This window comes from Crotalus tigris, unplaced genomic scaffold (genome assembly GCF_016545835.1).
Source record: "Crotalus tigris isolate CLP2741 ecotype Arizona unplaced genomic scaffold, ASM1654583v1 scf7180000018368.3068619, whole genome shotgun sequence".
Taxonomy (NCBI): domain Eukaryota; kingdom Metazoa; phylum Chordata; class Lepidosauria; order Squamata; family Viperidae; genus Crotalus; species Crotalus tigris.
Genome location: NW_024096968.1, coordinates 2,805,141 through 2,866,088, shown reverse-complemented (window position 1 = coordinate 2,866,088; position 60,948 = coordinate 2,805,141). Strand labels below are relative to the sequence as shown.

Genomic DNA, 60,948 nt, shown 5'->3' with positions numbered 1-60,948 from the left:
GGTGCTTCTTTGGGGCTGTCAGGGCTCAGTGGAAGCACCAGGATCAGCGCCAGGCTCCAGCTGGAGCTCAGTGCTGATCCTGGCGCTTCTGCTGAGCCCAGAAGAAGCGCCGATCAGCAGGAATGTTGCAGCATCTCCAGGATCTTGTGATTTACATTCAGATGCTTGGCACCTGATTCATATTTATGATGGTCACAGTGTCCCAGGGTCATGTGAAGTGACCAAAACCTGCTGCAACCACCCAGCAGATGGGGGAATAATAACCAAACATCCCCCACCCCCGCTGCCAATCCTCAACAGAAATGTTCACAACAATGGAAATCTCGGACAGGAGGAAGAGCGCCACCAGGTGGGCAGGCAGGTGTCTTGCTCGGCTGTGGCTTGGGGGGCACTTTTTCAGTGCTATTGTAACTCTGAACAGTCATTAAGCGAACTATTGTAAGTCGAGGACTACCTGTACTTTATCACTTTTTTCCTTTTTTGGGGAGGTCAGGTTTTTGACACCTTGCTAGGCGACTGATGGTACTCGGATATTGCCATATCCTAAAAGTGGTACAATGGGTGAAAAGGTTGAAAAGCCCTGCTTTATAGGCTGTAAAGCAAACACAGAGGTTATGATGTTGTGGTAAGTTTGAATGGTTATTAAACAACTTGTTGTAAGTCGAGATGAATTGAATCACAGGGTGCAGGTGTTTAATATGTATGTTTCATGCCTCCTAATGTAAAACAACCATAAGCCACAATGTTTGCATGTGCTAGGCATTCACATTTGTTATGATATACAAAAGACCCCACACCACTCATTTGTCACTTCTTTGCATGCATCATTAAACCTGATAGGGAAAGAATAAGTATCTTTTACAAAAACTAAAACATAATATGAATCATATTGGGAGGCAACATGATTGCTGGAAGGCAATATGATTGCCTGGAAGGCAATGACTATCCAGATGACAATTACTTCAAGCAGTATTCTAGTAAATATTTGATAATAAAATAAAATAAATCTTGCCAAAGAGACATGATGAGACTGCCATTGTCTGGAATAGTCCTATGATTTGTGCAGTGAATCTGGCTGTCAACGGAACCAAAAGTGTAGTCTTTCTGACTTGTGCTGCAGCCCATCCTCAGGGAATTTCTCTCACACCAGAATGTGTACTTATATGTAGTACTTGTGTGGTGCGTGGATGTGTGTGGCTTTTTAATTGTTGATTGGGGTGTTAATGGCTGGTTATTAAGTCATTAGCTGTTGTTTCCTTGTGCTGTTAATCCTCCATTTCCTAAATACCCGATAAACTGGTGGTAAATCAGCACTCCTGTTGACTGGCAGGGGGCCCACTTCCCAGGCTTCAATAGTTTCCCTGGCTATTTTTGTACTTGCTCAGCTAACAATTGTAGTAGCTGTGAAATTAAATGTATATCCTTTTTCACTGCAACAATTGAAGCCTGGGAAATGGGCTCCTTATCACTCAATAGGAGTGCTGATTTACGACCAGAAAAGAATTTTACATCCTCCAATCCCACCATCCCTTTTAACCATTGTCCCTAAAGCCAACTTCCAGTAGCTGTTCCAGCCTTATAATCCTATTTCATCAGCAATGGGATGTCATATCATCAGGCAGATTCAGAAATGGATTTTAGCCCTGTTGGGAATGTGCCCTAAATCAAACCAATAGTTGCTCTACTTTAGTACAGCAGAGTTTAGGCCTTTACAGAGCTTCAAACAAGATCTGTATCAGGTTTAATTGGTGACTGAAATTCTACCTTTCTCCTTTTTTATTTTATCACATGAAGACCAAGCAGACAACTAAACTTATAGAAAGAACAAACCCCTTGATTAAAACTTAAACAAACAACTAAGTGATATTTTTGCATCTATAAAAAGAGCACTACAAATTGCTGACAGAATTATACACTTTGCTCAATTTCTTGACAAAAGAATAAAGATGGTTCCCTCAAAGACCAATTTACCAATAAAGGAAGTATCTTCAGATGTAGGTACACTTGTGTGTAGGTATGAGTGTATTTAAAAATAGCAATTACAAATTGGAATCAGTTGAGGAAGAGGGAAAAAACAAATTAGCATGTATATACACATTAATCAGCAAGCAATTCTGTTCCATTTTCTTTTAGCAGTGTGATGTAGAGGTGATTTTTAAATGTTTGAGATGCTCCTATGTTCAGTCCTGTGGAGAGCTACTATTAGAAAAATGAGATTCCCAGCTGTTAAAAAAAATAAAAAATATACATCATTATAGCTTCTCAAAGAAATGGTAAGACTAGAAGTATCCATGGTATGCATGTGAGTGAAATTTGCAAGATGGCAATTGCAACATGATGCCTATCAGCTTTGACATTCCACTTCTTCCCTCACCAAGATGCCCCTTGATAAAATGGGGGGGGGGTTAACACAAACTGTTGTTTGACAATCTGGCGACTGCTGAAAATAGGATTGGCAACATGAAATCTTCTAGTTATTGTTGAACTGAAACTCTCATCACCCACCCACCCCATTCAGAGGGATGATGGTAATCATACTTTCGTAACTGCTGAGGAATATTTCTACCCATGATTTACAGGAAAGTATTTGGGCTAATTATGGCAATGAGTAATTTCCATAAGTCTCTGGTATCATGACTTCTAAAATATTCTACTGCTTTATTGCATTGTCATAACTAGAAGTAGGACAACAATGTAGGGACAAGCCCTTTTTGCTAGTAGTGATTGCAGAGAAAGCAGAAAACTATTGCTAATGAGGCATCTAAACTACTAAAGTCTTTCTTCCTCTAGCTTATTGACTTTTGTCCCTCTTTAACAGTTAATTCCTTTATATCAGCTCAGGAGAATTTGCAACACCCCCCCCCCCCACGTGTAGTTAATATATAGTTCTCCTGAGCTAACCAGCATCCCCAATAAAGATGGATGAGGAGAATTGCTTAGCATCATCTATGTGATAAGGATGATAATGAGTTCTAAGATGGCGGCGCCTGGATCGGCTGTGGCTGCATTGGCTCTCGAAGGTGAAAAGTTATAGGAGGGATATTAAGGGATATAGGCCACATGATCAGGAAGGCTTTAATGTGTTTGAGCAATGTGGTGGAACTAAGGAAACATACAACATACGACTGACAATCTTTGCTGGCATGGCGAGTTTCTAGCTGTTTTGGAACTGTTGGTGAGATCATTAAAAGTCATTGGTGCTGTTTGAAATTGTTCTGCCAGCAGCAAGATCTGACTGCTGGCCCAGCGATGGATTCTATTGCAAATAAGGGATGTTTCCAAAGGAGGCAGAGGAGGAGAGGTCCCGGGTTTATGGAGTGAAGGAACTGGATGAGGCTGTCGGCAGGCCCAGAGGATGGGAGAGAGCATTTTGGAGGAGTTGATGGCGGCCGCAGCATTCTCCAGGGGCGAAAAGGAGTGAGGCCTCTTTAAGGAAAAGGTGGAAGAGACAAGATCAGAAAAAGGAAAGGAGGCGAGGTTGTCGTGCAGGAATACAAGCTAATTTGAGGGCTAATCCACATGGAGCTCCATTGCCATCTGTCCTGTTTGCCATTGTTCGCTCCCTAGAGACTAAAATGGAAGATCTGTAACTTAAGCTGGCCACAAACAAGGAGTGTATATCGGAGGTGGTGACCCTTTGAGAGCTGTATGCAATGAAATTTCATTTTGATGTATGCCGATTGGTGAACTTTCAAAGTGACAATAAAGTTGTTACTATTACTATTACTATTACTATTACTACTACTACTACTACTACTATTATTATTATCGATCATCGCACAGTCAGCCAGATGTTCAGACTGGATTTGGCATTTTGTCTATCTATCCAGTCCTTACCCAGGACCTGGGATAGGCAGATGTGGATGTTTGATGGTATTACAGGTATCGTTGCAGGATGGAAGCAGTTCCTAATAAGGCCGCCTTTTGCAATTGACTAATAGCGAATTTGTCAATGCCAATGGTGTTCAAGTGGTGCTCCAGTTGTTTTGGGATTGCACCCAAGGAGCCTATGACTATTGGTACTACCCTTGCTTGCTTTTGCCACAGTCTTTCTATTTCTATTTGTAGGTCTTTGTATTTTGTTATCTTCTCCAGTTCTTTCTCTTCTATTCTGCTGTCTCCAGGCACTGCCACGTCCACTATCCAGACTTTTTTGTCTTTCTTATCGACAATTGTTAAGTCTGGGGTGTTATGTTGCAGGTGCTTGTCTGTTTGAATTCTGAAGTCCCAGAGCAGTTTAATTTTATCATTTTCTATGACTTTCTCTATTTTATGATCCCACCAGTTTTTGCTTACAGGCAAATGATATTTTTTGCAGATCTTCCAATGCACCATTGTTGCTACTTTGTCATGCCGCTGCTTGTAATCAGTCTGTGCAATCTTCTTGCAACAGCTTACCAAGTGGTCCACTGTTTCTTCAGCTTCTTTGCATAGGCGGCACTTACTGTCTGTTGCTGTCTTCTCAATTTTGACTTTGTATGCATTTGTCCTTAAGGCTTGGTCTTGTGCAGCCAGAATTAGTCCCTCGGTCTCTTTCTTCAATTTTCCTGCTCTTAGCCATTGCCAGGTTTTATTATTATCTGCTTTCCCAGCTATTTTTTTAATGTATTGGCCATGTAGTGCTTTGTCTTCCCATGCCTCTATTCTGTTCTTCATTTGGTCTTTCTTGTAGGCCAGTTTGGTCTCTCCAGTAGTTAGTAAGCCTTCCTGATATACTAATTTCAGTGCATCTTCATCATTGTTCTTCAGATATTCTTCCAAAGCCATTTTTTCTTCTTCAACCATCTGATGTACTTGTAGCATTCCACGCCCACCTATTTGCCTTGGTAGATAAAGTCTATCAATGTCACTGCGTGGATGAAGGGCATGATTCATTGTCATTATTTTTCTGGTCTGCCTATCCATTGCTTTTAGTTCTGCTTGAGTCCAGTCCACTATTCCAGCTGTGTACCTAATGACTGGGATTGCCCAGGTGTTGATTGCCTTTATGGTATTTCCTCCATTGAGTTTGGATTTTAAGATCTTCTTCACTCTCTTGATGTATTCACCTCTAATCTTTTTCTTGACTTCAGTGTGCTTGATGTTGTCAGCTTGAAGGATACCCAAGTATTTGTAGTACTCTTCCTCATCCAGACTCTTAATGTTATTTTCGTGGGGCATCTTGATTCCTTCAGTTTTCATTATTTTTCCTTGTTTGATAGTAAGTGTGGCACATTTGTCCAAGCCAAACTCCATTACAATATCTTGGCTATATATACGGACAGTGTTGAGCAGCGATTCTATTTCAGATGATGTTTTTCCATACAGCTTCAGATCATCCATATAAAGGAGGTGGGATAGTCTGGCAGATGTTTTTGATGTTTGATAGCCATGTCCTGAGTTATTCAGTATTGTTGACAGAGGAAACAGTGCAATAACAAATAGTAATGGTGATAATGAATCTCCTTGAAATATTCCTCTCTTGATATTAACCTCTCCCAGCTTCTCACCATTGATCTGCAACTGTGTCTTCCATTGTGCCATCGATCTTTGCACAAATTTTCTGATGTTTCTACTGACTCCTGTTATTTCTAGGCACTTTATTATCCAATCATGTGGCAGAGAGTCAAATGCCTTTTTGTAGTCAATCCATGCTACATTCAGGTTGGTCTTCCTTCTCTTGCAGTTTTCCAAGATCATTTTGTCTATTAGGAGTTGATCTTTTGTTCCTCTGCTATTGGGGCGGTTTCCTTTCTGCTCAGGTGGAAAGAGATTGTTTTCAACTAGATGCTGTTGCACTGCATCAGCTACTACACCAGTTAGTAATTTGAAAGTTGTTGGTAAGCAGGTAATTGGCCTGTAGTTACCTGGTGTTGCCCCTTTTGCTGGATTTTTCATTATTAGGTAGGTTTTCCCAGTTGTTAGCCACTTTTCAATTTCTCCTCCTTGTAGTATATTGTTGAACTGTTTGGCAATGAGTGGGTGTATAACAGTTAGATGTTTCAACCAAAACCCATGCAGTTCATCTTCACCTGGTGCTGACCAATTTTTGATTTTCTTTGCTCTTTTTTCTACCATTTTTGTTGTTATTACTAGTTCTTTCATTTCAACTTCTGTTTTATTTGCATCCACCTCTTTTAACCAAGCCGCATCCTTGTTGTATTTCTTTGGGTTATCCCATATCTGCTTCCAGAACTGCACTGTTTCTTCCTTGTCAGGTACTGACTGATTCCTTGCAGTTTCTCCATTGATGGATTGGTAGAAACGTTTCTGATTGGATTGAAATTGGAGGTTCTGCCTATAGTTTGCAATTCGAGCTTCATATTTACTGATTTTCCTGGCTATAGCTGTTATTTGTTGCTTTATTATTTCCAGTGCTTCCTTGATCTTCCTTGTTTCTAAGTGGTATTTCTTGATTAGGTATTCTTTGGTCTTCTTGTTCTTCAGCTTCTTTTCTTTCATCTGTTCTAGCTTGCTTGCATGTGATCTTAACTTGCTGATCTTATTTTCTAGTCTAACCTTCCATTTTTCTGGTGCACTGTTTGTTTGTTTTTCTTCTTTGTTGATTTTGCATCCCAGGTATTCTGTTATAACTGCAGCTGTGCTGTACATTAGTTGGTTTGTTTCTTGCAGTGAATTGGTGCTTATACTTGATATTGCAGTATTTGCATCTTTTAATGCTTGTGCTAGCTGTTTCTTTGGAACAAGCTTCAATGCAGGCAGCCTTATTCTGTTGTTTTTGTGCTGTTCTAGATGCTCAGTTATTCTTTGTTTCAATTCTTTTATTTCTTTAGTTAGAGGGTTTTGTTCTTCCTGAGGAAGAGGTGCCTGGTTTCCAAATGAGAACAGTTGTATATCTCTGCTGGATTCCTTCACTGCCAACTCCCCCTGGTTTGCCTCTACATTCTGAATTACTTCTGTAAGGCTTTGATTTCTTTGCCCTGGGTAAACCTTTGCAGTTCGTCCAATTCTGTTTCTGTAAATACTTTATTTCGTGTTATAAATCGGCGTTGATCTGCTAGTCTCTGTTCTGTTATTTCTGATTCTGGATGTTGTTCTTTCCAGAATTCGTGCATTCGTTTTAGATATCCTCGTCTTGTTGGACTTGATCTGTAGTAACAGATCATTATTTCTTTGTTTTCCATCACTGTGTATCTGCGACGGGTAAACACCTTTTCTTCCAGTAGTTCTGCAGCTGCTGGCCCTGGTTGCTCAGCCAACAGTCCTGAGTCCTGTAACCCATTTTTCACCAGATATCCAGGAACTCCAATATCTAGTGCGGACCTTGTTAACCCGGGCGACGTCCGAGCCGGTATGGCATTCTGAAATTTACGTCTCACCATATTTTTTATGGGAGAGACACTCTTTGTCTGACTCCTCTGATGAGACCTGTCCAGTATGGTTGAACCTCTGGCATAGCTCTCATCTTCCTCAGAGTACACAAGCCCCACAACCACGTCAAGGTAGTGCCTCACTGGGGGTATTATTATTATTATTATTATTATTATTATTATTATTATTATTATTATTATTATTATTATTATTATGCTTTTAATTAAAATTTCTCTGGAAGAATATATGAGGTATTTAAGTAGATGTAATAATAATAATTGATCCAAAGAAATGAAATTCCACTAGAACTTAGATATTCTTAGGTTATTGTGACTCAGGCAAAACATAGCCTTATTTAAAAGACTTCTTTAAAGTACTTTCCAAGTCTGTAGTCTACTTTGCAGATGCCATCTTGTGGTCAAAATGATCATTTCAAACTTTCTGGGCTCCAGACATACAGAAGTTACTTATGAATCACTGATGCAAATGGAAAACATTTCTTTGGCATTTATTACATTTTATATCTGGATGTTGTTTCCATAGTCTGGAAATAAATGAGATAACTGCAACAATCTTACTGACAAAATGGAGCAGATTGTTTCATTAAAGCTGTTTGATCCTACTGTTTGGCTTTAGTTATTGCAGCAAAAACGTGCACTATGGCACTAAAGCAATATCTCATGCCTAGTCAATGGTAAAGGCATCTCAATGCAGCTGTTTATTAGAACTGCTCCTTTAATTGTAGAGAAATGCAGGCATTTAGTATTCTGTTCAAAGAGGGAATAATAAACTCTGTTACTGCAACAAGTAAAGTGAAAATATAAATTAAAAATCCTATCTCTAGGTCACCAGGATATAAAAAAAAATCATCACAGCCTAGATCAGTTGCTAGTGGTAACCTTGGATTATTTTATCATGCTCCCTAATTCTAAAAGCTATTTCCATATTTATAATGGACTAGATGAATCAAGATAAGTTTTCACATTATATTTTACAGCTGGAATGCACAAATTTGGGGTTTTGACTATTGTACCAAGGTCCCCAATTCAAAAAGTGGGTAGTTCCAAGGCAATATAGTAGATATAATCAAGAAGAAAAATACATTGAAGTTAAACTTAATGTAAATCAATTGAAATACAGTTAATCTAATTATATCTCCATAGCAACAGCTAGCTAGCCTTGGCTAATCTCAGAAAGCTAGGCAGTATAGGTCTTTGTTTCTATTTGGATGAGATACCAACAAGAAACACTAGAGTTCAGGCTGGCAAGTTAAAAAGAGGTTGTGGAAGAACATAATAGCACACATCTTCCTTATTGCTGGCAAGAAAACTATATGATATCTTTTTTTCTATAGTCTCTCTTGTCTAATGATTAAAACTATAAGTTACAAGTTCATTGTTTTCTTTTTTATGCAAAAAGTCCATAAGGGATATAGTTTTGTTTACTTCTTTGGGATAATTACAATTTCTGTATATAGGTAGTCCTTGCCTTATGACCACAATTGAGCCCAAAATTTCTGTTGCCAACCAAGACAGTTGTTAAATGAATTTTGCCCCACTTTATGATCTTTCTTGGCACAGTTGTTGTGACTCACTGCAGTTGATAAATTAGTAACATGGTTATTAAGTGAATCTGGCTTCCCCATTGATTTTGCTTGTCAGAAGGGTGCCAAAGGTGAGCCCATGAACCTGGGATACTGCAACTGCCATAAATACATCCCAGTTGCAAGTTTCCGAAGTTTGATCACATGATAGTGGGGATGCTACGAGTTGTAAGTGTGAAAAACGGTCATCAGTCGCTTTTTCAGTGCTGGCTGAGGAATTCTGGGAGTTGAAGTCCACAAGTCTTAAAGTTGCCAAGGTTGAGGATCCCTGGGATAAGGTATGCCAGGTGGCTAGTAATGGGGCTTAAGGTAGAAACTGCACCTTCTTTGAGTGCCTAGGGCACGGGTGTCAAATTTGAACACATGATGTGACGGGATTGTGATGTAGTGTGATTTTTTTTGCCTTTGAGAAGCTGGGGGGCGTGGCCTACACCTGGCGCACCCAGCTCATGGGCCGCCAATTTGACACCCCTGGCCTAGAGAAAAAAAACAAAGACTCTCTTTTCCAAATGTGATGAGAGCATTGGAAAACAAATTGTTTCTAGTATGTAAAAGTATCACATTGGTGATGCAGAATTACACATTAGCCAGAATTGTATAGCTAACCGGCCTTTTTCATCTAGAAAAAAGAGAACAGGAATTATACCAGCATTTATCTTTGTAGATGATCTGTACAGCATATGAATAAAACACTATTGGGAGTAAGGAAATGAATAGTCTGCGTGATAACCGTCTCAGATCCCCAGCAAACATTTAATTATATTATTTTTGAAGCTGGATTATGGTATCAACTTTATGTAAATATTTCTAAATTATGCCTAGACTTAATCTAGATCTCTTCTTAATCAAATTAAATTGCTGATATAATTTGAATGTTTGTTAGGAAGACTTTAAATCTTGTTAATTTTATTAAATATAATTAAGTTTAATTTAAATGCAAATATAATTTAGATTAGATTTAACCCTTTGTTGGCTTATTCTGTTGGCTTATTATTTAGTACCAATTATAACTTTACTCTTTATTTTAGATTTACCAAAATCTAAAATACCCTAGTCTCTACTGAATCTCCCAAATTGATATGGAAATCACCATGAGGCAGAATAAGTCATATTATCTCTAGTTTGCAAAAGCTCTGTATACAGTCTTCCTGCTTTAGTGCAATTCCAGAAGTATTTCACTAGTTTTACACCAGTATGGCTTGCCTATAAATATAAAAAGGAAAAATGTCAGATCCTTCATTCTACAGAAAGGCAGCGATATTGTATTATGCATATTCTGAAATTATTGGCATTTCACCTTGAAAAGACTGCTGAGGGATGAATATCTAGTAAGATCAAGTAGGGTTCAATAAGTTTGACCCTCACAGATCAATTGGTATTTTCAGAAATTTAATACCACATCTGAACACGAAATCTTATTATAGAATATCTATTATTTCCTACCTAGATGTGGTATTACCTGCAAGGAGAGGAATATAATTTGCATAGGTAGCTGGAGGAAAGAGTGAAATTGTGTTGGTGCCATTTCCCATGGGATTAATTCTCCTACAAATCAGTTTTACAAAGAACAAAGCTATTTTTTTTAAAAGCTTAAATAAATAAATAAATCATTGGTATTCAGAAAACAAAGCAAATGATCCCATTTCTATTTGTCAGCATCATCTTTAAATCGGAAAAGTTTATCAGCAGCAGGTATTTTTGATAGGAAAGAGGTTGCTTTATTGTCAGAAAGAGCTCACACATATGTATGAAAGGATATAATATTAAAATATTTAATATTTAGATTACACAATAGACAATTTACAGTGGCAAATATTAGGAGAGTTATTGAAAGTCAACATTTAACTTAATATTTTTTTATTTTGTTTTATAGAATATATTTCCTGCTACAATCCCAAAAGCCTCTGGGTAACATATAACATAAACAAAACAGCCACAATAACAAGAGCATAATAATAATAATGAAATCCAAAGGATACCTATAAAGAAAAGCAAGAATAAAACTCCTCACAGGTGTCTACAGTAGAAAGTAAATAAATTGACATTAATTAATTTTTTCTCATTAGCAAGATAGGGGATGTAGGTTCAGCTTGGGAGAATGTTCCATAGCGTGGGAATTATGGCAGAGGACACCCACCACCACAATCACCCATCCTGTGAGCCTCAGGAGGGGAAGGAATTTTCAGCAGGCCTTCCCTTGATGAATAGAACAGTTTTGGAAAGTATACGTAACATTTTACCTATATTTACATTTGTTTTGACATTTCTTAAACACAAAGGAGCAAATGTCATTCTCAAGACAAGTGCCAGTGCAAAAAGGGAGCATCTTCATGTCTTTGCTAAGTGACAATTAGAGTGGTTATCTCTATGCTATTTGTATGCATACAAAAACTTCATACAAGTTTTTATATAAGCTGTGGGTACTTCCTGGCTTTTTTTTTTTTTTTTACACACAGGTAATTAATTCCAACAGCAAAACTGACAGAACAAACAATATATTTAGATGGAGGTGTAATGGTGATCCTTGAATGCTAAAACAGGGCCAATGCATTTAAATAACAAATTGGTTTTTGATTAGAGAGTGGGAAGAAATTGCTGAGTGTGGCAGCATTTCTCTAACAGAAATCAATGCTTACAGAAAAGATGGACTCGGCTTGAAAAACAAGTAGAGGAAGGAATGAGGTGTTTGACAATAAAGTATATCCATTCTGGTTCTATATCATTGTGTGTTAAATGATGTTTGCACATATGTGGAATGGTGCGATGTGATGGTCATGGCTCCTTCCAGTTCTCTGGTTTTATTTTTATAGCATATTTTAAAGTATGAAATAGTGTCCTATAGAACTTTAGGGTTACTGGATTTTTATGGGTAAGTATGCTCTTCAACTTTCGTATCCACATGTTTTATTTTTTTTTCTTTGTGAAAAGCAATGATTTTCAGTTAAATAACAACAAATGCATAGTATTTTACTGAACATTACTTTCTCTTGATAATGCAATTTTCTTCTGGTTTTTTAGGTTTCTATGGAATTATTTCAACTTTACTCTTATACATTCCAGGTTTCATATAATTAATGTCACACCAAATAAATTCAACTTTTAAAAGCATTTAGAACAATATCATTAAAATTTATGATTTTAAGTCTTTATCATGAATATGTATGGGAAAATTTCCCACTGGCCTAGTGATTATGTTTTCCTTTGCCAGAAGCATAGATAGGATTATACCATGCATTTATTTCAGGATAGAGAATTAGTTTAAATGTTGCTGAAGTCTATATCCTAGTACAGTAAGGATGTCTGTAGAGTGGTGAAAAAGATCAAGATAGGCAATAAAAGCTGTTTCTTTTAAAGCAGAGTTTCAATTGCACATTAGAAATAAGCAAAGTTATGGACACTGGCCATGTTGTTATGCATCTCAGATCTAGTTCATGGAAGGTTATCATATCATATATTCTTTTCTATTTTTAACATATACTTTACTTCTGCACAATTCTGAAAATAGTATCCAATGACACTGATAGCTAACATTTACCATTCTACATGTATATGAAATTTTCTTGAAATTAGATCCTTTGTAATAAACCCTATAATAATCATCTATCAATATTCACATTTTGAACACTGAAAGCAAATAAAAATTATGAAACAAACAAAAAAAAAAATAACCCAACTACTGCTAGTAGTATCTTTCCTGTTTAAATGTTTTAGGTAATAGAATATTATTCTAATGTGGTTTTAGAGAATCGTTAAATTTAATCATTCTTGCATCTTGGCGGAAGGAAACTGCATAAATGAAGAACATCCAACTAAACCCATATTTTAATAATCAGGCATTATTTGGGTAATAGAGATGATAGATTCAGAAAAAGACATGGTTTTTAAAATGGGACTGAACTACAACAGGAACATTTTAAAATGCTAGCTTGGATTGAGAAATGTTTTTTTACTTAAGGGTCAGATTCTTGAAAGACTGACTTAAGATATATTGCATTAAGAGACAATACTAGACAATACTTTTGGCAAAGTGGGTGGAATTATCATTCTGCCTTGTCAGACATTTTTTTAATAAAATCTGAACTCTTCCCAACCCTCCCCCCTTTGGATAATTCTACCTCTCTTTCATTTCAGCATATTACAAGAAATAACAGATCAGATTATTCTGCAATTAGGTCACACTCTTTATTTTTACACATCCCTTTCATGTGATCTATAGCATAATTCTTAAGTCATCAAGTTTCTTCTGAGGTTTTTAAAATATACTAAGTGCAGAAGTTAGGCCCATCTCACTCAAAAGAGATCCTTTATACCAGTGGTTCTTAACGTGGGCGATATCGTCCCCCAGGGGGCGATTTTGTTTTTCAGGGGGGCAATGGAATAAAAAGGGGCGACACAGGGGCGATGGAGCAAGAGGTTTTGGGGACACTTTTGAGACTTTTTCGTACAGTGAATCACTGCATATCTGTCATACAAAAACATCAGATCGCTCACTATTAGTGGGTTGAATTGTGTTTTCAAATGTTCCTCCAGCTAGCTTCAGTACAAAACGCTGTACATATGTGAATACGCATTGCTTATCTTCATGCGCGTTGCGCAGCAGCCCCTACCCTTTTTATATTTCTTTTTGCCTCTTAAATTTCACTTGTAATTCAATCATTAAATGTTACTGTTTTTCCTTTTGGGCATTTCACTTTCTTGCAATTGAATTTTGTTTTCAGTGGTCATTACATTTAAGTGTCTTGAATAAATAAGATAATAATGAAATATATGTATCATGAAGTTTGGGAATAAAGTAACGGGTGGCACCAAATTTTTTCAAACAGTTGAGATATGGGAAAAAGACTGGAAATAAATTATTTACATCGATATGTCCTGATGACAATTTTAAAGAAAACAAAAAAAGTGTTTGCATAAATTGAAGAATTATTTCCTATGTTGTGATTGAGAGGCTATGTTGGAGAAGGGGGGCGATGACAACTTCCTCATTGGCTCAAGGGGGCGATTCTTTCAAAAAGGTTAAGAACCACTGGTTTATACTATTCCATCGTTAGATTAAGCTTAAATGGATCTACCTTTGAATGTAGTAGATATTGGGAAAATGTTAAAAAAGAGAGAAAAGCAGATGTATTAAAATAGTAACAAGGAATTACATATTTTCAATTGACATTTTATCATTGGAGGAAGAATGGAGTTGTTTACTACATTACCCAATGCCAATGCTTTTTGCCCAGGCAATATCAGGTTCCCAAACTTAGGATTCTTCCTGCTGTTCCTCCCCATTCATCATGGCCTTTGCCAGAAAGCTCATCCTGAATTCAGCTGTGTGGATTCCTAATTAACAACTTGCCCGTAAGGTACTGACCCTGACTGAACTCATCTGTCTTCTTCTGAAATGACTAAGCTCTGTCCTGCATTAAAGATGCAAAAGGCCACAAATTACTTTCATGGTCTTTGCAGCTAAGAAAAGGTTTCGGGGTGGTGGTGTGGGGCAAGGGAATGGGGAGGAAGAAATCATTGCTTGGTGAATAACAATTTCAGGTTTTGGGAACTAAACTAATTTATTTCAAAAACTCTCTGCCTGAGAGAAGAAAAGTATTCTGTTATTTTTCTATTCCGTACTTGTATTGTGTTTTTGAAACAAAGGACTTTTTCATCAAAGGGTTTGGGGAAGGTTAATATTTTTATAATTATTGAATGTACAAATAAGCCATTCTAGGAGTGATAGACAAACTTAAGGTTTCAAAGTCTTAAACTCTACCAAATTTTACTTAGGCAGATGCAAAATAGGAAGTTGAAAGACATACATGCAGCAGAAGTTTTAAGAATCTAGTATCCAGTATTCTTGAGAGAATGTTTGTAATTAAATAAAGATGACTAAATGTAAAACAATAAAGAAGGAACCATATGGAAATACCATACATGCAAATTAGAGATAATAAATAGTCCACCTGACCCATATAGGACCATACTTAAACTCTGAATTTGACAGCCTATTAACAAAGTTAAAATGGTCTTGAGGTTTAGTATGAAAATCCATATCATGTTGTGTAAACCAAACCATCATGTTAAATCATAATATGATCAATTTGTTAAGTGAACATAGCAATTATGTTTTGCTAACCTTTAGAGTTTAAATTGTATATCCTGTCTGCAGGATTTTATATATTTACATTAATGTATTTTCATTTGTTGCATCTTTTCTTTAATATATCTTTAATGAAAATGGATTCCATGTTGTTAGAAGACCCAGCACTCTTTTGTATAAAATATTAAGGGCTGTTTCTAACTTTTGGAAATATAATATGCTTATTTTCTGAAAAGTGCTTCTATATTAACAAGGAATTATGATTATTGTGATTTCCTCTTTACAATGAATGGAAATAATGGGTAGACAGTGAAATATAAACTCAAGGAAATGTTTTCCCAGAGTTTGAAAGTCTGAATCTTTTGAAAACATTTCCTGTCAAACATCTTTCTTTTTGATGACAAGCTTACTTCAAAATACATTGTGGTATGAAATTATCCTTTTAGTGGCTTTCACAAAGCAATTACAAAGTTAATAATTTTCTTGCCATCAGCCATAGAGCTTTCTTGAGTTTTGAATAATATATCAAATGAACTTAGAACAATATTTATAAGGATTTAGGTAAATTTGTATTTCTGTACAAACTCTAAACCTACCTTATACATCCTGAAGATGTTACGTGCATTGAACTTGAAAGTCCTTCAACCACACATTTTTATACCACAAAATTCTAGAAAATTAAACATTTTTTATGTTTAACAGTTTTAAAAATTATTTATAATTACATATTGTGCAATTTGTTAAAACAACAGTATGCTGTATTGTCCTATTAGACCAGAGGTATCAAACTGCTGGCCCGTGGGCCGAATGCATCCTGGTGACGGCAATGGAAAAAAAGTCACGATACGTCACGACACATCACATGATGTTGTGAATTTGACACCCCTGCATTAGACAATGTGTTATCATGCCTTACGTTTGCTCATTTTTGCAGCTGTATTAATTCACCACTGAATGGAATGACAAGCATTGTTGAATGATAGCAACAAGAAAAAAATATAGTGAAGGACATATTAAAAATCATCTTCCTTTGTTTGTCCTCTATGAATTAGTAATGTGCTATTAATATTTTTAGATCATTGAACTGAGATACAAAAATATATTAATAGCTTTTAATGTATAATGAAATGTCTTTTGTTTTGTTTGTAACGATTTTTCCCCCTCTGGTATCCAAAATTATTGTGATATTCTAGTGGCAGTAACTGTTTTTTTAGTGGCTAGGAGATTGTATTTGCCTAATCAGGTTTCATACAGTCTTTTGAGACATCAGGTCTATCTATTTCCACTCTTTACAATAAATAACATCAACAATGCTTGGGATACTATTATTTTTTTAATGCCAATCTTCATTGTGTTTATTTTGTAAATGTAAAGTTTGCCTCAAAACTGGCATGAGCGCTCACTAAGTCAAATCTCACATGGATTAGACTCTTAATGCACAAACCTCCTTTTTATTAATTAATCCATTATGATATAGCATCACCAAAATACATCTTCATATGTAAACTCTTTGGAATGGAGTTATAATATGGGTGTTAACATTACATTAATGAAGCCTTTCTAAATGGTAGAGGATGAAAGACAATGCTTACACAAAGGAAACTCAATGAAAAAATGAAATGAAAAATGATAGCCTAATGACAATATGGGGCATGTACAAGCAAAAAAAGACTGAATCCAGCAGGAATGAGATGATGGGAAGCATGGCAAGCATTCCTTACATGGAAAACAGATTGCTCCCTTGACTGTGGAAAAACAGCAAAGGCTATTAGATGATGACTTTCCAGTAAAATAGTGACTTCATTTCAATGGCCTTTTCCTTTATGGAGTGGGGAAGCACAGATTTACAGTGGATATTAAACAAAAAAAAATTTATGCTATGAAAGCTGTCATGGTGAAATATTACATGGGCAAACCAAAACTAAGTTCTTCATCAGATTAGACCTAAATTAAAATTTCCTGAGCTGTACAAGGACTTCTAAGGCCCTTATTTAGGAGTTTAACAATTAATAGCTATTCTGTAGTGGACAATTTCAAACCTTAAATGTATTCCTGCCATTCATTCAGGAATTCACAAACTATTCTTTTTATACTGTTCTAAGAAATTTTGTGAATGAAGGGCTTCAGGCTTGAATATAATGTTTTCCCATTATTTTCCCATTACTTAAACTCTTACATTCTGGATAATTTTACAGCTATGGTTAATGTTTGTCGTAATAACTTGAATAGATAGAATATTCAGAAATACAGAGTATTATACTTTTCTCATATTTCAGAAAAAATGTCATTGAGAAAAGTACAATGGAATTGTGTTCCCTTTTCCTGAACAAGTAATCTAAATCAATATCAGTTTTGTCTGGAAATATTTTATTTTTGGAAAGCACATATACATTTTTAACACAACCAGATTTCCAATTTAGTTAAAATAATGAAAAAAATGTCTCTGAAGTCAAAACAAGGTAACAGGTTATCTTTTTGAAGAGTTTGTTTTATATTATACATTAAATGTCCTTAAAATACTATCATACATTTATAAAACCAATGTGGGAATTTTAAAATATTGCCTCTTTATGAGTAGGTTTAAGTCATATCCACTCCTTGCCTTTAAGACAAAATATCTTCTAATTTGAAGCATTTCAGAGGATATCTGTTCAAAGTTATATTGAAAATCTAGAGGAAATTTGATTCTACAATCAGTTAATTATAGTTGGACCTTGGACTGATATGTACAGTAAATCTGGACTGTTCGGAAGATTCTAACTCCTAGAAAAAGCCAAGACTTTTATTTAATCCCACCTTTAAAAAAAAACAAAGTGGCAAACTATTCACACTTAAAACAAGAATCTATTTTCCCTAAAGTATTTTCTTAAACGATACCACAGGAAAAAGCAGAGGAAGTGGCTATTCTGCTCACATACATAATGCATTTTGGAGCAAAAATACTTTCAAGGACATAATTTTTGCAAATAGATACGCTGATGAGATGAAATGGCCTTTTGATTAATTATTAAAATTTGGGCCATTTGTTTTTCTGGCTAAGTGCTCATCAACCCATTGTTAGACTTTAAAAATAAGAGTATCTTTCAAGGAAGTGCATCAGAAACCTCACAATTACATAAAAAGTAATTAATTATAAATCCAATGCTTAGTGGTTCAGTTCCTGGCAGTAGTATCATTGCTGGCATCATGACATGTAGAATCTTGATGCTTAAAAACAAGGAAAAGTCTTTGAACAAATATTTTTATGAAAATTTTATTGTGAATTCACAATTATCAGTTCCATTTTGATTACAGATAATTAAATGAAACTATTAACATTAAATTCAATATAAAATTAAACACTAAATATTAATCAGAAGATTTGCAGAAAGAAGTAAAGGCCTTAACTACTTATAGATTATCATTGCTCATAAACATTCGATAGTATATATAAAGAGAGTTCTGTTATATAAGTACTTGAAGCAATAATGACAGGGCTAAACAGGGATCTATGTCATTGTAAAGAATCATATTTCAAACAACTGGATACAAATGAAGGTGCTGATGTCTAAGTGGTTGCAGTTTTTTAAAGAGCTATGTTTCCAAACTTTCTAAATTCTTGGCTTCACTATCACAGTTGCATTCAAACCCAAGGCAAATATAGGATTCAGTTATTTTCAAGATACCAAAAAAAAAAAAAGGAAGTAGGGATTTAATAGGATCATCCTGTAATAGAGAGAATCAAAATTTGAATTTGGATTCAATGAAGTGCTTTAATGTGGAAGGCTGTGGAGTTTACTCAAACACAAAGCAAATAAAAAAGATATGAGACAGCCTGAACTTGGCAGAACCACAGGAAAAATGGAGAGGAGTCAGTTTTAAAAAGGAACATAATCTTTGGAGATCATGTCTTTTTGCTTTATAACTAAGCTAGGATCATAAACTGATACTAAGACAGGAGAAAAAACAATTTGTGCCTCAAAGGTTCAGAACAAAAACCAAAAATTGCAGTAGTATTGTGACACATTTAGAATGAAGTAGAACAAAAGTATTAATAGTCTGATTTACCAGAATGAAAAGAAATTTCCAGGAGGTTCTTGAATGCTTCATAATTTACATTTGATTCAGTCCTACAAAGTATAGGAAAGATAAATAAATATTGGTATTCCAAACATAATAACTCATGATGATTGTTCAGATGGTACTCTGATTTATAATCTATCTTGAAGGAAAGAATGTTGCAGGACTGAGGCATTTTTATAACAATCCTGTGGAATAATCAGTTCACATGGATTATCTACCAAAGTGAAGACTTTGCAGTCCAGAAAACATTTGACTATGTCGAGAATCCCCTGACCACAGCTTCCTTTAAGAAATGGTGGAAGAAAAATAATAATAATGACAACGATCTCTCTGCACTCCTTTGGGGATTATTATTTTTAATATTCAACAAGCTTTCCTTTCTGCTGCTTTTTCTATCTTCAGTCAAGGTATCAGGTTAATGCCTACAGGAAAATATAGAGGACACTACATCTGAACCAAGAATTAGTATTTCAAAGATCCACTATTTATTCTGAAAATTGGTTTATATTAAAGAAAAGAAAACAATATTTTTTATCTTATGGTAGTAATGATCCCTATGCAGACCACATGTACTTCTAATAGTTGGCTTGTAGTGGGATTTTTTTGAGAAAAGAGACCAGCGAACTAGTTAGCAGATTGGGGTAAAAGAAAATGTTTTGATAGGGTAAGATTTAAGGAAAAGGATATGAAAGCACTCTGTTTGTATGTGGGTGTATGAAAGAGAGAAACAGAGTGAAAAATACTGAGATGCATCTAGATGATTCTGCATTGCTTTTGTGTATCTTTTAATATGTCACATTTCATTTCATGATTTCTCTTACTAAAGGGAGGCGCATGGAATCTGATTTTGAGGGGCCATGTTTTCTATTTCTTTTCATATATGAATACTGCAATACAAATATAGCAAAAGGTTCTACTTCATTCTTTATGTCTGTCTAAGTCCTTTTTTTGTTTTCAGTTTTCTAAAAAGCATGTACAAAAATGAAATGAAGTGTTTGCACTGAAGAGATATTTCTTCAGTTGACAGCTTATAATCAGAAAGGAATAGAAGAGAATTTTCACTGTGATTTCAAACTACATCTTCATTCAAAATTTTGAACATGAATGTCTAATGACACCACATGTGTGCCTAATTAAATATGTAATTATGACTGACTGTGTATCTAACAATTATGTCTTTCTAATGAAATATAAATGTACGCCTTTTAAAATCAATCTTTATTCTGCTTTGACTTTTTCTTCCAGATCCTGTGCACATGAAGCAAAGATTATTTAAAAATAACTTGAATCTCTATAGTTTTATGCGTGTTTGCTAAATAGGAACTTCTACTGTATTCGGTGAGACCTGCTTCTAAACGAGCACATTTAGGACTGTGATCTTTTTTCATCATTGTTATTTTTGATTGCATTGTTTATTTAAGGGACTGATCTTTATGTTTGTCTTTTTTATATAAATATTTCTGAATATTTTATGTTATTAGTTTTATTAGAAATTTTTATATACTCACTCTTCATAAATTGTGCTCAGGTTAACCAAAAATAATATGAGCTAGACCCCCAAAAATCAAAGTTCCAAACTGAAAATGGAAAAAAAACGATGTGCAGTGAAAATTTGATAAGAAAACATAAAAATATAAACAATATAAAAGAACATATTTATGAACAATATAATAATTGTATAGTCCAAATATTTACCCAAACAGGAAAGTTTATATTCCAGATATCTAGTACAAGAGTAACATAAGAATAATGAAGTTATCAATTATGAACAATATTGGTAAAAAAGCGCAAACAGAACTGATATGGATTTAAGGATCTTCAAGACCTTGGTATGGTGGGGAAAACAGATTTTGAAGCACAGCATTCAACCATGCAGGTTTTAAATTTCCCACAAGGTGGCAGAGGCAGCTTGCAGGAGGGTTTTGGTTGTGAAATGTTCCACGAAGGATTCAGGATTCTGAAAATCTACACAGTTCTTTGAGAAAAAAGCTAATTTCTCTAGGGCGATATTACAAGAATCCCACTGATTCTTATCAGAAAACTTCAAATTTGCATAAACTTCTGGGGTACACTCTTAAAAAAAAGTTTATATTCTTTTGAAATACAAAAATCTTAAATACAAATTAGAGGATTGCTTTGGTTGATCTCTGTTGTTATTGCTATTATTATTTTACTACAATTCCTACTGCTGTTGTATTTCTTTCACTACTGGAAAACAAAGAGTTGCGTTTTAAGTTCCAAAAGGCCCCTATTTATCCCTGTAAACCAAATAATTGAATCAGAAAGTAAAAGCCCGATGGCTAATTTCATTCTTGGTTTTCATCATCTTAAAATGATCAAAAGTCCTTTCCCATTTTCCTAAAGTTTAAAATAAATCTGGACTTCACTTTTGAAACAGAAGCAAAGGAACAATAGGACGTTATTTGAAAAGTGGATTTAAAAGAATCTTTGTTCATAGTTGGTGTCTAGGAATGGTGACCAAGCAATAGCTAATGATGTTTTGAAGAGTTTCCTGAAGAATTTCCTGGATTTGACATTTTAAGAAAGATCTGTGTGCTGATCTGGAGGGTATTCAGGCTGCCAACTTGCTTTTTTAAAACTAGCATTCATGTCATTCTAATACTTTTCTTCTTTTTCATATTTTCATAGTTTCAACATTGTTATTTCAAACATAGAAATAATTGCTTGTTGTTAAAAGTATTGCATTATGTGTTATGATGGAGTTAAAAGAAGCATAAAATCTGGTGCAATTTTCCTTACATCTAAAAGGATCAATCTATTTTGAGTCTGGAGTGCCACATGGAATATTTTTTTTTTAAAAAAAAATCAAAACAGTGAATGAAGAATTTGAAATAAATATCATTTCAATAAGCCGGACTAAGCTTATGGACTAGCTGATTAATTTCTAACGTTGCTTTGCCTTCCAATATTGGAGCTCCATAGGGCATTCTCCCCCTCCCCACAGGTCCTTGTTTATTTGCCAAAGCCAGTTCAGCACCATTGTGCTTGGACAGTTCCACCAGGAAAGAAATTATTCTCCTACCTCCTGCCCCCTCTGGCTAGAAACTGTCAATTGCTATTTATAATTAGAAATTTCCTAATAATCTATAGCTTCAAGCAGTTTCCCCAAACTAATAATATTGATTATAGCAAGGACAAGGCAATAATCCTCTTTACAGTATTTAACTGAACCAGCAAATGGTTCCCAAGATTTTTTGATTCTGTAATCAAGAATATAGTATTTAGGAATTGTGGCAAGTCTTCAGTTGAAAAAGAAAAAAAAGGTCACTTAGTTGGGAGGATATGTTTTTGGAATTGTATTTGAAACTAACTTCCATCAAATTTTATCTTTCCCATCCCATCCTGCTTTCAATAAGAAGTTTAGGAGTGAGAAAGGTTTTTTTTTAAAAAATTGTTTACTTTATGTAGAAAATGTATATCGCTGCTCACTCACTCTCAGTGATTCTGGGTGGCTTACAAGCAGTAAAAACACGGTCTAAAAATAAATAAAAATTAAACATATAATTCAATGTAATGAAAGAAATATAAAGAAAAGTGAAATTGGAGGAAGACATTTAACTGAAACTTTAGTTTGAAAAAACTATGGAAGGGGTTGCTGGGGGATGGGGTGGGAGGAAGTGTAACTTAAAACAAGTGCTTATGAGAAGCTTATGACTCCTGTTCGCATCATCTTGGACATAGAGTCGTTATGTCCCTTGAGGAACTGGAGTGGTGACGTCTTTTCTGATACCGATTATTACGTGACTGCAACAACAAAAATGAAAAGTCATTGGCAAATAAAAATCCGAATGCCACATCAACAGCGAAAGAAAATAAGCTAGACACCCAGCAAGGCAACGAGAGAGAAAGAGAGAGAGAGAGACACACACACACACACAGAGAGAGAGAGAGAGAGAGAGAGAGAGAGAGAGAGAGAGAGAGAGAGAGAGAGAGGTTCCTGTTTGCGACCGAGAGCTGTCGATCAGAAAGCCAAGTATGCAAAAGATCTGACAGCTGAGAAGGCGGGTGGATGTCAGCGGCAAACAGCGGAAGATTCCTCAACTTGGAAGACACACAAAAATAAGAGCGGAGAAAATATCAACGAACGTCAGAAGCAGCCCCGTGAAGATAGAAGCTCCGAAACCTCGGAAGAACACAGCTAGCTCTCACCTGCTGCTGCTCTGATCAGTTGGGGCTCTTCCCACCTAAACAGCCCGCTCTTTTTCTATTTCCCTTGCTCTCTTCGGTGTCTCAACGCTCCCTGTCAGGCTCTACTTTCTGCAAACTTTTTTTCTTTTTGTAATTTGAGAGGATTTCCTCCCCCCCTCCTTTTAAGTTAGGCAGACAACAAACGGTCGCTCTGCTGTCTATCCCACACGCCCCCTCCCTTTCTGCGGTTTCCCTTTTGCCCATCAGAGGACGGGAGGCAGAGAAGTAGAGAGAGGCAGCGATGCTTCAAGAGGATTAACTATAGCCACCGAAAGTTCGGAAGAAAGCCTTTTGGATCCAGACTTAGTCTCGTCCTCACTCTCTCGAGTTGAATGGTAAGTCGCACTAGATCAGATGCGCTGGGCTACAATTTTCATCCTGCCAGCCGAAGAGTAAGAGAGTTGTAGTGCAACAGCTCTGGAGGACGCCAGGTTGGGGACAGCTAAGCGGGATGAATGGCTCGTAAATCAGGAAGGGAGGGGAAGGAATGGGGGAGGGAAAGGGGGAGGGAAACGGCGCAATCCCAAAGGCAGCTTTCTCTGTGCCTGATGGGCCAAGCTTACGGAACCTCTTTCTTAGCGGGCAAACCCTTGGAGAGGGTCCAGGGCCCCCAGAAGAGCCTAATTGTGACAGCCGCTCTCCTTCCTTCCTTCCTTCCTTCCTTCCTTCCTTCCTTCCTTCCTTCCTTCCTTCCTTCCTTCCTTCCTTCCTTCCTTCCTTCCTTCCTTCCTTCCTTCCTTCCTTCCTTCCTTCCCAGAGTGGCGATGTGCAGCAAAGCGTTTCTCGCCCTGCTGCTCTATGGGCTGATTATGCACTGCAGCGTCTACTGCTCACCTGCTGCTGCCGCCGCTGCTGCTGGACTTCAGTACCCCGCGCTGAGGTAAGTGCCCTACTCTTCCTTCCCCGCCCCCTAGTCAGAGTCGTTCGCCGCCCGGAGCGCCTTGCTCGTCTGCTCCTTTGCGGCTCGGCCGTCTCGCTCGGAGTTGTCCAGGTTAGAGCTCGCGAACTTAGTCCCCCATCCAAGACGACTTCGCCACATCTGGCAAAAGGGGAGGGCAATTTCTGCTAAGGCGGACTGGAAAAATTGAGATCGCAGAGGGCCATCGCCTGGTTCTTTCTTTTGTATGGACCCCAATGGTGGCCCACTTGGACTCTTAGTTTCAAGACAAGCCGCAATCCTCTAGTAGTGTGGGAGAACGGAATGTCCAACAAAACGTGTGAGGTTACAGTATTTTGACTGGGGTGTGTATATATGCGTGTGTGAGAGAGGGAACAAGAAAACGCGCGTGCGTGCTTGAGTGCATATGCATGTATGTGTGCGTGCGTGCGTTTTGCTTAATTTATTGCTCAGTGGAAGCTTCCATCTCTTAGATCTTGCCTCAAGTTGGCAAGATTTATTCTTCTTCTGGTCTTCCTCCAGAGCAATAATTTTGATTTGGGTAAGGTGGGGGGAGTTCTTTGGACTAGACTTTTCTATCACAATCTCTTGGGAATCCCTGACTGAAACACAAAGTCAGTGGTTTCCCCTTTTCAAATTAGTATCCTAAATAATCCTAGAATAGTACTCTATAGGTGCATGTTTAGGATCACAATGGATAAAACACCTTTGTAAGTGTTATTTACATATCTTTGAGCTTATCTCCATCATAAAGAAAAAATGTAGAAATTCTTATTAATGCTAAGCATTAGTGATGGCCATGCTTACTCAGAAGCAAGAGCCAGTTATCCCAATGAAATTTATTTCTAAATATGAGTATGTACATAATTTTCCAGAAGTTAGCCTAAAACGTTTAATAAATGTTACTCTTAGATCAATTGTTATCTAGCAGCCTTACAATGAAACTATGTAAATATCTATGTAGATTCCAGGATAAAATTGTACATGTATACACTAGAACTCTATTTATTTTTGATCTGGAATTTGGTTGCTGATACCCTATTATCTGGCAGGCATTAAAGAAGTTACTAGAGGAAGGTATTTGACTGCAGTTAAAACACCTATTACATTGCATCATCTATTACATTGCTGGTAGTACAAATCAAGGGTTGAAACCATATCTAATGTACAATGAAATTATTCCTTTTGTACATGATAGATTTTCAGAGAATTGCCAGACCATTTGATTTACCTGATAAATGCCAGTTTATTTCAGTAGATGCCTGTACATCGGCTAATTTGAAAGAAGATTGATCCCGGTTAGTAATTGAATGGGAGACCACCAGAACATCCCAGGGATGTAAGTTCGCATGGGAAGCTGGAAACCTGTCTTGGAAGAAAGCAGTAGAAAAACATTTCTCTAACTGGTAATAAAACTCCAGGAGCTGAGATAGACCCATTGGTGTCTTAATTTTGTAGTAGCCAACATTTTTAATTCTATGAAATTTAGATTAACTGAAGTGTAGTCCAGACTGAAGTCAAGCAGTACGTAGTGTAGGGCCAATTTTTTCTCCCAAATGGCTGCATTGGTTGGCTAATGCTTTCTGTCTGCTGACTTTCTTCTAAGATTTGAAAGGTTGGCTAATACAGATTCTCAGAATGGGGTTATCGGATCCCAATGATTTTCAGTTCGGGAGGCAGTTGGTTTCTTACCTCATTTCCTGTCATTGTAAGGAAATGTAGGAAGACTGTTAGACTCCTCCTTCCCTCTAGGCGTGTCAGTTATTTTTTTCATGTAATTTATTTCTGGAATTCCTAGAAAAAAACCCAAAAGATTGCATGTCTACATGCCTTAGCAGGACATGATTATCCTGTAATAATATCTTCTAGGACTGTTTTTAACTACCTCCTTCAAGTCACTTTCTTATGGCCCCAAATTTAAATATATTGTTTAGCAATAAATTCCAAATCAATCACTTCTTTAAAATAAATTCACAAAAGTCTATTGAATAAGAAAAAACTACTTATTACTTTGAAGATTTAATATCATTAATTTCAAACTCCGCTTGGTTTGCCAGACTGGTCCCAAAAATGCAAAGAAGGATTTAGTATGGGACTCTAGTTGTCGTTATGTGCCACAAGATTTGTTTCATAATCCACACAGGGGTGTCAATAAAGGATGGCCGTTGTGGTATCCCCCGTGCGCTTCTTAATCTCAAAGGTTTGGTGACTTTGAAGGATAGGAGAGAACCAAAGTAGTATGTGACTGAAAAAATAAAGCAGGGACTTGAGGAGAGCTAATAAGATGTATACAAATTTCTGGCACAAAATAAACAGAAATCGCTATTTGGCTGAGTAACACCTCCTTATTCAAGGGCAGTCTACATTAGTTGCCAGCTAAAGCCCAAATTAATCAAATTAAGGCTTGGCAAGGAGGGGTATGCAGACTAGTTGGAACATTTCGAAAAATCTGCCAAAGCTACTTGAGGGAAATCAGTTTTAGTCGAGGAAAGCCGGCCTGCGGGCTGCTTCTCGAGAAGAAAACGCTCCCGCGCTTTGCCTCCTCCCAGCACCGAGAGCTGCGAAGCCCTTTAGGGAAACTTTAAGAAGTTCAAGACATTGCTGGATTCTAGTCTAGACGAATTGGGAGGCGCGTAGGCGCGGGGAGAGAAAGGGTGGGGGAGGTTGGGTTTTTTCCCCCTTCCACCAATCCTGGGGACAAAAACAGGCTTTCCCTCCCACCGGAAAGGGGGACTGCGGCGCACTCTTGGCAATCGCAGAACGAGCGGCCGAAAAGCGCAAATTGCGCTGCTGCGCAGACTCCGAGATTGTCCTGAAATGAACCAGCTTTGTCCACACCCACCCCGTTCTCGGGACGATTATCCGCTCTTGTCCTTCCCTCTCCCCGAATCCCACCTGTATGGGATGGAATGGGGGGGGGGGGGCGTTGGAAAGCAGCAGCCTGAACCGGGTGAGAGGCATTCCTTCCCTTCTTGGCTCAGAGGGCGCCGGCAGCCTTCAAACGCCTGAATTAGCAGCCACGAAACACTTGAGGAGCATCTATTATTGATCGCTCCTGCCAGAGTTCCGCCGACGAAAATAACTGCCGGAGATGCACAATGACCTAAAAGCGGAGAAACGGCGGAGGGAACAGGAGGCGGGGTGGTGATGGTAGTGGAGGGGGAGGAAGGGAAGGCTACAAGGCGAAGTGAGGGGGAAGAAAAGGGTCCTCTGTGTGGGCGTGGGTGTGTATGCATTCAAGGGGGTGAATACAGTGGGAAGGGAAGGAAGCTCTACAATGGTAGCGAAGCCAGCTCTCTTAGATCCCCCAGGCAACGATTTCAGCGTTGGGGTTCTTCGTCTGTCAACTGCGCCTCGCCAAGAAACGCGCAGAAGCGCCCTGAGAGAGTTTCGTTGTCGTAGGAGGCTGGTGGGCGAAAGGGAACAACCTTGTTTCCCAGAAAATGCAAGTCCGCCGGCAGCAGCCAGTCTACCTTGCATTTCTTGGTTTCGTGGCAAGCTTTGGTGTTCCAGGCCAACCCGCTAGTGCCCCTGTCTCCGTTGCCCTTCCAGTTCCAGGACTGGCGCCCAAGGCCCCGTTTCTTCCTTTTGGGGTTTCCATTGTCCTGGGGAACTAAGAAATACACCCGCAGGTTAGGTGAAGGCAGTGCGGGTCAGTTGGCATCTGGGTCAGGAGAGGAGTCGGGCGATTTTGGACTTGAGAAAAAAAAAAAAAAAACCAATCCTTACCGCATTGATCTCTCAGATCCGCCTTTGTCCCTTTGCAAAACGGGTTTATTGGCAGACTAAAAGCGGAAGGGCGACCCAAAGCGCTAGCCCAGGGGAGGCGCTTGCTCAGACTTAGGCTGAGTTTTTATCTTTCTACCCCGGGCCTTCTTTCCAAAAAATTGGCAATCGTCCCAGAGTTAGCTGGACAACCGGTTCCAAATTCCCAGCTTGTATAGGGAAGTGTCGTTTCTCTCATTTTGAGGTTTGTCGGGATGGGCAGCTGGGCTTTTGCAGCAGCAGCAGCAGGTGTGTAACAGGGTTGGTGGTGCCTTTCTCTCTTTCCAGGAAATACCCCTCTTAATCAGGCAGAGGTGGCGGGTAGGCGCCCATCTGCTTACCGACTCCCATCCTTCCCCTTCCCAAATCGCTCCTCCGATGCATCCCCACAAATTAAGGCAAAGCTTGTGCCTCTGTTCTCCTTCAGTAGGCTGGAAGATGAAATGTACGATGAAGAGGGCAACACTCTTTCGGACTATGCCTTTGACAGCGAACCCCTCAGCATAGCCGACCCTTCCTCCATGCTGGACGACATGTATACTTTGTATTACCCGCCGGACAAAAGGTGATTTAATGTTGCATTTATATATACTGCTCAAAAAAAATAAAAAAAAAAATAAAGGGAACACAAACGTATAGGATCCCATACGTTTGTGTTCCCTTTATTTTTTGGAGCAGTATATTTTGAAGGATGCTGCTGCAAGCAGAGCGCCCGGGAACAGTCGTCCAGGGCTGGTGGTGGCGCTTACATCCCAGCTCACATCGGTGGGTGTGGCGGGCGGGTTTCCCTTGCGCTCCCGAGCTTTGTCTTGAAGGAGGAGGAAAGAGAGAGCCAAATCAACGGCGTCCCTCTGGAAGAGTCCAGAGGCAGCCCGGACGAACAAAGAATGGGAAAAGGTGGCCAGCACAGGAAGGCAGACGAAATTAGACTTACCGCTTCTTCCCCACCCTGGAAAAACGAGAATCGGGAGTCGGCAGCCATCAGCCTACTTCGCCCAGCCTTTGAAGTCGACGGGGTGGGGGAGGGGGGAGGCAGCTGGTTTTGACAGCCAGACGCCGTTGCCAAGATAGGCGCGGCCCGGTCTCCCTGGGGAATACCAAGGAGAAGTAGGGGCCAGGCTGATGCCGGCGCCCTCCCAGCGGTCTTGCCCTGCTCCTCGATGGCCCATCGGTGTGTGTGTGTGTGTGTGTTTATGTTGTCCATGGGAATGGGGTAATCAGAACCCCTTGTTGCTTTTTTTACTTTAATTTCTGCTCTTTCCACTTCACCTTTTTAGGCATGCAGATGGGATACTTAATAAAGCCTACAGAAAAGTGCTGGGCCAGTTATCTGCAAGGAAGTATCTGCATTCTCTGATGGCCAAGCGGGTGGGGTAAGATGTTATCTCTTATCTGCAGATTCTTGTTTGTTTGTGCTTGTGTTAGAAGGCAAAAGAAGCTGCTTTTAAAGAAACAAGGCTTACTGACAACTCCACCCTCAGGACTGCTAAATGTATTAAACAGCCACAATGTATTATTTAGATGCTCAGCAGGAGGTCTCTTTCTCTCTCTTCCTCCTCAAGATGATGTGTGCTTTAAGCAAAATGGACTTTCTTTCCACTGGGCATGTGCTTGAATCTCTTGCAGTCCCATGTCTTTGATGGAAGAAATGAAAAATGCCTTTTGCATCACAGTACTTAACCTATGCACTACACACATTCTTTCATTCATAGCAATGAATTTCTGATCTGACTTGCCAGCCTCCTTGCTGGCCTGTGGTCCAATAGCTTGATTCATCCTGGATGCTGCTGTGCAATGTGCAAGACTTGGACTGTAGGGTTGCAATCCTAAATGTATTTTTATGGAAATAAGCTTCCCTCATTTGGTCTCAGTGGAACATCTTTCTGGACAAGGAGCATTGATTTGAATGCAAAAGACAGGTCCTTTGTATAATATTGCTTCCTTGGCCAATAATCTCCTTGTTCTTTTTTTCCTCTACAAAGTCTGGATGCAAAATTCAGAAGAATATTTAACACCCCCCTTTTGTTGTTACCCTGGGGTACCAATCTGAATATCCTTAGTGTGCAATCTATTGAGGGGTCATTAAAATCAGTTGGACTAAGTTCTTTGATTTGCAATTCTGAATTGTTAGCACCCCTTCAGACTGACTGCATGAAAAGGTCATCTGATAAAACAACCTCAGTTACTGTACACTTCAGTCCTTTAGGGATGCTGCCCCTGCTGCCCCAACCTGCTCTGTGATGAATCAATGCTAAAGGTCTCTGTCTCAGAGGAAGAAAAGATCACATTTCCATTGATCCAGGTATAGAGTTATCAAGGACTTTGTGGCATGAAAATTAAATGGATAGCACAAGAGAAGGACTTGGGAACAGTACCTCCCAGTCTTAGTGGCTTGAAATCAAATCTCCTAGACTGATAGCAGCCCAGCATGCTCGTATGTGTCACTGTACCTATCAGCAGAAGGCAACATTTTAATGAAGGGGAGAATGGATTACACAATTTATTCATGAATAATGCAGAACCTGATGAGCTGGTGTCCCCGACTGTCGGCTTGCATTGTGATCAGTCTTCAACTTCCGCAGCGTGTTCAGAGAAATCCTTTGTCTCCTCCTCAAGGAAGAGCATAGCACTGATATTCCCCTTGGTTTCCACCCCACAGCCTACGTGTTGCTTTAGCTGCTCATCAACCAAGCACATAAAGAAGAACAAAAACATTCCAATTCCCACCCAGCCCAAATTTTTGGGGATATGTTTGAGTGAAGGCAAATAATGATTGGAAAAATCATTAGGTTATTAAAAAGAAATAAAAAAAAGGAATGGGTATGATCAAGGCAGGCAAACCTTCTGGGAGGAGGTTGGGACATTTGGTCTGGAAGAAAAAGAGGGAGCCATGATCCTCAGCATTGCCACCTAAAATGCAAAGTAAGCAGGCTTATCAAAGGTTAAAAGGATCTAGCTAATAAAAGAAACAGAATTCAAGAAACTGCTTATCCACACAGGTGTGAAAAGTCCCTTTCCAAAGCCCAACTATTGGGATCTTAGTCACTGCTATTTTCAGTGACCACCAGGTGTTTCCATTCGGTACATTTTAATTCCTTCTTCCTTGCTCTCCCCAGAGATTTTGCTTCTGCTTTTACTGGTGCTGTCTGTAGACCCCAATGTTGTACCAACTATGGTTTGCTTTTCTTTCTTTGCCTTGCAGTGGGGCCAGCAGCCTGGAGGACGACTCAGAACCCCTTTCCAAAAGGCACTCTGATGGCATATTCACAGATAGCTACAGCCGCTACAGAAAACAAATGGCTGTCAAGAAATACTTGGCAGCAGTCCTGGGTAAAAGGTATAAACAAAGAGTTAAAAACAAAGGACGGCGAGTAGCTTATTTGTAGCGATGAGCTCCCAACCACTCCTGTGTACACAAGAGTCCCCCCTGGGGAAAAAAAAATCTGAGAGGACCCACCCCTCCCCCAAAGTCATTTCCAAACTGACTGATCAATCACCACTCTCCTATGTTATCTAAACATGTATTTATGTATGAAGTAAAGCCATTAAATGACTATTTTGATAATAATATTGTTTTTCTTTTGTATAAAAAATTAAATTAAGAGTAAGCACTAGAGAAACGCACAGATCTACTTTGTAGACCAATCCTTTAAATAAATAGATATAAAATAACCAATAAATATTGGATAAGAATGCATTAGTTATAGAGCTTTCCCCAACCAGATTCCTTTCAAATGTGCTTGATTACAATTCCTACCATCCCCAGACAGCTACCTTACTGTTTGAAAGGTAGTGATTTGGGTAAAACTCTGCGTAGTTAGTGAACAGACCGGACTAATAGTCTTTTAGTGGTTAGCTTTGCACAAAAGAATGAGGACATTCCTCTAAGCTTACGTTTTTATATAAAATAGAAGAGTTGGAAAGTAAGAGGGAGACAATCATTGCTTTGAATATGATTCCTATTTTTGTAATGGAAAATAAAGGAGAGTATTTTTATTTACGACAGGGTTGAAAGAATAACTATTCTCCACTTGCTACTGTACATTCAGAAAAATACTCTGTTCCAAGGGGGTTCAGGATGCTCTTGAGCAGAGAGCATCTCTGCCCCCTTTGAGTCTTTCCCGAATAACCCCCTCCCCATCGGGCTAGAGAAGGCGTTGCCTTATTTCCTTGACATCTTCCTAAGAATCAGTCTGCCCCCCCCCCCGAAGAGTGAGCTTAGTCAGGGCTACACAATATGCAGCATGAACCTTTCTGCTGCCCTCTAGTCGGTTTTTTTTTTTTTTTTGACTCTCCTCTTCCCATTCAGCAGATCGTCCTGCTACTTAGAAACTATGGGCCGTTACGGTCTGCTTAAAGATCTAGGGCTCAGTACTGTGCAGTACTGTAGCTGCTCCGTTCAGTTAGTAAGAGAAAATGTACCCATATGCATTTTTCAGGGAAGGATACGGTGGGGGAAGCCCTTCCTCCAAATCATAAGAGTAAGTTGGTTTCTAAGTGCCCACCTAATCATACTTTTCTTTTCTAGAAATAACTATAGGAGTTAGAAAGCTTCCCTTAAGGAACAGAAGAAATACCTCTTCCCCAGTTCTTCTGAGTTTGGATCGACGCAATCCAGACTCAAAGTTAAATAAATTAGTTATCTCGCTTCGCGCAATGTAGCGGACGGTACCACTTCAACTAGGTCTGGGAGGGGCAGAAAGAAACGCTCTGCCACTAGAAAACCAGTTTATCAGGAGGTGGAATCCAACCAGGACTGTTCGCCTTGTTGGACTCGTTTTCTAGTAAGGCACGAAATAACCCTAGGGGACACCCCAAAATTCGCACCGTGGTATCTTCGAGCCCTCCCCAGAGATTTAGGGCCACCACGTGCTACAAAGGATCCCGTGCACCTCTCCAGTGCTGCCCAGGCGCCCTCGCATCTTGCTCTATTGGCCGGCCTTTTCTATTTGGAATCGCCCCTCCGGGCCTGGCCAGGGGGAGCCACGTTTTTCGCCTTCGGTGTTGCCCGTAGATTTTACGCATCCCTTCCCTTTTGGCCTCTCTCGCAATGTTGTGTTTTCCATCCGGGTCATTTCCGTTTGTTTTGGCTTGAAAACAACAACGAACAAATTATATTGTGAACGCCTCAGGCATTTTTGAGTTTTGTTATGACGCGAGCTCTGATTGTAAGACTGTTTCAGGCCCCCTTCCCTTGTTGTAGCGACTATATATCTATATCTACTACTAAATATTTAACGCACTATTACAGAAAAGGTTCTTTTAAAAATATATATTTTAATTCTTTTGGTTCCTTGTTGATTAATTGAGTTTGGAGGTTTAAAATGTATTTTTCTACATCATGGCTTTAACCGCTTAGTAAAATTTATTTCATACAATCAACTTTTGTCATACTAGAATGTGTAGTGTTCATCTGCGCTTCAGTTTCTGATATTTATCAATCATCTTTCTGTATGGATGGGGATTTGGAAATGTGATGGGGAGGTGGGCGAGGGTGGGATTGGAATGGAGTGGAATTATTTAGAAATTAACTGAGAAGGTACTTAATTTTCTCCCCTTCTCTCGTCTGGAGAATGAACAACTAAATATATCTCCTGATTCAGTTGGCAGGATTTGGATTTAATCCAATAAAAGTGTTGTGATCAAAAAGCTTTCCCTACCTCTATTGGAACTCTATTGGAACCAAGCTAAACCTTGTTCATTCACCTGTCTAGACTATGGTGGACCTGCACACAATGCCACTCTCAGATATGAATAAACTGAAGTTATCCAAATAATTAGGAAAATGAGCAGTAAACCAATCACTTGGTATCCACTAAAATCAAGGGCATGGCTTTTTAAATACCAGAATGTTCTTCAGCATAGATTGGGGCACCTTCAACACCAACGACCACATTCGTTAGTATTTAAGGTGTCTCAAGACCTTTGGTGGTTTTTCAAATGATAGATTTACCTGACCTTCTCTTCATACTTTCTCAGGAGAATTTCTTAGTCATTTCAATGAGAGAAAAAAATCCTATTTAGACATATTTCTTAATCCCCCCTTTAAGTTGGGTGTTCAGCTAGGTATATTGGTGTAAATCCACTTTTATGAGATTGCTTTGGATTGATTGAATTGTGGCTTAGGGTGGTCAGAGTGTATAGAAAATATATACTGGATAGAAACATTTGATGCCCTCATCCCTTTTTTTTTAAATGGCTGAAAAAATAGGTTTGAGAGTTTTATTTCCAAAACAGGAGTGGGAAATGGAAAGCTAGTGGCAAAATGTGCTCCATTCCCCACCCTGCACACTTGATAAATGCTGGCTGTATATTCAGCCACTTACAGCTGATTTCCTCAATATATGTATATTGCACAGCAAGTGACAATGATTTCAAACAGCTTAATACTTTAGGCTCCTCCAGTCCAAGAGAATACTTCCTTGTTTACAAAGTGTAACTGCTTCACCTGTTTTCCTAATTATAAGGCATAAAAGAGTACCACAACAAATTGTCTTAAGGCGCATGCAATTTTTAAAAATATTCTCCTTCCAAAGGTGATCTTGAACGACTAGTGGAACTTCAGTCTGAACTGACCGCTCCGCTTGATTTTACCCTAATAAACCCTCCCATAGGAATCGCCAGCTCTCTGGCTCAGTCGGCGGTGACCCTCTGTCGCACATAAGCTGACAATTTGGGAGCTAGGCATCTTGATCCTTCTCCGATCAACCCTCCTGGGGCACCGGTGGGAAGGGACTGGAGCCAGCGCCACGGGGCTTGGAAAAATAGGGCAGACTTTAAACCCGGCCTAGCCTTGGCTTTGAAACCCCCCGCCTTAGAGCAGGAAATCACCCTCTGTCCAACCGGGGCCCCAAGTACTGCAGCCAGGGCAGCTTTCCTCAGGGCTCCAATGAGGTCGTCTGCGGCCCGCGGGCCTTCGACCCGAGGACGGAGCGGGGTCTGAGCGCAACTTCCTTTGGAGTTTCGCCCCCCGTTCAGGCCATGTGCTGTAGGACGCAACTTTCCGTGCCTTCCCTTCGCCTTTTTAAATCGCCACGAGATCACAGATGGCTATTTAGTGGCCCTACAATGCTGCAAGACATCCGCTTGCCTTTCTTTTTTTTTTTTTTCCCCCTCCCACCCCATTTCCCCTTTCTCGTTTGGGTAGAATTTCTCGCGAGCCGCTTCTCTGACGAAAACAGCAGGCAGAACTTTTCCTGCCGCGCGCGGCCCTTTTTTTTTTTTTTTTTAAATGTATGTTTGTGTGTAAGTGCTGTGTGTGTGTGTGCGCGCGCGCGTCACGTGCTTGGTGCGGAGGCTGCGACCTCGCGGGCTGCTGTCTTGCGCTCTGCCTTTGACTTGCTTGTGGCGATCAGCTTAGCCCCGCCAGTCAGTGAGCTAGTTAGTTGCAGCCAGTCCGCCGGGGTCCGTTTTTCCATCCGGCCAGTGATCGCCTGTTTGTAAAAAAGCTATCGCCAAGAGCCTTAAATCCAGTGAATCCTCTTTGGAAATCCAGTGATCACTGAGGTTAGATGTTAGTCTTTTGGAAATATTTATATCTATATCTATCTATTTTTTCCTCTCCTTTTTCTGTGTAGCAACTTGAGTATCACAAAAGCACTGCGGTAAGAATAAAAAAAGTATGATTATAAACACTCATGGTCTCCGCTGGGACTTTGAGCACTGTTATTTTAAAGTGTGTAAAGTTTGTATTAATAAATTTTTGTAAACAATGCAATTTTGTCTACTGTTTGGGGGAGGCTGTCCAAAAAAGCCATTTAAGTAACTCTTGCTTTTAAATTTACATGTCAAGTCCTCCCTTGAAGTTGTGGAAAAAGCATGCGTTTCTTGTCCCTGCTTTTCTTGTTCCACTGCGTCATGTAGGTATCAGAAAAATCATTAAAAAAACCCTCCCCGAACTTGGTTTCTAATAAAAATGAGAATATGCCCAGAGATTTAATTGCAGATGTCTTGAAAAAAAAGACATAAATGTTCAGCTGTCTGCCTTTAAAGCAACCTTTCTTAGAATCTACAACCAATTTAAATTTATCTAAATATATATTAATATTTATTGATTAATCCATTATTTTATCATGCATGTTTAAAAATATTAATTTATATTTAAATAGTGGTAGAAATGGTGAATGCATTCACTTTACAGGCACCATTTGGCTTGGAATTGTGGAAATTGCGGTTAGATCTATCTACCAAGTCTGAGAAAGCTATTTTGGGCATTAGTTTGTGCGATAGAATGAATTGCATAGGATATGCAGCCTTATCCTAAGCAAGTTCACTAAAACAGAATAACTTTCATGTGGATTTTCTTCTGAATAAACCAGATTAGTGATGCCTTCAAGATAGGAATGTGGGTTGAATGCAGAAGCTAAGGCAGTAGAGGTGTTTATCCCATTTTTGAATGAAATCATGTACATCACTGTCTAAACAGCAGAGAACAGAAGAGTGGGAATGGCCACCTCAAATGGTTAAATTCAGAATTTAAAGTGATCTTACTGCTGCACTGAGGAACAATATCCTATACTCTACAGGAATTAAACCTGACCTTTTTATGGATTACATGCTAATGAGCTCATACTTATTCTGGAGCAAAACAAATGAAAACCAGTGGGTTGCTGTAAAACTTGCTGTTTTCTTTCTGGAGACATTTCAGAGATATCCCTGAGGTGTTTAGCCAGACTTCACCTGTATGCACTTCTTTAGTCTCACAATCCTGCTTCATAATAATCACAATTAAGATTGCTGTAATGAAAATTCATAGCTTTAAACAAATCAGCTTTGCTCAATAAAAATCACTGAACGTTTTTATAATAAAAAGGATACACTTTATTCTGTTGCCTCTAATATACCGTGATAACATGTTTTAAATACTTTTAAATTAGACCTGATTATTTTTATCTGAAATCACAAAACAATGACTGTACTGTCACTAGATCTCCCCAAATTTTCAGTGTGACTCTTCAGCGCCATTGGCATGTAAAGAATTAAAGGGATTCCTTAGGAAAATGTGCCTGCCTGTTGATTTGACAGTATATGGATTCATAGCAGAGTATTCTAAAGGGAAATTTCAGTTAAATGTTTCAGGTATAATTGGAAATATTCCAGTGCCCCATTATGCCTATGATTGCTATTCCTAAATAGATTAAGAGATGTATTGAACTAGTCCCTTCAAGTTCCTCCAAATTTTTATTAAAAAGCAAATAGCTGTGCCATTCTTCTCCTAAGAAGACTACACTGTATGAAATATTGAAGACAAGTAATCAAGCCACCCAAGAACTGCACACTAAGAAGCTTGGAGGAAAGAATAGGTAACGGAACTGCAACCTTATCCTATTATAGGCAAATTCATCATTAAAACCTATGCATAGAGATGATGGCTTAATACTATGATGCTGAATACTTGGAAGAAAGTTCAGTGAATGTCAATTTTAGATAAATTGAATTGACTTGAGGAATTAAATCCATTCAGTCCCATGGGTTACTAAACAGGAGCCAAGGAGGGCTGTTAATGTCAGTCCAGCAAGATACACCAGACCATGACCATCAATTCCATAGGAAGGCTACAATTACTTTCCTGAAGTTGGCTATAATAACAGAATCTTTCAAGTCTGGCTGTACCATATACCACCTACCCCTCCTTACAGTTAAGTGAATTAGATCTGTGTCTGTCTGAGCTCTTCTGAATGTTATTTGGCTGTTCTGGATTTTTAAGAAAATCCTTCAATCCTTTTTGCCTAGGCAATAGCCTCTGCATATTTCCACCAAGATCATTTTCCTTACTCTACAGTTAAGAAGCAGTTAACCAGTAAACAATGAATTTCAAGTATGTAAATAATTTTGATTGGATGCTCTGGTCTCTAATTGTGGAAAGAATAGGGCATTGTGTGTGTGTGTGTGTGTGTGTGTGTGTGTGTGTGTGCACGCAATGAGGTATTTTGGAGACAAGATTATGGAATTACAGCTGCAATCTGAAATGATGACCAATTTACATACTAAGGGAAGTTCTGCAATACCTGTAAACTGTACTTCCAGCTGAAAAAGACAAACATATTGGTATCTTAAGGCTTTAATCAACTGCCTTTATTTGTTCTCCTCTGAAAATATCCATACAATATTTTACTCCTATTGCACCGTGTTTTTATATACACACAAAAAGTCCTATGAAGAACAAAACTTCAGTTCATATCTCCTACCATAACTAGTTTTCTAGTTAGGAGAATACTCCCATTTTACTAGGGTTTTTTTTTTTAAATCATCATTTTAAGAAGGACATTCTTATAAGAAGGCAGTACTGGGATAATAGGGCTTGCTGCCAAGATCCAGTACCAGATAAAAAGCCACCTGCTCATTTTTTTTTTTTTTTGCATAGAACTTGAAGTGACATTTGATAGACACATTGGACTTAGGTCTTCGGTTGCTATGTTCTGATAACATCTGAAGTCAAAACATTTCAGTTTTACATATTCTTGTACCATACCTACCGAGAGGATTATGCTGAAATGGCTGTTTTATTTTATGTGGAGAAAGATGAAAGATTTTTCAAAGGAGATTAAAAACCAGAAGTCAGATAGCACCTTTTCTGATTAACAAATTTTATTGAAGGACATAAACTTTCAGTCGTGAAAATGTATTAGATGAGGAAAAAAATACTATCAGATTCCTCCTGATTTTTGTTTCTGTAGATTGACAAAGCTGCTCTCCTACATTGTTCTCAACAAGTAGTAAATACAAATGAAATTACCTTTTAAAAAATAATAGGAAAACACCATAATAATTAACATTCTTAAATATACTTTTCAGAATGATGATTAACATTTGTAGTAGAATTGAGAATTAAGATTGAGAGAAATTATAAAAATCTAACACAATTTATTGATTGAAACATGATATCTTATAAACCTTTTTTTCATATGGAACGGATGATATTCAGTTGCATAAATAGGCTTCTGCTTGCACAATGGAATTTCTTTCCTTCTTTAAAGCAGTCAACCCAGTGCTAAGTGTGCAGTGAGGAGAAGACTCCTGGATTTCTAGAGCAGATAATTTCATACAGCTTTAGACAGCAATATAAATCTCTGTGATCCTAATACTATGGCTAGAATACAGAAGTTGAAGAACGCATCTTGTACAGGGCCATAGCATGAAACTTGACCTATATTAACAGTAAGCATCATGCATTATATCACTAGTTCTTCTGCAGCTGGAAGACTGAACACAATGGAGTGATATAAAGTGACAAAGACAATTGAATGGGCTTAAAGAGGGCTTAAGCTTTTCACACAGTGACTGTGGTACTTTATATATCTGCAATGAAGAGCAGCTTATTCATTTTTTATCATTTTGGTATAATTCCTTGGATAAGAATCATAATTTAAATTAGCATATGACTGCCTGAAGATTATCTCAGATTTCATTTCCAAATTCCTGGGATCAGGTTGTAAGAGATGTAAAAGACATCCATTGAAAGTCCTGGAGAGCCACCTCACATACGGTGGATATCACTATATACCTTACAAATAGGTATAGAGAAGCTTACTCCTTGTTGCATTGAGCCAGTATGATGTAGTGGTTAAAAATCTTAAGATTAGAGAGATCTAGGTTCAAGTCCATTCTCAGCTATGGCAGTTCACTGGTTTATTTGGGGTCAATCATTTTCTCTTAGGTCAGCGTAGCTTATGAAAAAAATGAAGGAGGTATCACTATGGCTGCTGCCTTGTATTCAAAAGAAAAAAGGTGAGATATAAATCTAACAAACAATAAATAAAGTTCATAATTAAAGCCCAGTTAACAACAGTGGCCAATTTCTACTCAAGTGAAACTGACTGATTGTATGGGGTTTTTTTTGGCAGGTAACATTAATTAATGTTGGCTGGCATGCATCATAGGACTCACTTCATGAACAATAAAAGCTTTCTACTGATCTTGGATCAGTATAATGTAATTAAATGGAAAAGTTATGCCAGGATTATAGACAAACATTGAGAAACTTGCAGGGTTAGGGTGAGTGGATTAAAAATAATAATAATAAAATTATTGAATTTTAGGTGAATTTTACATTGTGACTTACATTTTAGGTGAATTTTACATTGACTTACACCCAACAGAATTCACAAAGTAGAAACAGATTAAGTGTCCTTAAAAATAATTTGTACAGTTATTTGTATTCAGATAAAAGTTTGTATTCCCTCTAAAAGTTTTGGTTTCATTCAGCAACATCAAATTATAGAGTCTTAGTGTTGACCATAAGACAAATAGTGATGTCTAATTTAACTTGCTGTTCTAGAGTATTTGGAGCAAATACTTAAAATTCCAGCAGGGAGATGAGTTGTTTAGAAATGGAAGTTAAGCATCTGTCCCTCCTGTTTCCAAATTCCATCTTTCCAAATGATTTTTTAAAAACAGTTTTCACAATTAAATAAATTAAGCCTGTTGTAACTCAAGCAACTAAATTTCTAGATAGAAATGGCTGATGCAGTAGTGAGACCTGGAATTGTCATCTTTTGCTAATGCAGAACCATGTGGGCAAACATCAGGTTCGTAAAATTTAATTTGCTTTTTAGTAGATTCAAGGGTCACCAGTTTTATCTAGTGCAGAGATGAGATGAAGAGATGAAATTCAGGGGATTTCTGAATATTGGAAACAACTCAAGTCTACATAACTTGAATAGAAAAATCCATTTCTTGATACTTCTAAGTCCCCCCCCCAAAAAAAACCCCAGTATATTTATAGAGGACTTGTGAAGAGTAGAAGATAATTTTGTTATTGCTCTCATTAAAATATTTGGAATTATTGGCCAGAATAAACCTTCTCATGATCTACCAATAGAGTTTCTCTTCCTTTTGTTCTTTTCTGCTTAGAGGAAGTCTTCTGAATATAAGAACTGTAAATGATGGTTCAGCCAGAAATACTTCAGAGAAGTCAGGAAGAATTTGAATATATTTGTGGAGTTATATCTGTTGAACTAACATATGAAATGTTTCTTGTGGCTCAGCAAATAAATCTTGCTCTTAGTTCCTGTCTCTATTTAATTTCTCAGCAATGCAAAACCCTCCAGATGTATTAGACTCCAATATAATTCCTATCATTCCCATTTAGAATGACCATGTGCTGCAACACATCTGGACGACACCTACTTGAAAAGGGGATGTCACAAGTTGCTCTGGTCTGGTTCCTCCTTTATCTTTCTCTGGCATATGGTGGTGCTTTATCACTTAAATTAGTTGGGTATGTTTTACTCAGTACAGTATCTCTTGCCATAAATACTATTTATCACAAAGAAGTAATGAGCTGCTGTGCAGTTCCCAGTCCATTGCCAATGAGCAATTCCTATGCAGCGTTAAACTCTAGCATTAGTTTATTCCTATTTTTGTTTTTTCTATTTCTTGAGTGTTTTTTTTTCAAACAAACCAGAAGATAAAAGGTATGACCATACTAGCAATGACTCTTAGAATTTGGCCTTGCAGTAGGGTAGGCCGGCTACTTTCATCAGTTCTTAGGACATATATGATTGATGCAATCTGCTTTGGAATTGTTTTTAGCAGTGATAATATTGGATGACACAAACACACACATTTAAATAAAATCAAAACTTACAGAGAATTTTCATAGGACTGAAACTGCAGGTCTCAGAAACAGCCTTTCCCATGAGCCATAGAGAGAGAATAAAAAAGTTTGTTTCATGATATTTCATTCATGCCTTTATTAACAGCACTGATATTACATAAGACATATAAGCACTTATATAAAAGATGACCATGTGTACATATAATTTCTTAATGCCATGCTTAACGGAATAGTCAAACTATAAAGGCTAATGTTTTGCATAAAAAGCAGAGAAAATAACCATTGAGTTGATTGGGCTGCAGTGAAATGTCTTCCAAAGGGTTAAAGTTTTAATCAGTTGAGGACTGATCAAGAATGAAAGATGTGGATGTAGGCTGCAATATTATTCTCACTTTTTAAATGAATGTTCAAGCTAATGGTTTATAGCTGCTTTTCATTTCTTCCTTTGTAACCTATTTCTCCAAATGGTGCTCATAAAAGTTAAAATATTTATATGCTGGTCACAGCTAAACTAAGAGACAGAATTAAATTCACCTTGGTATCCTTCTTTAACAAGTTTTGGAGAGGATGATTTAAGTCCAGAGAAGTAGAGTGAATCACTAGCAGAATAAAGTTTGGTTCAACAACAAATTTTAATTCTTATTTTTATATAATATTTTCCTCTTAAAATTTAGTTTTTATATTTAATACAAAATACAAACATGTAGGTGTTAAAGAGTTTCTCTGTCTCTCAGACAGATAGACAAACATTTATTAGATGACAAAGCAGAAAATTTTATGTGCAAGTAAAAAAGGATTTTCGGGTTATTTTATGCCTTCATTAGTATGTTGGCTGTTAAGCAGTCGGATTGGATTCAGAAGTAGTCTAATGATCTCATTACTACTCATTTATTTTCCATAAAGGTGAAAGAAGCAAGGGAGAAAGTGAAAAGGGGGCAGAAGAAAAAGCTGCATTCAAAAATCCATGGGGCAAGCCAGGATTGCTGGTTGTAAAAATATGAGGACCACTACTCTTATTAAGTGCTGCTGCTGTTCTTAATAGTTATAAATCTCTAACAATGCATCACATTCTGATTGAAGAGTTTTGCTTGAGGCATATATGTGGAGAATAAATTCCTTCCCTTTAAATATGTTCCAAGAATTATTTTATGGCTAGCTAAATGTCTGAGGCCAAGGATCCCGAACGTCTGTCTACAATCCTGATCTGAATCTTAACTTTTTCAGAAGTGCCATCAGGTGAAGGCTGATTTATACTGGCTCCTTGTCAGAGACCAAAGTACTTACACCAGAGTTGCTGCCTTGATGTAACTTAGCAATTGGAGGCCTTGTCTTGGCAAAGCACACATCATCTCTCAGAAGATTTGTTAATCCAGAAGGAGGTCTTTATATTCATTTTTTTTCAGGGTATGATCCTGACATTTTGCTTGCTTATTATCTATCTGCTTAGAGAGATAGGAAGACAGGTTTTGTTTCAATATAATTTATGGAAGTGAACTTAATTGGAAGTTGAATTTGGATTCTCTTATTAATTCTGGGTGGCTCTAGGCAAATTGAACATGATGGATATGGAACAAATATAAACAGATATGCATGGTTTGAAAATTTAAATTGGCCAATTTCCTTTTGACACTTGGAATTAAGCCAACCTGTATTCTGTTTCAAAGCTTCTAAACCTCCTTTAGTATTAACTTTATCATCACTTTGTTACTATAACTAGTGTATAAGATACATTTTTAAAACAGAACATCAACTAAAAATAGTCCAGACTCAGATAACAAGGGTTGAATTTTAAATATTGTTCAGCACGAACGAAGACAAATATACATGTCTCAGGATAATGTTAGATAAAGATAAAGAATACAAACAAATACAAAGTAAGGAAAAAAGTAAGCAAGCAAAGAGAAGAAAAGTACATAAAAATAAAAAATAAAAAAACAAGTGCCTTCTGATATTTCTCATAGCAGTTAAAAGTACAGTTATATTTTAACCTCTTTCTCTGGTTACATCAATGCTCCTTTTTCTTTAACCTATTCTGTCTAATTATCAAAGCCATAAATCATATTCATTTTTTAAATTTTTATGCAAAAAGTCTATAAGAGGTTTCCAGTCACCAATGAATCTAGGTAGCATCTTTTCTCTAATCAAAGAAGTTAATTTATCCATATCAGCAAGATCTATCTATTTAACCAATCATTCAAATTTTGTTTTGTTTTTTAAAATTCTAACCCAAAATATTTCCCTTTGTTTTTACATCTAGGCAGTTTTAGTTTTACACCTAGGCAGAAAAACCAAAGTTACAACTACAAAGTAGGCGAAATCTGGCTCAAAAACAATAGCTGTGAAAGGGACCCTGGAGTCCTAGTGGATGATCACTTAAACATGAGCCAGCGGTGTGTAGCAATAGCCAAAAAAGCTAATACAGTCCTTGGTTGTATAAACAGAGGCATAGAATCAAAATCACGTGAAGTATTAGTACTGCTTTATAAATTCTTAGTAAGACTAGTGGTAGGATTCAGCCGTTTCGCACCAGTTTGGCAGAACCGGTAACTAATTTTTTGTTGCCCAGGCCCAGAATGGACTTCCAGAAGCAGCGTCCACAGAGAGAACTGGTTGTTCACATATTTGAATCCCAACACTGAGTGAGACCATAGCTGGAACACTGCAACCAGTTTTGGTCACCATATCAAGGTTGACTCAGCCTTCCATCCTTCCGGGGTAGGTAAAATGAGGACCCAGATTGTTGGGGGCAATGTAAATATATATATATATATATATATATATATATATATATATATATATATATATATATATATATATATATACATTGCTTACTGGTGTACACCGCTTAGAGAGTGCTGGCACTTAAAGCGGTATATAAGTCTCATAAATAAATAAATAAATAAATATCAAAAGATGTTGAGACTTTGGAAAAAGTGCAAAGAAGAGCAATTAAGATGATTAAGGGCCTGGAGACAAAAACATACGTACAGCAGTTGCAGGAATTGGGTATGGCCAGTCTAGAGAGAAGGAGGATTAGGGCTGACATGATAGCAGTATTCCAGTATTTGAGAGATTGCCACAAAGAACAGGGGGTCAACTTATTTTCCAAAGCACCAGACGGCAAGACAAGAAACGATGGAAACTAATCAAGGAGAGAAACAACCTGGAATTAAGGAGAAATTTCCTAACAGTGAGGACAATTAACCAGTGGAACTGCTTGCATTCAGAAATTGTAGATGCTTCATCACTGGAGGTTTTTAAGAAAAGACTGAACAGCCTCCTGTCTGAAATGGTATAAGGTCTCTTGCTTGAAGGGGGTTGGACTAGAAGACCTTCAAGGTCCCTTCCAGATCTATTCTGATTGACTGATTGTTCTGGATGAGGTAGTGAAAACCATAAATAGAGGAAAGGCCTTGTGGTAATACCAATGTGGCAAACTTTTTTTTTTTTTAAAAATCTAATACTGTAATGTTTTACAAATAAAATGTATGCAAACAGGTCCTGGAAGGAAGGCAGGAGAAGGACAGTTAAATAAGGTGAGGCTACCAAAGCACATAGCAGTCTGGAACAGGGATAATTCGGGACAATTGGATTTCTGACACAGGCCATTCTAGCAAAATGGATGATCTTTGTTAAAACAGAAAAGAGTTGTTTTTAAAGAAAGGGTCAGAATCTACTGGAAGATGGGATAATCTTGATGTCCCATGCAATTATCATAATGAACGAATTATTGTCACTGTTTTAGAAAAGGCACAATCAGGCTTTTGGCCTTCAGGGATGGGCTGATAGCATATGAGACAGCTATATTTCATTATTCTGTTAAAAAGTCTATTCTATTATTTCGTCCTGTGATCTCCACTTTTCTTGTCCTCTTGGTTTTTGTCAGGGACACATGACCCTGGTTCATTAACAGTATTTATTCAGTTTTCTAATCAGTGTTTATGAGCCTATCCACATTTTCTGAAAAAGAGCTGGACAAAGAAACATGCTGGCTTCAGCAGTTTGTGTAAAAGCATTTTGAATCTTGATAATTGAAAGGTGTATCTAGGAGATACTTTTTTAATGAATTCCAGTGATAGTATTATATCCCCTGTTGCCATTCTTGGATTCGATCAACAATTTGATAGGTTGGTGTTTTGAATTGGATCTATTCTATATAATGCATACGGCAGTATATCTTCAGTTTTTTCTGTAATTGATCCTGCCAGCTCTTCAGTTTTTTAAATTATTTTCTGTAAATGTAATGAGGTACAGGAGGAAGAGCTGCAACTAAGACAATGGTCAGTTAAAAGAAATTGAGTCCAGGTAGAAATGTTATTTGAGAAAGTGTCTCAGGCACGGCCCTCCCTAGTTCTTAGGATAAAGGAAAAGAGAGGAGAAGTGTGTTCAGACTTACAAGATTTCAACTGCTATAATCTTACAATAAAAGAAGTATTAGCTCCAGAGTTTTTGATTTCCAAGTTTGCTCTATGTTGGAGGGCTGTCATTGTAAGTCTGAGCTGAGAGAATTAAGAAAAGGACAAATATCTTACACTAATTTCAGTTTCTTGATGTGGTTTTTTTTTTTTGGGGGGGGTGTTATTTTATGCAGTTAGAATATGGTGGTGGATTCGTCTGCCTCACAAAAGATATTTACATCTCCGTGCTTTAATTATAAAAATAGATTTGCTGTCTGTTATAAACAAAACAGAGAAGAGAAAGGAGATGTCTGATAGTGGGGATCTCAGGAAGAAAACAGCTTGAAGACAACACTGGATTTTATTCAGAAGTGAAGAAGAATTGAGAACACCCATATCTGACAGACTCAAGGTATAATGGCACTTAATATAAGTAATTGTACAATTTTCTATTGGGGCATGTTTGACATGCTCACAATGAAGAAACTAATAAGATGCTAATTTACAAGTTATACAGAAAGTAAAGTACAAGCCATTTGCTGGTGATTCTACTCCCATCCAGCTGTGCAACAATGTTTGTATATATAACACATGCAATAATGTTTGCATATATAACACACTATATTATAATTTTTTTTCCATTACATTAATTTAACAAAAACATAAACACATGGCTCTCCAGATACTACTGAATTCCAATCTGTATTAGCCTGTGTCATCATGGCCAGTGGTTAGAGACCATGGGAATTACAGTCCGTGAACAACTGGAACCTGAGCAAAAGAGAAGCGAAAGAAGATATTGTCTTAATATATATGTGTACTATGTATGAAATCATGATTAATTGTAAAGTTTAGACCTAACTCACATCTGAGAAATGACCTTATACATTTGCAGCTTGCACATAATTGGTGTTATGTGAAAAACAAACCAAAAAACCAAAGAGAAGATCACCCTGTCTGTAATGCAAAGCATGAAACTGTTAAATCAATCTTATATTATTTTCCACTTGGGTAAAATACTGCATAAACAATCAAGCTAACAAACAGGCAAATGAGAGGAGCATTTTCCTGTCATCTAATCTTGATTAGGGAAGGTTCACAGCCTGCATATTTACAGGCATCAACAGATATACAGAAACAATACACTGACCTATGGAGAAATCTGTATCACTGCTGCTTGTTAAATATGGGATAGGAACATCAAATTTACCAGAAAGAAAATCAAAAGAGTTTAGCGAACATTTTATTGCCACACCAGAAGGGACAAAACATCCTGTAAAAATACTTATTTGTAAATAAAGGCTACTTACAATGCAATAATTAATGCTAAAAATACAAACAATTAGAACCAATAAATAGATTAAAATATGTTTATAATATTGAAATACACACACACACATAAACATGGATAAATGAAAATATATAGCAGATACAAAGTTCCTTATAACTGTACACTCCCAAGAATTAAGATGTCCTAGACATTAAATACAAGATGAGATTTGATTTAAAGAGTTTGGGCTTATTAATGATTAGCTATAAGGACAACCCTATGTACATTGATAAAAATCCATGGAATTTTGTTAATTTGGTTGGTTTGTTGGTGGCGGTTGCTTACCAAATTAATTCAAGGAATTAGCGATGTTTAATAGCATTTAAATAGCTATTAAATAGCATTTCCCTAATTTTTTGAACTTTGTTTCTGAGTATCCCCAAAGCAGTAACTCACAAGCTCAGTCTCCAGTTCTGAATAAATATATTTTCATTTGGGGAAAAAGTAGAGATGTTTCTAATGGAAGCTTTAAAAATATTTTAGGGTTACAGGAAAAGCAAATAATCAACAGTAAAGAAACTTCATATTGTCACTAAATAAAATAGGCAGCAGTATAAGAGGAAAATGATACAATATTAGGAACAATATGATTAATTATTGCATATTGTTTGCAAAATGAAAGAATACAAGTTGAATGTAACAGTTCAGGAGAAAAGGGGCAAAGGTTATAGCATTCCACATAACTTAGGCCTTTGTTTTTAATTCAATTTTTTAAAAAAGTCTAAAAAGAGCCTTAGTAAATTTGAAAGTTGGAAGAGGTTCCTTTGCTTGTGTTCAAACAAGCAAATGATATGACGTAAAGTTAATGTTATTGACTAATGTCATGTATTTGCTTCTATCATTTGATGCAGCCATACATAATGCATTAAAGTGTTTTGCTATTAAAGTTAAAATGCATCTTTTAACATTCTTTTATAATGCAATCTTCTTAATGCAATGAGTACCATGTACTTGATTATATCTATAAACTTTTTAAAACAGTGAATTTACTGGAACGTCTCCTAATTTAAGATAATTAATGTATTACTAGGGAATCATGGGAGATTTTAAGCACATCAATAAACCCTGGCTACAATCCAGCATATGTTTCTTTGGATTAATCCCATGCTATTAAGCATTTTGCTCAGATTTCTTCGTTACCAAAATTGCTGCACTTTTTAAAAGGAAAGTCATAAAAAATGAAGATTCATTGAAATAAGAATGTGCTTCATGTTTTTTGACTAGTATTTTCATAAACTTAATACACAAATATTATTTTAAATATGCTGAGATAAACAAGTTTGTATGGCTATTCTCATATTATATTCTCATGTAAAACAAATAATCTGCTGCACACTATTAATGGCTAAACAAGTGCTACATGACATGGTGCTACAGGGTATTATTTCTACCAAATGAGGTATTACAAAGGTCTGACTGGTAGGCTAGCCATTGCTTTCTGTTTTTTTTTAGTCTGAATCTGTAATACATTGCATGGAAACAGTAAATATTTGTTATTTATTTAATTATTTATTAATTTATTTAATTAATTTAGAAATTGCCCATCTCTTTCATAAGAAGAACCCTGTGCATTCACATATGCATTAACACTTGCGGAAAGATGTCATATTTAACTTTTTAACCATGTAGATACAGAGTAGAAATCTTTGTCAGCTTCTGTACTTAGGGAATATTGAAACATGCAATTTTGATTGGGGTGCCTAGATTTTTTCATGCAATAGCGATGGTCATTAGCAAAGTTGTGCTGAAAATTTTACTTCAGGAACATCAAGAGATTCTCAGGTTCGTTGGTTCTGCATGCTGTTGGGCTGTTTTATTTCCACAGAAATACACAGAATTTAAATTAGGGCACATGAAAACAGCCTATATATTCTTTAAATACTCAGAGAAGCCTAATAAGAAAAAGGAAGCTTCCCATATTTACGTAGGAATACATTCAAGAGGCCTTCTAAAATTTACAATTCAGACTTGAATGGGTTTGTCCTTATAATTTTTTAGATTCTAGATTTAGATTTTATTAGCATTGTCTTCAGAAGAAAATGTTGTAAATGAATCAAAAGAATGTTGTTGGCAGTCACTAGGCCTTTACAGATTTACAGTTACCTGTCTCAATGGATTCACACAGCAACAACATGTCACAAAGCTGAACAAAATCTATATGTTTGGGACCTGGGGAAAGAGAATCAATAATAAAAAGCTAAAAATTATGAGCTTCAAATGTTTCTGTGATGAAGTGTGGAATCAATTACCACCTGTGAAGAGAATAAATGGTTGCAACAACATTATTTCTGATTTAACAGATACTGCCTATGAGAACTATGTGTAATGATTTAAACTATGGTGATTCAACTTGGATCAATTTGATCTTTCTCCCTAAGGCTCTTTCCAGAGACTCTCTGGTTGTCCTATTGATCAAATCATGATGATGGTTTAAATTTGCGATTGAACAGAGAACTTTGTAGTGTGACAATAATGTTGGGATTTTGTTGTTGTTGTTTGGCAATCGTTAAAACATAAGGCAATTTTGTGGTCATATTCACATAAATAAAACTTTTTTTCCAAGTAACTATGGATTATTACCTGCCCTTAAGAACATTCACAGGGAGGGTTAAAAATGTGAAGATCTTTACCAAATCTTGTCTCCTCTTTTTACATGCATTTAATACCTGTTATAGTTATATTCCAGTTACCTTCTGAGCCAAATCCAATAATCTGTTCTTATCACATGTAAATCCCTACATGATTTAAGCACCTCTTCCTTGAAGTAAGGTTTCCTTGCTGCGTTGCTACCAGGCTCTGTGCAGCGAGTCCTCATTCAAAGTTATAATGGCATGGAAAAAAGTGAGTTACAGGCATTGTAGCATCCACATAGTCACGTGACCAAATTCAGATGTTTGGCAACTGACTCATATTTATGACAGTTGCAGTGTCCCAGGGTCATGTGATCACCTTTGGCGTCCTTCTGACAAGCAAAGTCAATGGGAAAGCCAGATTCACTTAACAACTAGGTTACTAACTTAACAACTGCAGGGATTCACTTCACAACTGTGGCAAGAAAGGTCATAAAATGGGGCAAAACTCACTTAAGAAATGTCTCACTTAGCAACAGAAATGGACATAAGTCGTAGACTTTTGTGTATGCTGCCCTGAACATATGTCTGTATGGCATCAACTAGGGCTACAGTCTTTTTGATGGTGCTTCCAACATTCTGGAATGCTTTCCCTCAGTCAGTCAGGTCAATCTTAAGACATGTTTTTGCTGTCTAGCTTTCTTTCATACTAACTATACTTAATTTGCTGCTGGACTTTAATTTTTTGACATCTTTATTGTTGATGTACTTTTAATTGTGTTTTGGCTTATTGTTTTGATGTTGTATTTAACTTAAAATGTTAGTATTTTAAATGATGGGAGGGGAGGATTTTTTTTCTGTCCTGGCTCATTATTAGCCCTTTATTATTCACTGCAGGCCAGCAATTAGGCTAAAAGATGGTATTATTTAATTAAATTTAATTACTTAAATATACAAGATGAAATTATATTAATTGTAACTGAATTAAATTTAGATATAAATTAAATCATATTTAGTTTTTATCCTTGTCATGCCCATGTTTTGGCATATACCCAAAGGCTAAGAATGTTGAAAAAATCCTCATTTTTTTCAGGTTTAGATTGAATGATATGGGAAAGGGTAAAATTGGAAGATGAAATAAATCTTCATGACTGGGGTTAACAACAGGAGGTAGTGATATACACTTATTTGCTTGCCTCCATATAATGTTTCCTTTTCTAAGGGATTGTATGACTGCTCATATCATTCAATAAGAAGTATTACTCTTATTTGTTTATTTTTTTTAAAAAAACAATCCTTCTCTTTCTGACTTAATATTAAAGTAGGAAACCAGCTGACTGGATTTTGCCGTCTGGATGAATTCTAACTGCTTGTTTAAAGAATGAGTTATGCTAAAGCAAAAGACAGATTGAACATTCTTCATTAAATCTTTGGAATACAGTTTACCCAATTAACACTGAATGAGTTGCAGTTGATTATAATTTTATTTGTTTAAGTCCTATCTGACAAGATACGTACTGGAAAAAGCTGCAACTGCATGGTAAATGTAGCATTGGAGCTATTTTTTTTTCTGTATCTTCTCAAACAAGTAACACTTTATTCTGATTCTTTTTAATTAAAGGCAAAGTGTGACATGGAGTCCAAGAGCTTTTTGTTGGTTTAGAGACAGAAACTGAGAGCAGTACTTGCAAAAGTCACACTTTTCTCTACTGACAAATCCTGCAATTCCCAAACCACCATGTAAATTCTGTTATTTTCTTCCTTGCATTTGCACTGTTTCCAACTGTTACTCCAGAAAGTGTTTCAGGACCACTCACAATATTATATTCTGGAAGGGATATTAATAATGTAAACAGAAAAAATGTTTTCCAATGCACATATCCTGAATTGGACTATATAAAAGGTTACACAGCAAGATTTTTCTCATAGTTTCATTTTTTTTTCTACCATTTTGATGGCTACTTCTTTTTGTATTTTTATTTCTGAACATGACATGGAATTCTGAAAATGATGAACTGGCCTTAAGACTATCCTTCCCATACTTATCATCCAGATATCGTATCTTAGATTAGGAGAGTCATCATTTTCAATATGTATTAAGTGCAAGTGTTTTCAGCGTGCAGAACTTATCAATTAAAGAAAAAAAAGGATTGATTCTGTGATCAAGGAATACAGTACTAATGATAAAAAATGGCTGCATTTAAATAAACTATATTCCCTGTTAACCTTTCACAGAATGCCATCCACATCTCACAGAACCCTACGCTTCTGCAGAATACAGTTAAAAAAAAACTACTTTCCTTAATGTACATTCCCATTTAAAATTGAATGGTTGCCAAAATGTTTTTTAAAAAAGTTGGATTGTCTAGTAAGGCAAATGTAAAAAAGTAGGTATTAATAAGGATCTTTATTATTAGACCAACAATTAAAACTTCCTTGATATTCTTATTTTTTGTTTGGACCACCTCCTCCTCCTCCTATCATACGATCATTCTTCCCTTCCCTTTTCCTTATTTCTATTACAGTAGTTAAATATAAATAATAAAGTTACATACTACTCTGATAAGTAGGAAACTATTTCAGGAAACTAGAAACAAATATTGTTAAAATCTATTGCTTTTTTAAAAAGGAACCTTAAACTACTTTTGTGCATGATACTTTATGAAAGGAAAATCCTTCATATAATATAAAAAAAAATGAATGTGGTATTCAAGTAAAATAAAGCCATTTATTAAATGAAATGAACATTCTTATGACATGTAGATTTCATATTTGTTCAATGGATAGAACTAAATCACATTGAAACCACATGTAAGATAAACATGTAATATAAAAATGGTCTAGGCATTTTTGTACTGTTGTGCATGCAATTTAACATTTGTTTTTTAAACATAGGAAAATGCCTTTTTGAACTGAAAATACAGGTAGTCCTCAACTAACTGAGCCCAACATTTCTGTTGTTAAGTGAATTTTGCTCCATTTTACAACTTTTCTTGCCACAATTGTTTAGTGAATTATTGCAGTTGTTAAGTTAGTAACATGGTTGTTAAGTGAATCTGGCTTCCCCATTAACTTTGCTTATCAGAATGTTGCAAAAGGTGATCACATGACCCTAGGACACTGCAAGTGTCATAACTATGAGTCAGGTGCTAAGCCTTTGAATTTTGATCATGTAACCCTGGGGTTGCTGTTGTAAGTGTGAAAAACGGTCATAACTCACTTTTTTCAGTGTCGTTGAACTGTTGTAAGTCGTGGACTACCTGTAAAGAAAACACAATTATAAGAAAAAGGGTGACCATATTAGATTTATTCTAAGTATAATTTGTTCTATTCTGGGATTTCACATTTTTTTAGAGAAACAGAAAACCAGGAATTCATTCATGACGGTGGGGAGACTGATCATGTGTTGAGCTAACTTTGCCAAGAAGCGGTGACATGCTTTTAAAGCTTTGTGTTCCACCAATCTCTGACTTCAGGAGAGAGAGAAAAGTTATTATTAAATATAATGGGTATAGAAGAGAGTGAATATTTCAGCTCTTAATATGATAAAGGCTATTTAAGCATTAGAAACAATATAAACAAACTATTCAGAATAGATATCACCCAACAAAGCTAAACATAATTCTTGACTCATGTACTACATTAACTTAATTATTGCTTTTTTTGCTGTCTAAAATTGCTAGGTGTAGATAATGCAGATAAAGTATTCCTAAATAAAGAAGAGCCAGATATTGTGGGGAAAAATCAAAGACACACATCACTGCTCAAAGCAAGCGCCTTGTCTCAGACATAAATTTCATGTTAATTGAGGTTTTGAGCTACTCAACTGAAGCCAAGGTCTCAAAGTGGCTGGTGAAGTCAATCATTATAAAGCTTGTTAGTATGGCAGCCCTCTGGGTATTGTTTAACTGGAATCAAAACACACATATACAAAACCTCAACAGTGTCTCTCTCATGGTGCATAAATCTATTCTGCATTCTGTTTTTGGCATTTGATAGCAGTCAACTAAGTAGCAGAGAAAATGCTTGCATATACAATCAGATGGTTGTCTTGGATGAAGGGGAAAAAAACAAAAGGTCAATAAATACTGTAATTCATTAAAAAAATTGAATGTAATAAGAACAAGTATGGCAGTTTCCTGAATGTAGAAATTCATAACATGATTTAATCATTTTGTCCAATAACAGGGTAAATTTGAGACATCTGGATACAACTAAATAAGGCTACATGGGAATTGACCTTCATGAAGAACCTCTGTACTTATTATAGTGATGTTTACATTTTGTAACTGGTCTCCAAATAGGAATATAATTTAACAGAATAGGCAAAAAGCCCAATTTTTCTACAATGTAGTTGGCATGAAACAGTCTGCCTGCTTTGGTTATAGTTGCTATGGAAGCATGCTTTCAAGCTGACAGTTTACAAATGTCTAATAAATGGTAAACTACAACTTGGATTACCCACAGAGTTAATTTGGGTTGGTGGTTTGAAGCAACATAAAGATCGTGACTGGTCAAATGATGTCCCCAGGATTTTAAACCAAGAAAACACCAATTTTTAATTTGAAGGTGTCAGATGATTAAAAAGTAAATCATAAATAAAGTTTTGTTTTAGGACTGAAGGAAAACCAAAGTAAGGAGCAAATCTTCCATTGTCAGGAAATGTTAAAGAAACAACAAAAGCTTGGAAAGTAAAGTTAAACACTGAAATGACAAGATCTGTTAGGGGATGATGAGGAAAAAGTTCCCCCAGTATATAATTTTTCATAGATGAAACTATATATTTCTTCATAGAGGAGATTCAGCCATTTGCATACAAGATCTTCTATTCATTATCATTTCACATTGTAATGAATTGCAAGGGTAATATTGTTGTAATTGTAAGGACAACTTTGTGTATTACAAAGGACTTGAGTAACATGCCCAAAATAACAAACACATCTGATATTCAACTTAAGGAAAATCTGACAAAATGTCCACTGATACCTTATGAATTGAGTTGGAAAGTTGAAAAGATGCTTATGTTATAGTAACTGGGCCAATTAAATTTAATTAGAATTATATTATTGTTCTATTCTGCTTGGTATATCATTCTATTGACAAGTACCTTATTTTTATTCCCAGAAAAGGTTATCTCCCATGCCTGTAAAATTGATCTTGGGATTTGTAGCATTTATTTTAGTGCCATTCCTTATTAAGATAATGTCAAGAATGAATTCACTGTGTATTAATGCTGTATAGTTTTAAAAAGGGTGGGGAGACAAAGCTTGGTACTTGCAGTGGGAAAGCATATTGCATGGACCTAACAGCATAGGAAAAAACTAGGAGCACAGTAGAAAATCTTGTGCTTTCCCATTTTGTCCTTCTTGATAATCTAGTGTTGCTAACTTTATTATTGTCCTGCTTAATAAAAGTATATGTAATGCACTTTTATATGTATGCACATTAATTCCATTGCACTCCATAAAATGGAGGAAGTAAGGAGCCCTCTTTGAATATGGTTTGGTGACCATTAACTACTAAACCATCTAGTTTAACTAGCTTTCTAATTAGAACAGTGGTTCTCAACCTTTTTAATGCCGTGACCCCCAACCGGTTGTAAGTCGAGGACTACTCAACCGGTCGTAAGTCGAGGACTACTCAACTGGTGCAGCACCGTTTGCAGAATGGGACTTTTGGCGGGCTCAGCAGGGCAGAGACAGCCTGGACAATTCCTATTGGCTTTTGAAAGCCAATAGAATTAGACTCTATTCAAGAGAGTCTATTCTATTGGCTTTCAAAAGCCAATAGAATAAAAGGGAGTAGCACAGCTAAGGAAAAAAAATGGCAGACTGTGTTGTTTGGCGACCCCCGTGAAATGGTCGTTTGACCCCAAATGGGGTCCCAACCCACAGGTTGAGAACCACTGAATTAGAATGTTATGGGGTACTTTGCCATATCATTACCACAGATATTAAGGCAGCTACCCATTTTATGAGATAAAATTATTAAGGGAAGATTTTTTTCTGGTCACCTTAGTGCTGACCACCAGCAATTACTCCATTGTTTTCAAGTTGCAAAAAGATTACTTTTGAGAAATCATATCAGATTGATAAATCTGTACTTTTCTTGATATCATTCTTTCCCTTTTTGAAAATAGCACATTTGCCCTCTTCTAGTCATCTGGCACTTGACCTGTGCTCCAGAATTTCTCAAAGTTAATACATAAAAAGTGCTCTAGGATGCAGCAGTGTTAATAGCTATTTTTTGACCATGTTTCTCTTTTTCTCAGGCTTCAGTCTTACTCTTTCATTTAGCTATTCACAAACTCCTCACTAAGCATGTACTTTTTATTCTTATTGGAACAATAAAAGGCTAAGTGAAACAGGAGTTGAGTAGCTTCACAAAATGCCTGTTAGCATTTTGTGATCTTTGCTAAGCACCTGGCATAGTGGTTTTTCTCCCTTTCTTTTATTTTGAACATATTTAGAGAAGGTATTTTTGTTATTCTTAACAACATCAATTGGAAGTTTGTCTTTCAACAAAACATCATCCTAGTTTAACTCAGATTTTGAGAATTGTTTAACCTAGATTTTCTCCACAGTATCACTGAGTTGTTTACTTGGATTTCAGAATAAAATTAAAACTGCTGGTCTACAAAATAAGATATACCATTCACTAAATTAATGGATATCTTTTCTGTATGTACTAACAATTCCTTCTCTTAACAGAAACCTTCCTCACATATAGAAGTGTACACATTCACACATACTTTCAGCAGGAAAAAAATGGAAAACCTAGGATGGAGATAGAATAAGAGTAAGAGGTAGCGTCACTGAAAAGGGACGGAAAGAAAATGGGTAGGCAAATACAGATGTGAATGAGCTACTTAATAAAAAGCAGTTAGAGAAATAAAAGAAAAAGAATGAAACCTTATAGACGCTATCAACAGGGTTAAAATTCGCAGTAGAATTTATTTGGAGAACCACTTTAGGAAATGAACAAAATACCTTCTGAATATGCTGCATGGAAAGTCTGCATCTCTAGAAGGCTTTCACTAGACCTCTTTGGGATCCTTCCTATGATGGTTCTTTAGGTCTAGGAGAGATGGCTGTCTTCCATTACTCTGAAAGATTTGGACAACCCCATTTAACTTACTTCACGTTTCCCTTTTTTTCTAACAGAAGAAAAGTTCACATGGTAGAAAGGAGAGCAAAAGCAAGACCTTGAATGACTACAAATGATATACAGTAGTGGCCAAAATTGTGGAAACTTTTTGGGAAAAGTGTACAGTAGAAATGCCACCTTTGGTTAAATTTCCACCATTTTTTCTTCTAATTTCTTTAGCCTTGTTCACTTAATAATATTATTTTACATTGCTTTCTGGACAACCAGTCAACACTTTGCACCATTACTTTAATTTTATTACATTTTACAAGCTCACTAAATGAAAGAAAACAAACCCAACCAACTTGATAGCGATCACATAACACACTGACAAGTGTTCTCCTCTCAACTTCAATACATGACATCAATAATTGAATCCTACTGTGATCTGATTGGCTCATTGCCAAAACAAGATGACACCTGATTGGTTCTCTAAACACTCATGCTTATTGGCTACAATCAGATGAAGGAAAGCTACCTGATATCAACCTAAGCAAATTGTGCTTCCTTTTTCTGGTTATTTGGCTATACCTTTTCATAGAATACAGTACAAATAATTGAACAAACTATATTGCATTACATTCTAGATTAAATTATCTTTCCATTGATACAGAAGGATCTGGACAGACTTGAACACTGGACGCTATCTAACAAAATGAAATTCAATGGTGAAAAAAGCAAGGGTCTACATTTAGGCAAGAAAAACCAAATGCACAGATATAGTATAGGGGGTACCTTGCTCAACGTAGTAACTGTGAAAGGGACCTCGGAGTCCTAGTGGACAATCACCTAAATATGAGCCAGCAGTGTGCTGCAGCTGCCAAAAAGGCCAACACAGTGCTAGGCTGCATTAACATAGGGATAGAATCAAGATCACATGAAGTGTTAATACCACTTTACAATGCCTTGGTAAGGCCACACTTGGAATACTGCATCCAGTTTTGGTCACCGCGATGTAAAAAAGATGTTGAGACTCTAGAAAGAGTGCAGAGAAGAGCAACAAAGATGATTAGGGGACTGGAGGCTAAAGCATATAAGGAATGGCTGCTGGAATTGGGTATGTCTAGCTTAATGAAGAGAAGAACGAGGGGGAACATGATAGCAGTATTCCAATATTTCAGGGGCTGCCGCAAAGAAGAGGGTGTCAAGCTATTTTCCAAGGCGCCTGAAGGTAGGACAAGAAGCAACGGGTGGAAACTAAGCAAGGAGAGAAGCAACCTAGAACTAAGAAGAAACTTCCTGACAGTTAGAACAATTAACCAGTGGAACAACCTGCCTCCAGAAGCGGTGAATGCTCCAACACTGGAGCTTTTTAAGAAGAGACTGGATAGCCATTTGTCCGAAATGGTATAGGGTTTCCTGCCTGAGCAGGTAGTTGGACTAGATGACCTCCAAGGTCCCTTCCAACTTTACTACTACTACTACTATTATATAATTTTATGGTACTGCTCCAAAAAAAGTGATGTTATTAGCCATCAAACTTCAAAAATACACTTTTCCCAAAAGGTTTCCACAATTTTGGCCACTACTGTAATATGATATTACCCACATCAGAAAAGAACACATTGGTAGAGTGAAAGATGTGAAAACAGTCTAGATTCTAAGTATTTGGAAGGTAGTCAAGGACACTCTTAACCACAGAAAATCTAAGAAACCATTGTAATATCTCTGAGAAAGAAACTTCAGATATATAGCTCTATAGTTCTGAGTGCATTTATAAATACAGTATCCTAATTTATTCCTCCATGAAATCATTCTCCCTCGTGTCAGGTTATAATCACATGAGAGGAAAGAAAGGATAATGTCTGAAAAAAGGATTACTGTATGTCTCCATGTATCTTATCTGTTCATTTGTTTATCCATCCATGATAAATATTGCTACAGAGTTTCTAATGATTCAGATAGATAATAGAATATTTAGATTATTATCTAGATGTTCTATTAGTAAGTACTCTACAAATAACTATTATTAAATTACCCCTGGGTATCCTCAGTGACGTTATACACTTGTTACTTCCTTTACAGTATTGTAATTCTGTGTTCCTACCATTCCATTGAATTCAAATAACTATTCTGCTCTGTCTGAAACAATATACTTGCCTTTAAAGTGAAACACTTGATATTCTAGCACAGAAAAAAGAGAAGAAACTTCAGATATTCTCTTGTCACTTGTTCATGAACTCCATAAAACTAGTCAAGTATCACATATAGCAAATCAAAGCAAAGTCATAAACAATGAAATATTTAAATGTTGCACCATCTGTGTTAAAACAGCAGGCAATAGCATGAAATAGCATTTAGTCAAAAGAAAGCAAGTTGTACAAATAACTTAGATTCTCCTCTCTAAGTAAGCTGGAGTTGTCTGATGATGCCAGAGAGTCTATACTTTCATTCATTTATCAATAATAAAGTAAAATAAGGTGATCATAGTACAATTGCAATAACTAGGATTCAACAGTCATGGAGATGCTTGTTCCTAATGAAAGCAGATAAATAGCTTGTCCCAGGATCCTTATAAAGTTCTATTTTTGTAATTCCAGAAATATGGAGGAATCTCCATTCTGGTGCTGGAGAAACTGCAAGGAAAAGATACCACGTATAGTTAACTAATACAAGCAGGTGAGATCACATAGGATAATTCCACCTTTTATGCATTTCAACCTCAAGAATGACACCAGAATCCTTCTCTCCAATCCAGCAATGCTATTAGGGCACCGCTGAATGGCTGTGCAGCCTGAAAAGTATCCATACTTGTTATCATATATGCTTTTGATAAAGTTCTGTCCTCTGTAGATGGCTCCTTTTTTCTCTTCCTCTCTCTGCCCTTACTTTTTGTCTCTGGGAGGGAATGGGAGAAATAGAGATTTCTATCAACACCTTCCCTCGATCCCTAAAAACAACATCAGAGCTTTGGTTTCTGTTTTGGTTGTCTCAGTAAGCTTGTGGTTCCTACATCTTTTTTTTTTTTTTTTTTTTTTGCTAATGGGCAGAGTTATAATTATATTTAAGAACTCTTTTAGTGTAGTATTTTTTTCTGTACCTCCTAAATCAAACACCAGTCCTCCCATACTAAAAAGCAGCATTTATCTTAGGTCTAAGGAACAGGTTGATATTGGAAGCATATTTGTCTGAATGGAAATATTTTATCAGGATCAGGCCAAATAATTTTGCTGGCTGAAAGAAATACAAAAAGTTTGCTCAGGCAAACAAATGAATTAATAATACAGGTAGTCCTTGACTTACAACCACAATAGAGGGCAAAATTTCTGTTGCTAAATGAGACAGTTGTTAAGTGAATTTCCTCCCCTTTTAGGACCTTTCTCATCATAGTTATTAAGTGAATCACTACAGTTGTCAAGTTAGTAACACAAGTAAATCTGGCTTCCCCATTGACATTGCTTATCAGAAGGGTGCCAAAGATGATCACATGACCCCAGGACACTACAACTGTCATAAATATGAGTCAATTGCCAAGCTCCTGAATTTTAAGCATGTGACCATGGAGTGCTGCAACAGTTGTAATTGTGAAAAACAGTCAAAAGTCACTTTTTAAAGTGCTGTTGTAACTTCAAATGGTAATTAAATGAACTGTTGTAAGTCAAAAACTACCTGTAATTATTGGACACATTCTCCATGTACATCAGGAGAGGTAGTTTAAGTTTGATGGTTGGTATGCCTGTAATGCATACTGTAGGGCAAGCTATGAAATCTGTTCATATGTCAGTTGAGAAGATCCTTCTGTGCTTTAAATTGAATATTTACTGCACAGTTGTCCTCCCAGTGGCACTTTGTGGGGCAGAATGCTGGCCAACAACAAAGAGACATCAACACGCATTGGACACAATCGGAATGCAAATGATCAGATGGTCATTGGGGGTCATGTAGCTAGATCATATTATGACATCTAGAAGAACTTTGAAGTTGCCCCAATTCTAGACAAAATGAGAGAAGTGAGGCTGTGGTGGTATGGACATGTGGTCAGAGATGATGTGGATTCCATTGTGAGATGGGCAC

The 60,948-nt window shown here is 37.0% G+C and overlaps 1 protein-coding gene and 1 long non-coding RNA gene across 4 annotated transcripts; one reads left to right on the top strand and one right to left on the bottom strand.

Moving 5' to 3' along the window:
- Positions 1-18,984: 18,984 nt before the first annotated feature.
- Positions 18,985-26,070, bottom strand: LOC120311489. The gene is made up of 3 exons (XR_005557634.1): positions 25,861-26,070; positions 25,400-25,537; positions 18,985-19,108 (listed from the first exon to the last, which is right to left on the bottom strand). It is a non-coding gene; the product is annotated as an uncharacterized LOC120311489 (long non-coding RNA).
- ADCYAP1 (adenylate cyclase activating polypeptide 1) lies at positions 22,997-31,375 on the top strand. 3 transcript variants are annotated; one of them, XM_039351044.1, is made up of 5 exons: positions 22,997-23,605; positions 24,028-24,150; positions 28,364-28,498; positions 29,211-29,306; positions 31,136-31,375. In XM_039351044.1, the coding sequence occupies exons 2-5, from the start codon at positions 24,035-24,037 to the stop codon at positions 31,317-31,319; spliced, it is 531 nt and encodes a 176-aa protein (XP_039206978.1). In that variant the 5' UTR covers positions 22,997-23,605; positions 24,028-24,034; the 3' UTR covers positions 31,320-31,375. The 3 variants fall into 3 exon arrangements, with proteins under 3 accessions (XP_039206978.1, XP_039206977.1, XP_039206979.1); XM_039351043.1 differs by having other exon boundaries at positions 28,361-28,498; XM_039351045.1 differs by lacking the exons at positions 22,997-23,605; positions 24,028-24,150; positions 28,364-28,498 and adding an exon at positions 28,624-28,830.
- The last annotated feature ends 29,573 nt before the right edge of the window (positions 31,376-60,948 follow it).

What these genes read in the sequence shown, in the direction of transcription:
- ADCYAP1 (XM_039351043.1), top strand. Translation starts at nt 24,035, where the DNA reads ATGTGCAGCAAAGCGTTTCTCGCCCTGCTGCTCTATGGGCTGATTATG. An exon ending in CTTCAGTACCCCGCGCTGAG is followed by an intron (nt 24,151 to 28,360) that starts GTAAGTGCCCTA and finishes GTTCTCCTTCAG; the next exon opens with TAGGCTGGAAGATGAAATGT. An exon ending in TATTACCCGCCGGACAAAAG is followed by an intron (nt 28,499 to 29,210) that starts GTGATTTAATGT and finishes TCACCTTTTTAG; the next exon opens with GCATGCAGATGGGATACTTA.